At 37.1% G+C, this 72,089-nt stretch overlaps 8 protein-coding genes across 8 annotated transcripts; 1 reads left to right on the forward strand and 7 right to left on the reverse strand.

Moving 5' to 3' along the window:
• Positions 1-11,218: 11,218 nt before the first annotated feature.
• On the reverse strand, positions 11,219-12,166 carry LOC107326499 (olfactory receptor 6M1-like). Its single transcript, XM_015890547.2, has one exon. The coding sequence runs from the start codon at positions 12,164-12,166 to the stop codon at positions 11,219-11,221; it is 948 nt and encodes a 315-aa protein (XP_015746033.2).
• Positions 12,167-24,021: 11,855 nt separating this feature from the next.
• LOC103059871 (olfactory receptor 6M1-like) lies at positions 24,022-25,233 on the reverse strand. The gene is made up of 2 exons (XM_007442921.3): positions 25,147-25,233; positions 24,022-25,023 (listed from the first exon to the last, which is right to left on the reverse strand). The coding sequence occupies exon 2, from the start codon at positions 24,967-24,969 to the stop codon at positions 24,022-24,024; it is 948 nt and encodes a 315-aa protein (XP_007442983.1). The 5' UTR covers positions 24,970-25,023; positions 25,147-25,233.
• Positions 25,234-32,507: 7,274 nt separating this feature from the next.
• LOC103060109 (olfactory receptor 4D11-like) lies at positions 32,508-41,900 on the forward strand. Its single transcript, XM_007442922.2, has 2 exons — positions 32,508-33,418; positions 41,783-41,900. The coding sequence occupies exons 1-2, from the start codon at positions 32,508-32,510 to the stop codon at positions 41,898-41,900; spliced, it is 1,029 nt and encodes a 342-aa protein (XP_007442984.2).
• LOC103060343 (olfactory receptor 4D1-like) lies at positions 36,824-37,774 on the reverse strand. The gene has a single exon (XM_007442923.2). It carries the CDS (start codon positions 37,772-37,774, stop codon positions 36,824-36,826), a length of 951 nt encoding a protein of 316 aa, XP_007442985.2.
• Positions 41,901-44,338: 2,438 nt separating the features above from the next.
• LOC103060587 (olfactory receptor 4D1-like) lies at positions 44,339-45,289 on the reverse strand. The gene has a single exon (XM_007442924.1). It carries the CDS (start codon positions 45,287-45,289, stop codon positions 44,339-44,341), a length of 951 nt encoding a protein of 316 aa, XP_007442986.1.
• Positions 45,290-54,134: 8,845 nt separating this feature from the next.
• On the reverse strand, positions 54,135-55,085 carry LOC112542677 (olfactory receptor 4D1-like). The gene has a single exon (XM_088142986.1). It carries the CDS (start codon positions 55,083-55,085, stop codon positions 54,135-54,137), a length of 951 nt encoding a protein of 316 aa, XP_087999112.1.
• Positions 55,086-61,260: 6,175 nt separating this feature from the next.
• LOC103060834 (olfactory receptor 4D1-like) lies at positions 61,261-62,208 on the reverse strand. Its single transcript, XM_007442925.1, has one exon. The coding sequence runs from the start codon at positions 62,206-62,208 to the stop codon at positions 61,261-61,263; it is 948 nt and encodes a 315-aa protein (XP_007442987.1).
• Positions 62,209-67,046: 4,838 nt separating this feature from the next.
• On the reverse strand, positions 67,047-67,994 carry LOC103061073 (olfactory receptor 6M1-like). The gene has a single exon (XM_088142987.1). The coding sequence runs from the start codon at positions 67,992-67,994 to the stop codon at positions 67,047-67,049; it is 948 nt and encodes a 315-aa protein (XP_087999113.1).
• Positions 67,995-72,089: the final 4,095 nt, after the last annotated feature.

A 72,089-nucleotide genomic window follows, 5' to 3' on the forward strand; every position in this document is an offset into this window, starting at 1 on the left:
TTTTGCAGAAGACACCATCGCCATGGAAATGAAAATAAATAAATAAATAAATAAATGACATCATGCTTTCTCTTATGTTTCAGGGAGTCATTCCTTGGGGAATATAACATGTTGACATGTACTATGTAACTTAAAACATATGGGACCAATTTCTTCATTTTTTCTCCACAGACAAGTTTTTTCCTAATTTTGAAGTATTAACCAATTAACAGGCAGTAAATGGAAGTTGCAATAAAGACAATACTTTCTTAGTATAAAAAGTGCAGATTTATATACTGCCATTTGGCTTCTTTCTATAAATATTCATTCCTTGCATGAATGCAGCAGACCATGTATTGCCTAATACCATTTTGCCAGCATTTGCACATCTGAAAATTACTCCATCCAATTCCTCATCATCAATGTTCATCTTGACAACATACACACATTCATAAACCTCTATTTTTTGTACTGTTTGCCTGTTGGTTGGAACTGTTCCCTCCTTGTTCTGTAGGAAACACAGCCACATTGGTTTTTGATACATTCAAGTTCAGATATATGCTTTGGTTGCATCTTTCAGTCTAACATTCCCTTCCAAGAATTCCTGATCTCATCCAACAGCACAGGATTGTCTGCATATGTCAATACAGGAACATTCACATCCCCAATGAACAAATCTGTAACATCATTAAAAGTGTTCTCTACACATGTTTCCATACTTACAATTTCCAATAAGACAACACAAGTATTTGTTTTCCTCCCTACTCAGTCTTGTACTCTTTACAATGCATGTCTTTATTCTCCTGAATGCTTTACTTTCATTATTTATATCACTTTCCTATGTAAAATTACTAGAAAGATGGATAAAAGTATTCAAAATGGCATGCTAAATTTGTATAATCTAACTAGCATCTTGAATTTTACACCTGACTCATTATGTAAATTAGTAGTAGTCAAGATAAGAAGAAACCTGAATATATCTTAATGAAATAACAATTAAAAGAGGGAGAGTGGGGGGCCAATTGAATTAATAAATAAATAGTCCTGGTTACTGCAGGATATATTACGAAATATCAGTCAATTTGGTATGTTCTGTTTCAGAAACCAAATGGTCACTAAAAGAAGTCCTTCAGCATCTTAGGTAAGCTTCTTTTATTTACAGTATATCAGTGAAGTCTGCAGAATGTCTTAGTTTAGAAATAAACTAAGCACCCTTCAAAGAACCTGGATATAGATAACCTTTCATGTCAGGAATAAAAGTTAATGGGGAAAGAAAGTCAGCTTATGAACATGAAAAGGTACTTGAATGAAGTACCTTTAGGCCATATCAAGATACAGAGTATAAGACATATGAAACAAAAGACATTATTAAGACCATATATTAAAAATAGGATTTAAAAAATTAAAATTAAAAAAGAAGGAAAAAGGATGCAAATCATATTTCTGTATCACCCCTACAATTTCCTCTTATCAGATCCACATATGCAGATCTCAACTGTACTGCTTTGTTCAAATAAAGGGCCGTATTATATGCAATTTTTAAAATTCTGACCACACATTAAATATGTTGTTTTAATATAAGGATCCCAATAGATCATTCATCTATTGTGCAGTCCAAGATACTGATCCCTCTCTTTTTTATACAGTTGACATTCAAATAATATATGTATTATGTCTTATATCTCTGGAGCTCTGCAAATACAAGTGCATTCATTATAAGGGACTTAGTTAAATCTTTCATATTTAACCATTGTGTCCAACTGCTCAAATCTTGCTCGAATAAATACCGCCCTAAGATATTTGGGCATTTCTGTGTTTAAATACTTGGCAATTTGGAAGGTGCATTTATAACGGCTCATCCATTTCAGTGAGCCAACCTTACTAAGGTTGGCTATGTCTTTCCGTGCTTCCATATCCAAGTTTCTTTGTGTGGCAATCTTTTTAGCTTGTTCTCTGGAAACAGTTGGCCATGAGATGGGGAGACCACAGCTCCTAATATAATTTGTCAACTGCATTATCCAAGAAGTCTGTAACTGAGATTTTGTCTGTTCTAACAAATACAATTTAGGGAGTCTGTCAGTTTCCATAACATTGATTTTGCACCAATAATTATAAGCCCTGAGTTTTGACAAAGAACAAATTGGGTGAATTCCCAGTTTGGCTCTAACCACAGCAGCTGAAGTTCTTTTATCCACACCCAGGATACTTCTCAGATGCTCTGATTGCATTTGTTCTAATAATGATATGTGTTTTAAGCCCCAAGCTTCAGTGTCATATTAGTGCCTAGGAGTAAACTTGACCTTGTATACTGTGATAATTGGGGCTAAGGAGTCTGGATAACTATGATTTATCAATCTGAGCAGTAAATTCATGCATGCTCTTGCTCTAAGTGTGTTCTTTTGCTGATGAGGAAGCCAAGATCCGGTCTCAGAGAAGACTACCCCTAGGTAAGGAAAGGTATCAACTTGCTTTATTGTCTCACCATCAAATAGCCATCTATGGTTATGATGTCATTTTCCAAAGACCATAATTTTTGACTTTGATTTACTAATGATTAGATAATGATTATGACAGTAGAAGCTATGTCTTCTTAACAACCTGCACAACCCAACTTGTGAAGATGATAGTAAAATCATATTCTCAGCTTATAGCAAGGTGTTACAATATGTGTTTAACACCTTAGGCATATCTACTTCAGGGTCCTTCATTGGTCCTGGTAAGTCATTAACATATAGGTTAAATAACAATGGTGCAAGTATGCATCCTTGTCTTACCCCTTTACAAGTATCAATCTTCTTGTTATGGCTTACAAGAGACAGGGGACATGGTGGAAAATCAGTCTTTCTTCTTCAATTTGGGATGAGTGTGGGGGGTGGAAGCAGGAGACAGGGATTTGAATGCACATTTCTCACAGTATAGAGATGTGGGAGAGGAAAAGCTGCAGTCACATATGACTGCTTGAGTTGCTCCACCACTGTAATACTAGTTGCATTGTAAATGTATTGTGGGCATGTCTTCCTGCAGAAGTGGTGTGCTCTTTGTGGCTGATATGGCTCTAAAAGATAATTCAACATTTCCTTGGAGAACTACAACAATGTATAACACTGTGCCAGTGCAGCTGGGCTGCAAACATTGCTAACTGCTAGTAGCAGCCTGATTCTTATGGAATTCTCAGGGTAAGTTATGATAGGTGCAAAATATTCTTCATTTTTGCACCACTTCAGTTATGGCAGAGGTGAACCAAATGATCAGTTATTGCATGTCTTAAACATGAAGAATAATAGTAGGACTATTTATTCTGAAGGAGTCAACAGATCTTTCAAGCAGCCCATTTCTATCATAATGATAATTATTTTTTCTCTTCCTTTTGTATGCTATTCTGAAAGTTTACATTATGCTTTTAAAAAATATTCAAAAAAGAGAAAAAATCCCTTGGAAGGAAGGGAGGGAGGGAGGGAGGGGAAGGGGAAGGGGAAGGGGAAGGGGAAGGGGAAGGGGAAGGGGAAGGGGAAGGGGAAGGGGAAGGGGAAGGGAAAGGGAAAGGGAAAGGGAAATAAAGACTAATTCAAACATTAGCAAAAAGTATATGTCAACAATCTAGTGCTGCAAATGAGATATTGATTTATCCTTCCACTTTTGTATAATAGTGTATAATTTTAGCATCTCCTATATATTAAAATTCACAATTCTGGATGCTTTGACACATTTCAGATACCTGGGATATATAAGTTGACCATTGCCTATATTCTATAATTAAATTCTTGTGATTTTCACCCTCAATTAATGCAAACCGAGACCACGTGAGTTAACGTTTGAACTCCTCAAATGCTTATCTTACAGGAAGGGAAAAAATACTGGAATTTATTGTGTTTTTATTATTCTATAATCTGTCCTGAGAATCTTCTAAACTGAAGAGCAGGATTACATGTGTATCATCTAACCTTCTGGCTTTCCATTTATAGCCAGTTTTAAAAATAACTATCAAAGGCTTTTTTTTTGTTAGTTTGTTTTGGAAACCCTTTATTTATGTAGAATGTACTATTCTTGTGCTACTTCTATCAATCATTGTAGTTTTTTCTCTACCAATTTCATAGACTTCTCTAGCAAACCCCTGATTATCTAGGCATTACCCTTTCAACATTTTCATCAGACATATTTTGATATCTTTGTTTCTCAGGCTATAAATGATGGGATTCATTAGCGGTGGCAAAACTGTATATAAAATGGCAGCCATCATGTCCATAGGTAGAGATGACCAGGCTTTTGGTCTCAAGTAAGAAAATGAGGCAGTGATAACAAACAATGAAAAAACAGTCAAGTGTGGAGTGCAAGTGGAGAAGACCTTATACCTGGCCTGAATGGACTGAATCTTGAACACAGCAGAGAAAATATAAGCATAGGAAACAAAAACAAAGAAGAAGCAAAATGAACCTACAAAGACAGCAATGGCAAGAAGAAGCCCTTGATTTACTGTTGTGTCAGTACAGGACAGCACCAATAACTGTGGAATATCACAGAAAAAGTGTTCAATCACATTTGAGGAGCAAAAATACAATCTCCATGTATTGATGATCTGCACTATGCCATTGATTGCACTGCAAGCCCAAGAAGCAGCTGCCATCTGAAAACAGGCTCTCCAGTTCATGATGAGTGAGTATTGCAAAGGGTAGCAAATTGCTATGTAGCGGTCATATGCCATGACGGTGAGAATAGACAGTTCAGTACCTGTAAATGTAAGAACCCAGAAAGCCTGGGTGATACATTCAGGAAATGAAATCTGTCTGTTGTTTAACAAAGAGTCAATAATGGATTTGGGAACAATGGTGGAAATATAACTAGCATCTAGGAAGGATAAATTGACCAGAAAGAAATACATGGGGCTATGAAGCTTTTGGTGCTGGGCAACAGTTACAATGAGGAGAATGTTCCCTGTCAGGGTTACAAGGTAAATGAAAAGGAATGCTATGAAGTACAAAGGTTGTAGTTCTGGGAAATCAGAAAATCCAAGAAGTAAGAATTCTGTTACAGTTGTTTGATTTATCATTTCTTTTCTTGAAAAGAAACTCTGAAAGGAAGGAACAAAATGTTTCATTAGGAGATATATATATATCTTCTCAATTTACAACCAGTTTCACAATTCTTAAACTTAGATAAGAAGGCTATTAATGTTTTATTCAGAAATAGTACTAAGGATAACTAAAAATTTTAACAGTATTAACTTAAAAAAAACCATGCATTTCAAAACAGAGTATTTCAGTCTGAAATCAAACATCCTTGCAATTTTTAATCCAACCTGAATTACATATACAAGATCCATTCCAACATTTTTCTGCAATTGTTTTTATTTGAACATGATTGAATATTATTTTTTCTGTAATACAAATCTAATTAATTCTGGTTATTTATTCTGTCTAAAGGCAGTCTGTACCACCCCAACTCATGTGTGTGTGCATGTCTGTGTGTGTGTATATGTATAACTTTTTTCTTTTCTTTTTCATTATTTCAGAATTAATTATTTTATTATCATTATTCTTTTTATTGTATTATCAGAACTAAAAATAGAATGACAAAATAAATACTGATTATACCGATAAAATAATTAAATAATATAGAAATAATTACATATTTTAAATTATAAATAATAATTAAAATACTTTACAAATGTTTTAAAATATATTTTCTAAATATTTGGTACATACCAAATAAAAGATTTGGTACGCTCATACATACGCTCAATAAAAAGATATTTGAACATGGTGAAGCTATTTTTTTTCTTTTGAAGGAGGGGGTCACTAAAGGAAGTGCTAAAATATCTTTAGAAGTAGATTTATTGCATGTCTCATGAGCTGCTCTGTTAAAAAGTAGAAGTATTTGTTTTTATATATCCACATGAAAATACACAGTAATCAAAATTATCAAAAGTTTCAACAATTAAATACCACTCATGTGCACTCAGAAATTTGAAATCTGCAGAATTTACAATATGGATTTAATGAAGAATATTTGTATATGACACTAGCATAATCATTAGGACTTTGTTTTTGACTATGACTTCATTATATTATCAATACAAAAAACAGTGAAGATGACAACTCACCAGTTCTTATCCAACAAATGAGAGCAAAAAAGGTGATTCAGAGAAGAATCACTTTTCTTCTTGTATGCAATTCTCTGTTCTCTAGAGTGTTACACAACTGAGTGCATACCCAGAGGAAACTGTTAAAACAGCTATTTGTGTTCTGTATGAATAACTGAAGACCTATTAACCTAATAGCTAATAGCATACACACCAGCATTATCCAGAGGTTCAGGATGGAATGGAAAGTTTGTAGACATATGTATCAACAGGATCCCCAAATATAAAAAAGAAACATTGGGGCATTTGGAGGCTTGTGGGTCCCCCATTCATCAATTACTTCAATAGAAAGTATACTTTTCCCCCCCCTACTCATGTTCTTGGAATAAAATGCGAAGTACTGCATACCCCTAGACTCTATACTAGGGATATGCAGTAATTCTATTTTTTTCATTAGGTCCAGCTCTTCAGAAAATAGTCTGTTTTTACTGAGATTGAATTACAGATTGCCATCTTTGGCATTGTACACAATTAGACCTGACACTCAAGTCTTCCACTGCACGACCCTGAAAAGCATGAGCGTCTGGAACTCCTTTTTTTAAATTATTTTAGCAGAATAAGGTGAAATTGTCAGAAACATTCCATTGATTGATTGATGCACCCATTCAAAGTGAAAGGACACATTCTGATAAATTCAAATAAATAAATAAATACTAATTCAGATGGTAAAATGTGTAGATACCATGCTGGGACAGAATTTTCTGAGGACCATTGGAACGCCAGGGTGGCAGTTCTTGAGATGGTCTGACTATTTTCCACAAATAAATCTTCTGGAACAGGAAACTCTGGTGATTTTGTTGTGGCCTAATCTCAAAATAAGAGCTGGAAATTTTCAATATTTTCAGTAATGATTCAGACATGGAGGTGAGTAGTAATAGTGTATACTAACTTTAATGGTGGGTTATCTGTTTAATCAGTGACATCATCAAAGTAAACAAACCCCATGTGATGCAGACATCACCATGTCATGACCCTAACTGGGTATAATGTGCATATCCCCTTCCCACCTGATGCTGGAGTCACAAGGTCATGACTCCTACCGGACATGATCCGTTGAACCTAATCTCATCAAGAAAAGGGTGACAGTCAACCCTATAGTGTGTGATTAGCTTAACCCAAAACCTAGCCCTAAACCTATGTGGATTCAGACCAAAACTAAGTTAAGTGAGTAATTAACAGGATCCTAGGCTGCACTGTATTTGGGAAGCAAACCCTATTTTATACATTGTGAAATAAATAATAGCCTAATGATGCTTTTAAGTTTTGTGGAGCTTTAAAAATCAGTGCCTTGAATGCAGGAAAAAAAGTCCCTAAAATGCAGCCACAGCCTGCATTTGACCCCTCCTTTTCGAAAGAAAGAAAGAAAGAAAGAAAGAAAGAAAGAAAGAAAGAAAGAAAGAAAGAAAGAAAGAAAGAAAGAAAGAAAGCTTTATTTCTATGCCACTTTAAAATCACTCCATTGAGTGCAGGAAAAAAGAATTAAACCACACCAGCTCCAGTGTGATTAACTTAACTCTAACCCCAAGCCTAATCCTATATGAATTCGAATAAGGCCTAAGTGAAATGAAAACCACAGACAGCTTTACCTTTGGTAAAAGTTAAAGAAACATTGTTTGCAAATGTTAATCTGAAAATATACATGTGTATGCACACGTACATGCACACACACAAACCCATGCAAATTTAACTGATAAGATAAATATACACATACACGCAAACATTTTGAAGCATGGCCTTAAAAAATTTTATGCCACCTCCTCCTTCCAGCAAAGCCAGGAAAATTTAATCAGGAACCAAATACTCTCTCACACACAGAGCAACCAACCAAGCAGCAAGTATCCAACAGTGATATTTATTATCCACACATACAGGCATGTCAGAGCTGTGATTCTGAGCATGTACAGTTGAGCCAGCTAGTGAAAAGGAATAGGGCCAGGGGGCGGGGGCAGTATCCGGGCATGTCTGGGCAGATCCTGCAGATGTCCAGACATGTCAGAGTCAGGATTCTGGGCATGTGCACAATTTAGCCATGTGGCAGCTAGTCAAAAGGGGAGATTGGGGTGGGGGAGGTATGTCCATATATGCCTGAGCAGTTGCCCCAGTGAGGTTTACCAGTTTAAACCTCTGCATGTTTTTGAAAATAATTTGGCAGCCTCAGATTCCAAAGAAGTGTTTTCACACCATTAGAGACCCCCACTAACACATGGGGCAACTCAAGACCACTGCTGACAGAATGCAACAAAATCTGTTGTCGTGGTTTTGATTAAGAAAAATGGTTTCTTCTGACCATTTCATCACTTGCCCCCTAAATGGATTACAAGTCTCCCTCAATATCTCCGCATCTTGTCTGCAGGAGTAAGCCAATGCCTTTTTTAGTTTAAACACAGTATAAACTCCCGATTTATATATTTCTTCACAAATTGATCCAAGCACCTAACACTATAACACCCTCACCTTATCACATCCTTATCACCCTCTTCCTCCAGCATGACATGGCATAGACATAATTTAGCATCTGAACCCCTGTTTCTTGACCACATTCAAAATCATAAATGATGCATTTCTGGCTGAGCCAGAGATATGGAAAACATAAATGTCCTTCTAAGCTTTGAACCTTCTCCTAGCATTGCTCACACTTGGTTTTCTGTCATGTTTTGTGGGGGGTGTCAGGCCCAGCCCAAGAACAACAGAGAAACAGTCAAGCCAAGTTCAGTTCTTTTATTGCTTACGCCATATAGACAGAATCTTGCCAAACTAAATACAGTCTGTATTACTCTAAGCTAGAACCTTGGGAGGTTCTAGGGGGTGGTTATCCCACACTCCTGCTCTAAACTATGCTGTGTCTTGTCTCACCACCACCACCACCCCCTCATTCCTGGAATGTGCTCCCTCCTTCCTGAGAACCTGCTGCTCTATTGCCACTCATCACATCACCTCCCCTTTTGTAAATATATTCCATCACCAGGGAACACGCAACATGTGTCCCACCATACCTTATTCTTACAATCAATTTTTCCTTCCTTTGCCAGTTGTGCTTGTCTTTCAAGGCAGGCCTTAGCATGACAAAATTATTTGCACTTACTGCATCTTGTCTTCTCCACATCTACCTCATGACACACATGCTTCAAGCATGCATCTCAGAAGTGTTGACAATCACGGGTAAATTTGTGGTGGTAGACTGTGTGACAGAATTTGCAGAAATAGAGTTCACCCAGGAAGCCTTTGTTGTTTTTGATTCTGTAGTTTGTTCTGTAACAATATAAACAGCAGTTTTTCTTGTTGGGGTCTACCTGTGACAAAAAAATGCCACCATCCTTGCTTATAAAACAAAATCTTTATGGTTATACCTAGATACTTTTCAAGATGTGTACCTGTGAAAAGTAAACCCTGTTTTCTGTGGAAATATCTAGTCTGATGTGGAAATCCCTGGCTCTAGCAATTATTTCATGCTTTGTAAATGACCCGCTGTCTACAAATACAGCTGGTAGGCAGCAAAACAGAAAAATTCTCTCTCCACATTGAAATCAACCAAATGGTGTCTTTTGTTTTCTCTCACCAAGACCCAAATGAATAGCATTGTGCTTATCTGCCTAAGTCCATCCCCCTCTCTATTCTTCATGATGATGACCACTAATGGTAAATCACCACCCCACAACATGTCAACAGTGCTCTGTAGCATGCTTACAACATGGTTCAGGAACTCATCAGCATTTAAATCACCTGCATGTCTCCTGATAGAAAACAGAGGCTAATTTACACCACCTGCATCCATCCTGAGTGGAGCAAAATCTTTTTGTCTTATGTCCCTGGAAACATTATTCAAAAGATTCTGTATCTCATTAGGAATAACATCTGTAGCATGTGTGAATGAATGGACACAACCAAGGTCTACAAATCTATAACACTGATAGTATTCTCTTGTGTTATCATTGTGGATAGATCTCTGTCATGTTTGTATCATCTCCAGATACACACCCAAAGGATTCTATGTGTTTCTTGTGTTTGGGCCCTCTGACTGTTCCATAGAATAGTTTATCTCCTCTGATGGTTGAGATTTTGGCATAGACCATTCTGTACTGGTAAAACTATCTGGGAAGCCTATAGGAAATCCCCCATCATGCATTTTTTTTTTTAATAGGATGTCTCTGGATAAAACAACAGAAAAAATAGAACTTCAGTAACATTCATAATAATGTGATTCCACCCTTAGTTTCTGAATGCTGTTTGCAATTGGATAAAACACTGTAGGTATTTTAAGGCCCTTGTGCTGAATTGGATGTAGAAGGCTGAGAGTCATTCATAACATGTTGAATCCATTGTGAATCTGTGGGCATTGGCAAAGCAGCAAAGATCTGATCATTTACCCAGTCTGAAAAAAAAGAAAAGAGACACAGCAGGATGGGCATTCTACAGGTCCTGTCAGCCAAGGAATGTCAGCTGGTGGGGACCAGGAGGCGGACCTTTTCTTCCCTAGCACCTGCCCTTGGAACATCCTCCCTCCAGAGATTAGGATGGCCCTGACCCTGTTGGCCTTTCATAAGGCCTTGAAGACCCGGTTTCTGCAGAAATCTGGGTATAGGTATATGTATATGTATAAATCAAATTCTCTCTCTCTCTCTCTCTCTCTCTCTCTCTGAATGCCCTAAAGTTCTAGAATTTTATCTGAAACATAATTTTTCAGTCATATAAAAAGGATTTTTTAATACCAACTCCATGAATGATGTTAATTTTTTTCCATACTCAAGGCATAACTGAGATAGGAAGTTTGAGCAGAACCTTAACTCTTTCCTTGCCATCCCTTTCTTTGGGCTCCCCTGATCTCAGAACTCTCATGTATAGTCATCAAACTTTCAGGATCCCCACTCTTGGAGATAAAAATAGGAAGTTAACTGTACTCTGGGGCAGTGAAGAATTATGGAAAAATAGGCACTTTTGAATTAAATGGAGTCTGCTTCTACATAAACTTTATAGAATTGCAACCTTACATGCAATAGGACATCAAAGATGATCTTCAAAACCAACTCTCTACTGTGTGCACCCCTCAATGGCTTTCATTTGTTTTCCACTGTCATTACAGGCAGTGCAAAGACCCATCCTCCCTTTTTAGAACTTGAGGTGAATTAGTGGAGATATTTTCTTCCTGATAAAATGTGCCAAGGCTTCTTTAACTTTCTTGTTTCTCAGGCTATAAATGAATGGGTTCAATAGTGGGGTTATCACTGTATTCAGAACGCTGGCCACTTTGTTGAGGTCCAGTGAGTGGCTTTTTTGTGGCTGAACATAAATGAAAATCGAACTTCCATAAAAGAGAGTCACCACAATTAGATGTGAAGCACACATTGAAAATGCTTTCTGGCGCCCTTTGGCTGAGGGGATTCGAATGACCGTTGCGATGATAAAAATGTAGGAGATCCCTGTTACCAGTAATGACCCTAAAAGGAGCAAGGCTGAACTGACAAAACTAATTATCTCAATATTTCTTGTATCAGAGCAGGCCAACCTGAGTAGGGGATCAACATCACAAAAGAAATGGTTGATGGCATTAGGTCCACAGAACTGTAGCCGGCCTAGCAAGATGGTTGGTGGGATCACAACAAAGTAGCCCCACATCCAAGAGGCAACTAAGAGTTTGATGCAAAATGGTGTGTTCATGATAGCTGTATACCTCAGTGGATTGCAAATGGCAATATAACGGTCAAATGACATAACAGCCAAAAGGAAGAACTCTGTGGAACCTGCTGAGAAGTAGAAGTAAGCTTGCAGAATGCAATTTTGAGAGGTAATGGATTTTCTTTGATTCATGAGGTTGTCTAGCATTTTGGGAATAACTGTGGTGGTGTAAAGGGTCTCTAAAAAAGATAAATTGGCAATAAAGATGTACATTGGACTATGAAGGCTGTGATCACACCATACCAAAGTAATAATGACAAAATTGCCCAGCAAAGCAACAGTATAGGTAATGCAAATGGAAAAGAAGATCAGGGGTTCCAGTCTCTTAGTTGCAGAGAATCCAAGAAGGATGAATTCTGTCACAGTTGTCTGGTTCTTCATTATACTGTCAGCTGATGGAGTCAACCACAAATGGATTCTTCAACAGCGAAAGTTCTAGATAATATGAAGCACACATATTCACTATGAGCCAGAGGACCACAGGAGATGTATGTTGCTAGGCAATGAAATATATGGATCATAGACTAAATTTCTTTGAAGAAATGAATATTTACCTTTACAAACTTCTTCATTAGACTTCCTTAGGCATCCAACCAAACATAAGTTATGCCCTCTTTTCTGTCTCCATTGGATGGGCACTGTGTCTTTATTGATTAAGGGTGTCTGATGGAAATGAGGAAAGTTGCATCAGCTGAATTTCTGTTTTTAATGCAAATATTAAAGAAAGGAAAATCTTTTCTATTTTCAAACCCATCTTCTTACCTAAGAAGTCCTTCAGAAGAATCAGTGTCATGCCTTAGTAATCTTATAGAAGAGAGAAGCAACTTGGTAAGAAGTCAAATGATTTATTTTTGCCAAATAAATATGGGATATATATCCCATCATTATTTGCCAAATATATATTATTTGGCAAATATAAATAAAGCAAGTTTGGTGTAGTGGTTAAGGCACCAGGCCAGAACACATGAGACTGTGAGTTCCAGTCCTGCCTTAAAACAAAGCCAGCAGGTTAACCTTGGGCCAGTCACTCTCTATCAGCCCTAGGAAGAACATAATGGCAAGCCAGTTCTGAAATATTGCCCAGAAAACTGCAGGGACTAGTCCAGGCAATTGCTAGGCATCAACACTGATTTAAAGGCATAGATAGATAGATAGATAGATAGATAGATAGATAGATAGATAGATAGATAGATAGATAGATAGATAGATAGGTAGGTAGGTAGGTAGGTAGGTAGGTAGGTAGGTAGGTAGGTAAATAAGTAAATAAGTAAATAAGTAAATAAGTAAATAAGTAAGTACATCCTTCTGTTGCTATATTTCTCAAATCTGCTGATAAAACTGTTGGACAAAAGTGTGCAGGCAAGCATGGACATTAGTGACAAAAAATTCAAAATTAAGAAAACAGCCTTCTTGTAGAGAAAAAAAAAAAACTATGATCCAAAATTGTATATAAAATTCTGCATGAAAAATGTATACAAAAAATGTATACAAATTTGGGGTCCTTTATTTATTTTGTTAAAATCACAACCTGATGCAGACATCAGAGAGAACAAAGTTCAGATGAGGATGGAGCAATTGTGTTAATTTCATTTTCCCCTATATTTTATTTTGCTATGCATAAATTATATAGAATACTACTGTATACAAATCAGCAGAAAAACTGAACGTAAGTAATTGTATGCATTTTCATATATATCTTTAACATGTGAATATATGAATATGCATTCCCCATTATCTTATATTCAGATTCAAAACTGGCATTTTGATTAAACATTCCAAAATACTGAATAATTTGTGAGAAACATGTAATGGCTCTCCCTACTAAATAGACTTATCCATTGTTAAAATAATAACAGTTTTGTTAATAAACCCAATTTTCTGGTTTACATAATTAACTGAACTATAAAGTAATCAATCATTGGCTGGATTATCTTAGTACACTAGGCTAAAAGTGCTTTGCTGCTCTGTGGTCTAGTGACATTGTGTGGGGAAGTTTAAGTTACAAGAAACTGAGTCACAAAATTAATTTTTGAAAATTGACAATATCACCAAAATCTCTCTCTCTCTCTCTTTCTCTTACACACATCATGCACACACAGACATATATTTAATGCACTTTGTTAAGCTGACATTTTTTCAATAGTCCAAATCTAAATCTTACAAATTTCAGCATATATCAACTAACATTATTCTGCTTTTCTATGATGAAATATACCTTAAATACAGCTTCAATATATATTGACTATTCCCTGGATGTTCAGAAACATTATAAGATTCTCAAGGAAGATGTAATGTTTCATGATGTATTTATGAAACTTGATAGAGGAATTCATAGTTTTTAAAATTGTGCTATGTTGAATTTCTTATTTGTAAGTTTTGAAGATCAGTATTTACCAAGGTGTTCATGAAAATAATATAAATCCACGGTCCTAATTTTTTTTCCATAGTCAATAGTGAAATTGCTAAACTATATCTAAAAACTAAAAGAATAATAACTAAAAACTTAACAGAAGATCAACTAAGCATCAACTGATCCAACAGGTAATGTAAAGAAAGAGGGGGAATAAAATTCTCCTTCCCTCAAGTGACTGACATAATATTTCGCAAAAACATCATTTAATAAAAAGTTAGTTAAAATAACAATGAACTCACACTGTCATTGCAGTTAATATGATAATCTCACATTCTTCATCTGTGTGGTCTCCTTTATGAGAGTTGCAGAAATTGGAAGGAGAGATGCAAACATCAGTCTCAAATAACTTTGTCACAGCACAAGTTACTGCTTTTCAAACTTTTTTTGTTGTACTTCTCTGTATTTTTCCACTATAAACAGAACAGATAGAAATAGAAATGTTTATGTGTGCATGTGCATGTCTGTGTGTAACAGAGAGATTTTGGAATGCCTTGGAAAGTTGTGGAATATCTATTTGAATAATTGCAAAACTGCTAACCTAATATGACTGTACTCTTAATTATTTTTTAATGATACACATTGAATTCATAACTACTAGCTAAAATATATATGGGGAAAGTGAATGATTCCCCTAAGAATAAATTAGGCCAGCTCTGCAAATATTCACACCAAGCCAAATCAAGACCTTGAAATGCATACAATAGCAAAGAAATAGAATATGGAATCCTTGGCTTTAAGAGTTCAGGATCAAGTTGCTGCCCAGCGCAAATACTTTTGAAAGGCAGAATAATAAAAGATTTTGCACTACCCCTCCCATAAAATCCCAATCTTCTGATAGTTTCTGGTGCATCTTGGGCTGCTATTGCATGTGAATATTTACTGAATTTCTCCTATGATCATATCAATTATATTACATTGTGAAGATGCCTCAAAATCAATTAAAGAGAAACCTGCATCAAATTTGTGGGTCCTTCTTCAGGCAATTCATTTATGAAGTTTTGATGGAACAAAAATATATTCATGTTGACCAATGATATGCCTTTTGGGGGAACATAACTCCATAGTTGAACATGTGGTTTAATATTATAAATTTAATAGTTCAATCCCAGCCACCTGCGTTTTCTGAGATATCTTTCTCATGGTCTTCAGTAACTTTGTTTTAGCACCAATCCTGTTATTACTTATCACATATTTCACAGGAAAAAAAACTCCTATAATTCTTGTCATCTTTAATATCTTATTTTAATACTTTAAATAATTTATAAACTGCTCAGAATCACTGGGACCCAGAATGCACATACATTTTGATGATGATGATGATGAGGAGGAGGAGGAGGAGGAGGAGGAGGAGGAGGAGGAGGAGGAGGAGGAATAATACAGATATAGCAATACTGAGATATATGTGACCTATGACAAAGCTGAGATAGAGTAATAACTCCTTGTTTTGTTTTGTTTTATTTTTAATCTCTGAACAGCTTTTGAAACTACCAATCATGGTATCCTTCTGGACCAAATGCGAGAAGTAAGAGTGGGAGGCATAATGTTACATAGTTCTCCTTTCTCAGTGCCCAGTTGTAGTCAGTGTTGGTAGGAGGAGAAAGATGAAGCCTGAAGTCCCTGATATAGATTTTGAAGTGCCTCAGGGCTCAGCGTTTTCACCCCTTCTATTTAGCATCTACATGAGTTTACTATCTCAGGCCATCTATCAGTTCAAGCTCAGGTATCATCAGTACGCTGATATTATGCAGTTACACATCTCATCCACTGGCCAAAAAAGCAATTCTGTTAAAATCACATCACAGTGCAAGGAAGTTGTGAGTGTCTGGATGGGAAAGAATGGTTTCAGTTTCAACCCTACCAAGCCTGATTGGCAATGGGTGTTTGAGTCTCCTGGAAGTAGAGATCTTCTATCCCTGACCCCAAATAATATTATATTATACAGCTTGGGTCCAATGTGCAATCTGGGTGTTGTCCTGGACTCACGGCTCCTGCCTGAAGAGAAGATGGTAGCTGTGGCTAGGTATGCTTTCACAAAGGCTTACTTTGTGTGCAGTAGCATGTTTTTCTGGACTAGAAGACCCTTCTTATGGTCACCCATGCCTTGGTCACCTTATGGTGGAGTATTGCAATGCAATCTCCATGGGGCTTCCTTAAAAACCATTCAGAAGCTGTAACTGTTACAGAATATAGCAACCACAGTTAGTGACAGGTGGGCTTTCCCATGCCTATGTAACACTCATGCTCCACTGATTACATCTGATTGGCTTCCAGATGTAATTCAAGGTGCTGGTTTTTCATCTTTGCAGCCCTACATGACAGCCCTATTTATTGGAAAGCCTTTCTGTCTCCCATGGCTTTTGGCTGCCCTGTAATTTCTGGCACAACTGGCTTATTCCTGATCCCATCAATTAAACAGTCATCTAGTGGGATCAAGGAGGTAGTCCTTCTCTGTCATGTCACCTGCACTCTGGAACAGTATCCCCATAGAGATCCACTTAGCCCCTATCTTGCCAGTCATTAAAGGAGAATTAAAAATATTTTTTTCCTTTTTTTCTGTTTTTACCTCCAAGGTCCTTTTTTTCTGTTTTTACCTCCAAGGGTAAAGGACAAAATTAGTTTTATTCCCTCAATGGGTTTGTATGTATGTATGTATGTATGTATGTATTTATATACATTATATACATTAATATATATATATATATATATATATATATATATATATATATATAAAGCCAGCCAGAAACACTGGTTTTGGTGGCCTAGAAATATAATTAATAATAAATAGATTTCCATTCCATAAATTGTGGCATAATTTTGTGTCTTAGGATATCCCAGATTTTGAATTTTGTGATATTAATGCCCAAATAATTGAAAGAACCAATATTATACTGGGGGAAATGGGGGGAAAAAACCCTCAGTATTCTAGCAGACTGCGTTTATGTATTTACTTATTTTTATTTATTAAATGTATGCACTACCTGTCTGCATAATGGAAATAATCATAGTGGTGCCTTACAAGAATAATCATAACTTAAAAAAAAAACAGTACCATTTTAAAAAAATGATATTAAAATCAACTTAAATCAAATTACATTAAAATCCTGGTGAAAGAAATTAATTATACCATTTTCCAAAGAATGGCAGAGAGGGGTTAAATGTACTTCAACCCAGGACTGAATTCCATTGTCTGCAACTGACAGGAGAAAAATGAGTTTTTGATACTCAGAACATCTTTCCAAACTTGTGCAAAGATCTTCCTCTTCGTTGTCGCTACCCTTTAATTCAGTGACAACTGGGGGTGAAAAGGCACTCCTAAACTTAGGCAGTCTTATTTCTGGGGCAAAATCCACTCAAAAACCAGGCTTCACCTCAAGTCTTAATCCAATCTGTTCCTTGCTAAAAGTGCCACCACCTTATATCAATTTAATTCCTTCTTGTTCTCCCTTCATCCAGTCCATTATCAATATTAGGGAACATTCAAGCCATTAATTGCTACCTTGGAGTTACATGGTAGAGAACAACAGAAATGAGCATCACAGCATATAGATGACATCCCCTCTGAAGCTCCAAATGACCTACAGCAAGGTTTCAGATAGATGTTTAAAAAGCTGAGGGCTAGATGCTACTCTATTGATCATCAACATCAGTCTATCAAAAATCTTAATAAGCATGAAGGTCTTCTAAGGCTTCTTTCCAACAACAAGCTTCTCAATGAGCAACCATTACCACCTTTTTCAAAGTTATGTTTTGAGAGGTATTCTTAGAATATGCAGTTGGGGGGGGGGAGAGAGAGAGAGAGAACATATCTAACTAGCATTATATCAATTTTCTATCTCATGCTTCTTTTTTCCTGAAGTGCCAAAGCAGAAGCACTATTTCCTGCTCTGAAACCCAAGAGATGATAATGGCCTCCTCTTGAAAGACTCTCAGAATAGAGATCCAGAAACTAAATAAGAAGCTCTTGATTGGCAGTGTTTGTTGGTTTGGATAGAAGAATTGATTATAAATTTGTATCTCTCCAGTTGAAATCAAAAAGCTTCATATCTTTTTTAGCTGAACACTCTCTGTTTTTAGATGCATCATAGATACTTAAAATCTGATGAAAAGGGTGAATGCCACTGTTTTTTTATTCCAGTAACAATTTCCAAGGACTATCCAAAGGTAGCTCTTTGGGTTGTAACCAAGGCATAAATATCTTTCATTAGGTGTGACCAGCTTGGAAAGGATCACATTTTGCATACTTGTCATAACTGCACAAAGCACTCCTCACCACAAACACCATATTTAAATCCAGTTGTAGACTAGGGTCAACAGCACTCACAGTCTGCTCTTTCTGGAGAGGTCAGCCTCATCCAGAACATACTTCACCTCATCCCAGAATCTACCTTGTTCTTTACTAACAGCAGCTCTGTCATTTCAAGATACCATTACAGAGGATATTATAAATTTGAATAATGGAATTATTGATTATTCCAGTGTCTCAAGATTTAAGCTACTCCATTTTCAGAAAACAACAACAACAACAACAACAATGACGATGATGATGATGATGATGATGATGACGACGATGATGACGATGATGATGACGATGTATATAAGTGGCATCTTGTATCTGCTTAGGACATGTCTTGCCTGAGTTTTGATAATGGAGGGGGTTCTCTTGTGCCCTTCTCAAGTTGGAATGGAATCTCACCTTTCCACTTAGAAAGAGAGACTGTGTGTGTTTCCTAGCAATTATCATTTATTACCTTTGCTACGATCAGAAATCTGAATTTTATTACTGCTGAAATTATAAGACTTCTCTCAGAGGATAAAGTAGGGCTGGACAACAAACTGGATATTGAATTTAATGCATTGGAGAAGAACTGAAAGTTACGCTGGAAATGAAGGCACAAAGGGTAGGGCGAGATCATATACATAGAAGCATATATTTACTTCATATTGCTTTGGTAAGATCCCATTTTGAGTCCTGTCCATTCTTGATACCACACTTTGAGGATTCAGAGAAAATTGAATACATTCAAAGAAGGATAATGAGGAAAATCAAGGAACTAGAAAGTAAATCCTATGAAGAGACATAGGAAATGTTAAAGCTAAATGGAGGAATAATGAAGAGAATGAAGGAAATATGTATATCATTCTTCAAATACTTGAAAGAAAATCAACATCTGTTCTCTCTTATACCATAGTACAGGCCATGGAAAAATCTCTTTAAGGTACAAGAAGGCAGATTTGGATTTGATATTAGGAATACCAAAAAAAAAACAAAAAAAAACCTTAATAGAGAAGCTCAATGGAGAAAGGAATTAACTAGAGTGGTGGTGGGTTCCCATCATTGAATGTGCTTGAGTGAAGGCTAGATAGCCATCTTTCTGGGATGATTTAATTTGGATTTGTGCATTTAGCAGGAGCTGGATCATGGTGGTCTAAATGGTCCCTTTCAACTCTGTGAATTCTGCTGTGAAGTCTTATAGCTAGATTTGTCTCCTCCTACTCTCATCTCTACAAGAGGAGAGGTTTCACTAAAAGATCAAGACTAAACTATGGCTCAGACACTCTTGCAATCCTGCTAACCATTGATCAAGTTGCCAATACTTGATCAGAAGACATTGGCAAGTAACAGAATGTAGTTACTTTGTATTATTCACATGAACTAGTTAGCCTGGAGAATGAATCAAGTACCCCAGCAGATGGGCAGAATTTATCAGAATTGGTAGTACAATGTTCTTACGGTTTATCCATTACAACTCTAGAAAATAATTCATTTGCTCTATATTGTGAAGAGATCAGCCTTGACTTGAAAATATCTATGCTTTTCTTTTCCTATGCTTTGCCTTTTTCTCTGGAGAAAAGACGAAACTATGCAAATTCACTGACCCCATTGATGGATGGATTAGGGTTTGTGGTGGGAGAGGGTGCTTCTCCCTGATTAAGGGTTTGTTGTCCTTCCTCTGGGTGACAGCCAGGGGGAGAGGAATTGATTCATTCTCAGGGTTGTCTGGTGTTGGGTGTGTGGGCTCCCTGCTAGTCTAGTGAGAGTGGAGTTGTGGGGGTAGGGAAATGAGAATATAGGGTTGAGTAGGCCTGTTTATCTTGAGGTGCTGAGTGCTATGCAGAAGCACCCTGGGTTGATGGTCCTGGAGGAGGTTCTGGCTGGATATGTATATGTATAAGTGGTGGGGGCTATAGTCTTGGGCATGGACCATTATGGACAGGGAAGGGAGTAAGGCTATGGAGGGGTAGGGGCAGTCTATAACATCCCAGTAGTGAAAGTTATGGGGAGATATGATGGGAGATGGAGGGTAGGCCACTGTCAGGGACCATGCCACAGGTATATTGTTCCTGTGGCAAGTTCCAACCCCTTGAGCTTGTTCCTGGGGCCTGGATGGCAGATCTTCAAGGCCCTGGGGTTGCCAGCTGCTGCTATTGAATGCCAGGTTGGTCTGCAGTAAGATCACCCTTATTAATGATTTGATTGTCAATAAGAAGGGTGACCTGGTGTATATTACCTAGACCTGGCTGGGACAGAAGTGTGTGAGAGGGTCCCCTTTATGAGATGTGCCCAGTTGGGTTCCAGGTATGTCATCAGCCAAGACCACAAGGTAGGGGTGGTGGAGTGGTGGTGGTCATCCAATATACTTGGGAGGCATCTAGGGGCGATGCTTCTTTAGATTGCTGGGTGCGAGACCCTATTTCTTAAGTTGGGCTTTAAAAGGGATAAGTTGGGACTGTTGCTATTGTACAAGCCTCCCTGCTGCATAGCAACCCCCCTGCCTAAGCTTCTTGACCCTGTGGCTGGGTTGGCAATGGAGTTCCCCAGGTGTATGGTCTTGGGGACTTCAACTTTCCTTCTCTGGGGGAGAGCTCTGAGGTAGCTGAGGAGTTCATGACCACCAGGATAGCCATGGGCCTGTCCCAAGTTATTCAGGGCCCAATGCATAATAGTGGTCATACATTTGACCTGTTTTTTCTGTTGGAGCAGTAGCAGAGTGTTTGGGATTTGGGGGAGATATTGGTTTCTTCCCTGTCATGGTCAGATCACTCCTTGGTGAGTCTCAAGTTCTCTGGTGGCATCCCCCTCCACAGAGCGGCTGGACCTACAGTATTGGATTGATCTGCCCCAGAAGATTGATGGACCCAATAATGTTAAAAGGGGAGCTTGGGGTTGTTCTGGAAGGTCTGCTACATGGTCTGGCTGACTCCTTGGAGATGCCTGGAATGGCAGAGTGGCTAGGGCTTTGGACTGGATTGTGCCTGAGTGGCCTCTCTGCACCCATGGATCTTTGAACTGCATTGGTTGCCAGTGTGTTTCTAGAAGTAATTCAAGGTGCTGGTTGTCACCTTTAAAGCTCTTTATGGTTTGTGACTGGGTTACCTGAGGGACCATCTTCTCCCAGTTATTTCCACCCATCTAATCTGGTCCAGCAAGATGGACATGTTCCACAGCCAAGGAATGTCAACTGGTGGGGACCAGGAGGTGGGCCTTTTCTTCCCTAGCACCTCCCCTCTGGAACATCCTTCCTCCAGAGATTAGGATGGCCCTGACCCTGTTGGCCTTTTGTAAGGCCTTGAAGACCTGGTTATGTGCCCAGGCTTGGGGTTCTGAGTGTGTGAAGGGCCCCATTTCCTTATTATGTTAACATCTATGAATTATAATATTTTTTTGGCTGCTGTATTTTTTTTTAATATTGTGATTGTAGTTTGGTTTTTAATTGGTTTTATGATTTATGATGGCTACCCAGAGTCACTTGTTTGAGATAGAGAGCCATACAATTGGAATAAATAAGTAAATAAATTCCTTGTAAACTTTTCTTTGGTTTCTTTGGCCATCATGAAATTCATAGTACTTGAATCCTATATTTTAATATAACCCTTTATCTCAGTTCAGGTTGTATGCAATATCAGGTTATCCAAATTCTTTTTAACATAAGATTAAGAAACATCGCAGTGAAGAAGAGTATTATAAATCAGTAAACAATGATGTAGGCTAGGCTAATAGGTTTTGTTGTAACAAAATAGCTTTTCTAGAGTTCTCAGGATCCTGGTCTGACAGCAAGAAATGGATGAAGTCTTCAGCTATTTTACCATATCTGTTAAATATAAAATATGCATTGCAATGTTGCTATAGAAAGTCACAATTTTTCTATTTGTGTCACATGGAAAGACAGAAGAATTTTTATTGTGATATTGCAATAGACATTTTGTCATTTTAATGAACATTTTAGTTTCTGCAGAAATCTGGTGTAGAGGAAACATTTCGGAAGACTTTTTGTATCGAGGAGACAGGACTGGTGTGTCACAATTATCTTTCATACTCCTGGGTCTTTAGGCCCTCATAGATATTAAGCTGTATTAAGAGTTGAAATTTTTAGAACACAAGGTTAGTTTCCAGTTATTCTGCACCAGTTACCAGATAAGGATGTATCAACCTTGAAATGTAAGGAGTAGACCAGGCATGATGAGATTGGCAGCTGTCCACCCGCTTCAAATTTTATCTTATCAAGAGGAGGAATTGGAAATATCAATTCAAAATCAAAACTGGAAAAATGAAAAAGTACCTATGCAGGAGGAAGCCATTAAGAAAATTATGGAATGTGCAGAGATGAGTAAATTAACATTTGAAATTAGAGAGCAAGAAGATAAACAATTCTATATGATATGGGATTTGTTTTATCAATGGTTGGATGGAAAGATATAGTAATGTAATAGATATATATATATATATATATGTATGTATGTATGTATGTATGTATGTATAATGGACAAAAATGATATAAATCTTATTACAAAAGTTAGTGTCATAGACTAGTAACAAATGAATAATAATTGATAACTGATAAATATATAAATATGTGTTGGATAGAGGATATGAGATCCTATATAAATGATGAGTGAAGATTATGAAAGGATGGCACAAATGATTGGTAACTGGCTGACACACGGTTTAAAATGGAAGATGGTTTTTTATGTTTTTTATGTTATTGTTTGTTTGTGTTTGTTGTAAAAAATAAAAAAAAAATTATATATATAAAAAAAAAAAGAATAAAAAGCTTCAAAGTTTTGATTTGGAGAGCTTCGATGCAGACCTGGTCTGGAGTGGTTCTGCATGATTGGCCATGTTGGGGTATCGTCGTTATTGTCCTTGGGCTCCCGATAACAGATAGATGAATTGCTTGGTTGGTAATGTATGCCTGCTTCTAAATAAAGATCATTTAACTTCTTCACTTCACTTGTGGTTTTTCATTGCTTCTGAATCTTCTAAAAAAAGAACCCTTGCCTTTGGCAAGACACCTGGATATAAGAATATATGTATGTATGTATTATGGATATGTGTGTGTGTGTGTGTGTGATATATATATATGAATGGCCTCTAAAATTTTATATGAAACATAACTTTTCAATCATATAAAAAGGAATTTTTTTATACCAACTCCATGAATGATATTAATTTCTTTCCATACTCAAGGCATAACTGAGACAGGAAATTTGAGCAGAGCTTCAACCCTTTCCTTGCCTTCCCTTTCTCTGGGCATCCCTGATGTCAGAACTCTCATGTAGAGTCATCAAACTTGTAGGATCTCCATCCTTGGAGATAAAAATAGGAAGTTAACTGTACTCTGGGGCAGTGAAGAATTATGGAAAAATAGGCACTTTTGAATTACATGGAGTCTGCTTCTACGTAAACTTTATAGAATTGCAACCTTACATGCAATAGGTCATCGAAGGTGATCTTCAGAACCAAGTCTACTGTGTGCACCCCCTGAATGGCTTTCATTTGTTTTCCACTGTCATTACATGCAGTGCAAAGACCCATCCTCCCTTTTTAGAACTTGAGGTGAATTAGTGGAGATATTTTCTTCCTGATAAAATGTGCCAAGGCTTCTTTAACTTTCTTGTTTCTCAGGCTATAAATGAATGGGTTCAGTAGTGGGGTTATCACTGTATTCAGAATGCTGGCCGCTTTGTTAAGGTCCAGTGAGTAGCTTTTTTGTGGCTGAACATAAATGAAAATCGAACTTCCATAAAAGAGAGTCACCACAATTAGATGTGAAGCACACGTTGAAAATGCTTTCTGGCGCCCTTTGGCTGAGGGGATTCGAATGACTGTTGCGATGATAAAAATGTAGGAGATCCCTGTTACCAGTAATGACCCTAAAAGGAGCAAGGCTGAACTGACAAAACTAATTATCTTAATATTTCTTGTATCAGAGCAGGCCAACCTGAGTAGGGGATCAACATCACAAAAGAAATGGTTGATAGCATTAGGTCCACAGAATGGTAGCTGGCCTACCAAGATGGCTGGTGGGATCACAACAAAGTAGCCCCACATCCAAGAGGCAGCTAAGAGTTTGATGCAAAATGGTGTGTTCATGATAGCTGTATACCTCAGTGGATTGCAAATGGCAATATAACGGTCAAATGACATAACAGCCAAAAGGAAGAACTCTGTGGAACCTGCTGAGAAGTAGAAGTAAGCTTGCAGAATGCAATTTTGAGAGGTAATGGATTTTCTTTGATTCATGAGGTTGTCTAACATTTTGGGAATAACTGTGGTGGTGTAAAGGGTCTCTAAAAAAGATAAATTGGCAATAAAGATGTACATTGGACTATGAAGGCTGTGATCACACCATACCAAAGTAATAATGACAAAATTGCCCAGCAAAGCAACAGTGTAGGTGATGCAAACAGAAGAGAAGAATAGAGGTTCCAGTCTCTTATTTGCAGAGAATCCAAGAAGGATGAATTCTGTCACAATTGTCTGGTTCTTCATTATACTGTCAGCTGATGGAGTCCACCACAAATGGATTCTTCAACAGCGAAAGTTCTAGATAACATGAAGCACACATATTCATTCACTATGAGCCAGAGGACCACAAGAGATGCATATTGCTAGGCAATGAAATATATGGATCATAGACTAAATTTCTTTGAAGAAATGAATATTTACCTTTACAAACATCTTCATTAGACTTCCTTAGGCATCCTTCCAAACACAACTCATGCCCTCTTTTCTGTCTCTGTTGGATGGGCACTGTGTCTTTATTGATTAGGGGTGCCTGATGGAAATGAGGAAAGTTGCATCAGCTGAATTTCTGTTTTTAATGCAAATATTAAAGAAAGGAAAATATGATCTCTCTTAAAACCCACCATCTTATTTAAGATGTGTTTCAGAACAATAAATCTCATGCCTTAGTAACCTTATTGAGAAGAGAAAACTTTGTTTGATACACATTTTGAGAAGAAGTGAATTGATTTATATTTGGCAAATAAATATGGAATATTGATTAAATATAAATATCCCATATTTATTTGATTAATATAAATTATTTAGCAAATAAAAATAAAGCTAGTTTTGTGTAGTGGATAAGGCACTAGGCTAGAACCTAAGAAGACTGTGAGTTCCAGTCCTGTCTTAGGCATGAAGCCTTCAGCCAGTCACTCTTTCTCTCTCTCAGCTGTAGGAAGAAGACAATGGCAAGCCATTTCTGAAATCTTGCCAAGAAAACTGCAGGGACTATTCCAAGTAGTCATCAGGAGTCAACACTGACTTGAAGGCATGCATGCCTTCAAATTTTAAATGAATGAATGAATGAATGAATGAATGAATGAATGAATGAATGAATGAATGAATCCTTCTGTTAATGTATTTCTCAAACCTGCTGATAAAAGTAGTGGACAAAAACCTGCATATAAGGGGGAAATGTGCAGAAAAGCATGGACATTAGTGACAAAAATTCAACATTAAGAGAACAACCTACTTGTTATGGGGGGGGGGGGTGGAAATGATCCAAAAGTGTATACAAAATTGTTCATGAAAAATGTGTACAAAAATGTATACAAATTTGGATCCTTTATTTTGTTAAGTCCACAATATACATTAGTACTGTATAGACATCAGCAGAAAACTTAACATAAATAATTGTATGCTTTTTCACATATATATCTGGCATTTGAATATATGTATATGCATTTCACATTATCTTATTTTCAGATTCAAAGCTGACACTTTTTATTAAACATTCCAAATTACTGAGAATTTTGTGAGAAACATGTAATGGCTCTCCCTACTAAATAGACTTATCCATTGTTAAAATAATAACAGTTTTGTTAATAAACCCAATTTTCTGGTTTACATAATTAGCTGAACTATAAAGTAATCAATCATTGGCTGGATTATCTTAATACACTAGACTAAAAGTGCTTTGCTGCTCTGTGGTCTAGTGACATTGTGTGGGGAAGTTTAAGTTACAAGAAACTGAGTCACAAAATTAATTTTTGAAAATTGACAATATCACCAAAATCTCTCTCTCTCTCTCTTTCTCTTACACACATCATGCACACACAGACATATATTTAATGCACTTTGTTAAGCTGACATTTTTTCAATAGTCCAAATCTAAATCTTACAAATTTCAGCATATATCAACTAACGTTATTCTGCTTTTCTATGATGAAATATACCTTAAATACAGCTTCACTATATATTGACTATTCCCTGGATGCTCAGAAATGTTATAAGATTCTCAAGGAACATATAATGTTTCATGATGTACTTATGAAACATTATAGAGGAATTCATAATTTTTAAAATTGTGCTATGTTAAATTTCTTATTTGTAAAATTTGAAGATCAGTATTTACCAAGGTGTTCATGAAAATAATATAAATCCACGGTCCTAATTTTTTCCATAGTCAATAGTGAAATTGCTAAACTATATCTAAAAACTAAAAGAATAATAACTAAAAACTTAACAGAAGATCAACTAAGCATCAACTGATCCAACAGGTAATGTAAAGGAAAAGGGGGAAAAATCAGGGAAAAAAAAAGGAAATATTTTCTCCTTCCCTCAAGCGACTGACATAATATTTCGCAAAAACATCATTTAATAAAAAGTTAGTTAAAATAACAATGAACTCACATTGTCATTGCGGTTAATATGATAATCTCACATTCTTCATCTGTGTGGTCTCCTTTATGAGAGTTGCAGAAATTGGAAGGAGAGATGCAAACATCAGTCTCAAATAACTTTCTCACAACATATCTTAAGTTACTGTTTTTCAAACTTCTTTCATTTCACTTCTCTGCATGTTTCCACTATGAACACCACAGAGAGATGTTGGAATGCCTTGGAAAGTTGTGAAATATTTATTAGAATAATTGCAAAACTGCTAACCTAATGTGACTATACTCTTAATTATTTTTAATGATACACATTACATTCATATCTACTAGCTAAAATATATATGGGAAAAGTCCTTAACTGAATGATTCCCCTAAGAATAAATTAGGCCAGCTCTGCAAATATTCACACCAAGCCAAATCAAGACCTTGAAATGCATACAATAGCAAAGAAATAGAATATGGAATCCTTGGCTTTAAGATTTTGCACTACCCCTCCCATAAAATCCCAATCTTCTGATGAATTTCTGGTGCATCTTGGGCTGCTATTGCATGTGAATATTTACTGAATTTCTCCTATGATCATATCAATTATATTACATTGTGAAGATGCCTCAAAATCAATTAAAGAGAAACCTGCATCAAATTTGTGGGTCCTTCTTCAGGCAATTCATTTATGAAGTTTTGATGGAACAAAAATATATTCATGTTGACCAATGATATGCCTTTTGGGGGAACATAACTCCATAGTTGAACATTATATTATTATATTATATATATTATATTATAAATTTCATAGTTCGATCCCAGCCACCTGAGTTTTCTGAGATATCTTTCTCATGATCTTCAGTAACTTTGTTTTAGCACCAATCCTGTTATTACTTATCACATATTTCACAGAAAAAAAAAACTCCTATAGTTCTTGTCATCTTTAATGTCTTATTTTAATGCTTTAAATAATTGATAAACTGCTCGGAATCACTGGGACTCAGAATGTACATACATTTTGATGATGAGGAGGAGGAGGAGGAGGAGGAGGAATAATACCGATATAGCAATACAGAGATATATGTGACCTATGACAAAGCTGAGATAGGAGAGTAATAATTCCTTGTTTTGTTTTGTTTTGTTTTATTTTTAATCTCTGAACAGCTTTTGAAACCACCAATTATGGTATCCTTCTGGACCAAATGCGAGTAGTAAGAGTGGGAGGCATAATGTTACATAGATCTCCTTTCTCAGTGCCCAGTTGTAGTCAGTGTTGGTAGGAGGAGAGAGATCAATCCTGATGTTCATGATTTCTGAAGTGCCTCAGGTCTCAACATTTTCACCCTTCCTATTTAGCATCTACATGAGTTTACTATCTCAGGTCATCTATCAGTTCAAGCTCAGGTATCATCAGTATGCTGATATTATGCAGTTACACATCTCATCCACTGGCCAAAAAAGCAATTCTGTTAAAGTTACATCCCAGTGCAAGGAAGTTGTGAGAGTGGATGGGAAAGAATGGATTCAGTTTCAACCCTACCAAGTCTGAGTGGCAATGGGTGTTTGAGTCTCCTGGAAGTAGAGATCTTCCAACTCTGACCCCAAACAATATTACACGACACAGTTTGGGTCCAGTGCACAATCTAGGTGTCCTCCTGGACTCACAGCTCCTGTGTGAACAGCAGAAGGTAGCTGTGGCCAGGAATGCCTTCACAAAGGCTCATCTTGTGTGCAGTAGCATTTTTTTTCTGGACTTGAAGACCCTTCTTATGGTCACCCATGCCTTGGTCACCTTATGGTGGAGTATTGCGATGCAATCTCCATGGGGCTTCCTTAAAAACCATTCAGAAGCTGTAACTGTTATAGAATATAGCACCACAAGCAGTCACAGGTGGGCTTTGCCATGCCTATGTGACACTCATGTTCCATGAGCTCCACTGATTACAAGTTGTCTTCCAGATGTAATTCAAGGTGCTGTTTGTCATCTTTGCAGCCCTACATGATATAGGGCCTATTTATTGGAAAGCCTTTCTGTCTCCCACGGCTTTTGCCTGCCCTGTAAGTTCTGGCACAGTTGGCTTATTCCTGATCCCATCAATTAAACAATCATGTAATGGTACTGAGAAAGTAGCCACTCTCTGTCATGGCACCTGCACTCTGAATAGCATCCTCAGAGATCCACTTGGCCCTTACCTTACCAATCTTTAAAGCAGAATTAAAAACATTTTTCCCCATGCCTTGGATTAAGGTAATTAGGGGTCCTTTTTTCTGTTTTTACCTCCATGGGTGAGGGAGAGATGTAGTTCTTACTCTCTCAATTGATTTTTTTTTTTTTACTGGATTTATATTTTAAGTCAGCCAGAATCACTGGAGTGTCTAGAAATGTAATTAACACTAAATTAATTTCCCTTCTGTAAATTTTTGCATAATTTTGTGTTTTAGGATATCCCAGATTTTGAATTTTGTGATATTAATGCCCATAATGAAAAGAACCAATGCTGTACTACTAGAAATGGGGGGAAAATCTCAGTACTCTAACAGACTACATTTATGTATTTACTTATTTTTTATTTAATAAATGTATACACCATCTTTTTAATCTAAGTAACTGGGCAGGATATGGGGAGAGGCAGTCCCTCAGATAGTCAGACTTTTAGCTGTTTTGGCAGGGCAACCAGATTTACATTGCAAAAATCCAGATGATCACTAGATGGCAAAAAGAAGGTATAAAAATTTCTAATTCCTTTATCCCATCTGCTGGTTTTCTGGGTTTTTGCAGTCCAGATATTGTGAAGGTCCACAACAACACTTTAAATTATGCTTATATGAAATATACAGCTAGTGCTGAACTTTGAAAACAAGCATCATGTGATCCCTCCACTGTGGGACTGGTCAGCAAGCAACCTATATATTTTGCAGTTTCAGTTTCTGTACACTTATAATTGTAATTTCTGTTTACTTCCTGAGAGTATCCCATGTAAAGCACATTGCAGCAGTCAGCATGGATTAAAACCAAGAGGTGAATAGTTAATGCTAAATTTGATCAACTCTGGCAAAGTAGAAGTTGGTGCACTTTCCAAAGTTCTGCAAATATATTCTTCTTCATTGTCACTACCTTTTAATTCAGTGACAAGTGGGGGTGAAAAAGCACTCCTAAACTTAGGATCTCTTGTTTCTAGAGTAGAATCCACTCAAAAGGCTTCACCTCAAGTCTGAATCCAATTTGTTCCTTACTGAAAGTGCCACCAACTTATATCAAATTAATTTCTGCTTGTTCTCCCTTCATCCAGTCCATTATCAATATTCAAGCCATTGATTGCCTCCTTGGAGTTACATGGTAGGGAACAACAGAGCTGAGCATCACAGCATATAGACATCATCCCCCTCTGAAGCTCCAAATGACCTCCAGCAAAGTTTCAGATAGATATTAAAAAGCTGAGGGCTTGATACTACTCTGTTGACCCCCAACATCAGCCTGTCAAAAATCTTAATAAGCACAAAGGTCTTCTAAGGCTTCTTTCTAGCAACAAGCTTCTCAGGGAACAACTGTTACCACATTTTTCAGAGTTACATGTTTTGAGAGCTATTCTTAGAATATGCAGTTGGGTTGGGTGGGGGGAGAGAACAAGAGAGAGAGAGCAAAAACAACTAACTAGCATTTTATCATTTTTTTTCTATTTCATGATTTTTTTTTCCTGAAGTGCCAAAGCAGAAGCACTATTACTTGCTACGAGACCCAAGAGATTATGATGGTCTCCTGTTGAAACCCTCTCAGACTAGAGATCCAGAGACTAAATAAGAAGCTCTTGATGGGCAGTGTTTCCTCATAGAAAAGTGCAGTTATTTTGTGTGATCGCAGCAAGGACATGACTGCTTTCAATTGATGAAATTCTGCATGAAATTCAACCTCAGTCCTTCACCAGGTACCTGCAACACTTTTTAGAAAGTGTTTGTTATGCATGAACTTAATGGCCTCATGGTTGCTTCAGACATAGCAGGCAGAATCCAGTTTGAGCGAGGCATCCTGCAATCCTGGATCCTGCATTCATTTCTCCAACTGAAATGAAAAGGATTCATTGCTTTTTTAGCTGAACTGTTTCAGATGCATCACCAATACTTAAAATCTGATGAAAAGGGTGAATGCCACTAAAACGGCAGCATGATATGACAAGAGACAGGAGTTAAATCAGTTTTAAATCCTATTATTTTATCTGATGATCAGTGCAAAAAAAAAAAAAAGTCAATAGACAAATGAAACATTTACACACAAATGTAATACTCTACTAAAGAATAATACATTCTGGGGATGAACAATCCAGTTAGACTTTAATACAGACTAAATTTATTCTGAGTAAAGTACACTTTGTGGACTCTCTTTTACTGACAGATTTTTGGTTGCTGAATTAATTGCTCATGCTGTGTATTTTCAATGACTGACAGTTTTTTTTTTTTAGTATTATTATTTATTATTTTTGATGGACATAACCCAGTCTGAGTATGTTCAAATGCCCCATTTCCAATATCATTCCTGCTATGTAATAAACATTCTGATTTGGAATGATAATATTTGTTCAGTCATAGTTAACACAAATAAAAAGTTGGTCAGGAGATAGATAAGATGGATAAAGAGCTAATATTTTTAAAATACTTTTATCCTTCTCCCCTAATTTTACCAATTTTTAAAAAAATAAAATAATTTGTCCTTGATTAGTGCTTCGATGATTTTCCTTACAGTAATATAACTCAGTTTCTGTTGAAATGAAAACTCTTCCATTTACTTTTACATTTACTGAATAAACAATTCTCCTTCAAAAAGATGAATTAAAGAATGTATTTAAATCTTCATCATAAAGCAATAGTTAAAAATTGCAATAATACCTGTATCACATGTTTTAAATTCAGATGTCATAGAATGAGATATGAGAAAATAACCTAGTCAGAAAAGGTTTTATGCCTGGAAGAAATAACATTATGATTGTGAATGAGCAATATAATACTAGATATCTAGTCAAATGTAAATAATAATCATGCAAAATGATATGAATCCATGAATGTCATGCATGTGGTGGAGCATTATGATCTAAAGCAGTATCCAAAATTCGATTCAAATCAATTCCAATTATTATGTGATACAGTGACCTACTATACACTGCAGGTATTGTAAACAATAATGTATTTATTGTGGGGAATCTGTGTTTAACTGAATAAATTGAGGAGCATTAGATGTTGATCACACAATCTTACAATGAGAATTAAAAAGCGATCTTCCCAATTAGACATTTCTTCTTCAAAAGTCAGCCAGGAAAAATCTACTAATTAAAATAAAACTTATATAACCATTCATATGCAGACAATGCTAATCAACCAAACATTTAATTTCTAATATTTCTCTTCACCAGGTATTTATTGCAAGACCATTGAATGGAGGTGGAGAACAACACAGCTTGGGTTACAGAATTTGTGTTTGTGGGATTTGTAGGTTTCTCCCCAAATCCAAACTTTAAATACTTTTTCCTTATTGTCTTGCCACTAGTTTACATGACTACGTGTTTGGGGAATGTACTAATTATAATAACAGTAATATCAGACCATCATCTTCATGTGCCCATGTATTTCTTGTTAGCCACGCTGGCTTTTCTGGACATTAGTGAATCTTCCGTAACTGCTCCTAAATTGCTTCAAGTACTTTTCTCCAAGCAAAACACCATCTCTTTCTACGGATGCTTGACACAGATATTCTTTTTCCACTTCATTGGAGGGATGGTAACTTTTTTCCTAGTAGCGATGGCAGCTGATCGATTCCTAGCCATAACCAAGCCTTTGCAATATATAGTCATCATGAACAGGAATACATTCTTAGAACTCATTATGGCTGCTTCACTCTTTGGTTTTGTTCACTCCATAATCCAAGTGATATTGATACTACAATTACCATTCTGTGGTCCCAACTTATTAGAAAATTTCTACTGTGATGTTCCACAGGTGGTCAAATTGGCCTGTACAGATATCTACCAGGTTGAACTACTTATGGTTTTCAACAATGGCTTATTAACTACATTAGCATTCATTGCTTTACTCATTTCATATAGTGTCATCTTGTTCAAGATACGAAATCATGTCTCAGAAGGACAACACAAAGCTCTTTCAACATGTGCAGCTCAGGTCACAGTAGTCAGCCTACATTTCATCCCATGTATTTTCATTTACGCTCGCCCTTTTAAGAAAAGTAGAATAGATATGATTGTCTCCTTGCTCTACACAGTTGTCTCCCCAATGCTGAATCCCATCATTTATACATTAAGAAATAATGAGATGAAAGATGCTATTAGGAGGTTAATGCTGAAGTTTTTTTCAAAGAGGATCAAAAATGTAATCTAAATATAGGATGAGATTTTATAGGTTGGTTGTAATTGCCTATTATAACAACATATTGGGTGCACGTAAAAACAGCTGTGCTTGGAAAAGGGAGCTTAGATTGACTTTGGTAAAGTATTTGGGACGGTAGTGGCAAAGTGATTTGTTTTATTATGTCTCCCCTCCTTCTGTTGACCTCTTATCTCTTTTTGTTGACCTCTCTTGGCTTTTGCAGATGTTGTAGATTCTAAAAAGAATGTTGCCTCACAGTCAAATCAAATTTGGCCCCATTTGAAAAATAACCTCTCTCTTCTCCATTAGTTTGTGAAGAAGACTTAAGGGGATGCATTGTTTGAAACTTCACCACAATATAGAACCCATTATCAGCAGTTTGTTTCAGGTACAATGGAAAACAATGATGAGTCATTGTTAATGTTAATATCCCTATTTTATATAGTTACTAGACAACCTATGACCCATTGAGTCATCTTTTCAGAGTCATTATTTTAGTCTTGCACTAAGTTACCTAACCAGAGAATGACCAAGGGCAAAAAAGCAATGGGAGTGTGAGAGACCTGTGACTTGCAGCCAGCTTCCTTGTTTGTGGGAAGCTGGCAGAGAATGTTAGAAATCTTCCTTCCTTCCTTCCTTCCTTCCTTCCTTCCTTCCTTCCTTCCTTCCTTCCTTCCTTCCTTCCTTCCTTCCTTCCTTCCTTCCTTCCTTCCTTCACATAATATACTGTAGGCTTGTGCCATTTGCCCTCCCCTCACAACCCTCAGGAGAGCTCTGGTGAAGCCACCTCCTCCCCCTCCCCCTCCCCCTCCCCCTCTTCCTCCTCCTCCTCCTTCTCTTCAGCCGACCAGTGGCATCTTGTATCTGCTTAGGACACGGCTTGCCTGAATTTTGATACTGGACATATTTTTTTCTAAAGATAGGCTGAAGTGGAAAGGAGAGACTCCTGTGCCCTAGTCAAGTTGGAATGGAGTCTCTCCTTTCCACTTCAGGCTATCTTTAGAATATATATATATTCTAAATAATTGCCAGGAAACATACATAAACATATATATGTATGTATGTATGTATGTATGTATGTATGTATGTTTCCTGGCAATTATTAGTTATTACTTTTGCTATCACTAGAAACCTGAATTTTTTACCACTGAAATTGACTTCTCCCAGAGGGTAAAGTAGGGTTGGGCAGCAAACTGGATATTGAATTTAATGAGTTGAAGAAGGACTGAAGGTTATGTAGGAGATGAAGATAGAGATGGTAGGGCAAGATTGCACACCTTGACAGTGTCAGGGAAGGGAGATTGTGGTCCTTCCTTCCTTCCTATACTAACTTTCTTTCAGTCTTGCACTACAGTTTCCAATGTCTAAATTACAAGGGGCTCAGAAATAGTTTGAGGCTCCTATGCAATCCTGGGGGCATGTGTTACCTATGTGGATAAGTTTGGACTGGGAAAATGTACGAAGTTTGACACACTACTACTCTCACAACTATTCAAGGGTTACAGTAATACTTGGTACCAATATCGCTTACAAGAAGTCCCTTTTCTTTAGTTTGCTTGTTTCTGATTCTGTTTTTTTTTTAGCCATTAAATAGATATGTTCATCTATAAGAAACTCCAAGTTCAATAAAGATAGATAGACAGACAGACAGACAGACAGACAGATAGATATTTCATTACTCAGGACAATCCAATAATAATAATAATAATAATAATTATTATTATTATTATTATTATTATTGTTGTTGTTGTTGTTGTTGTTGTTGTTGTTGTTGTTGACACATCCTCAGTGTAGTCTCAGAACCACTGAGTGCTTTATGGTCTTTGTCCAAACATTTTTACCTGTCTTTATCTCCTTGCTTCTCTGCCCCCCCCCCCAACTCTGTTTTGATATATCAGTTATTGAATCTTCATTCATTAGTTTACTTGTTTCTCTATAAATCTAAATCCCCTCTTTTTCACCCCTTTTGGGTAAGGCTTACTTTTATTTCCTTGATTTATCTTACTAATTCAGTTATCCAAGAGTTATCCATTTGCCTTATCTGAGAAAATGTTTTATATACTGGATAAGGTGTTTTCTGAATGCAGTTCAATATGTACTATGGTTTTATTTGCCTTCTCCTGATACTTCTGAAAATCATAACTTATTTGTGAGTTCAGGTTTCATAGCTAAGGGAAATTATGAGCAAGCAGAAAACTAATAGTTACTAGAAATAGCTTTTTAAGGTCTACCTATAGCTGCTGCTAATAAATATTTTCCTAACAACATAAAAGGGCAATTCTCCTTGAATATTATATATAGATGGAATATACTCCAGCTTGGGCAAACCAAGGGTAGTTTTTGATAATTCTCTATAGATATGTTGACCTGAGACAATATGGACAGACATAACTCTCTGTTCTGATTAAAATACACTTCACTAATCACCAGTTGTGATTTAACTTTCTGGACCTATGCCATGCTATAAATGGCAACACAATAGAAACTGAACTGGATGGGGGAGGAGGAGAAATAAAAAAGGCTTTGATGCTTGATTAGGTAGAATACTTTCATGGGGAGAGAAAATATATATATATATAATTGAATGATGTCATCCTCAACCAAAATTGTTACTGTGACTTCATCACCATTGTGTGTAAGAATGTCAGACTGTCTTTATGAAGTGGACTATTATGGTCTCCTTGATTCTAGAGATTTCAAGGCTGTCATGGTGTCATTAGTCAACCCAACTGCAGTCTTGATGGATATCACTGATATCAATACTAGAGGACTGATTCTGTTGTGCAGGGGACTGAAAAGAGGTAGGACAGACAGTCAAATTCTACTTGCAAAGAATTACTAGGAGGCTTGAAAATCATTTAGAAGTGGTCAGAGCAAGTGATTTTAAATTCCAGGACCAAAGCACAAAACTTGTAGCCTGTAGGTAGTAAAATGGTTAAAATAAGCACAAGTACTTAGATTTCTTCCATCAGTTTACACTATACAGGATACAATGCATAGTCATAAAACATATCAAACACTTGCAAAATTGATGACAGAATGGTGACAAAAGCATTAAAAAAATGACGAGCAATACATTTTATCAATAAAGTTTGAAAATAGATACACAGAACACAAAGAACAACAATATCTTACAGGGGAAAAAAAAGAACAGAGCCAATATATGTGTCTTGCTCAGGGCTATATACTCTTGAAGCAAATCATATGTGTGTTCTGAGTTCTGGAATAACTCAGAATAAGTTAGTCATTTGTGCAGAAATAAAGCAAAATGTGGTCAGAAACTGTTCACATTCTGCTCCTTACATGTTCTAATTTAAAGAGCTCTGCCACAAAGTGGGGGCCTGATGTTTCAATTATCCTGCATGTCTCTCTCAAATAGAATGTGGTGCTTCTGTCGTTTTAGAAAGACAGCATTTCCTCATGAGCTTCTTAATGGTGAGTTTCATCTCCTTATTCCGAAGAGTGAAGATCATGGAATTCAGCATTGGTGTCAAAACAGTATAGAGGACTGAAGCAATCTTGTCTGCTGGAAATATCTTGAAAGGGCGGTCATAAATGACCATCCCTGGAACAAAAATTAAACTCATAACTGTGACTTGGGCAGCACAGGTAGAAAGAGCCTTGTGCTTCCCTTCAGTGATGTGCCTCCGAATCTTTACTAAGATGGCGGTATATGACACCAGCAAAGTAAAGAAGATCAATGTCAGGAGAAGCCCACTATTACAAACCATCAGAAGTTCGGTTGTGTAAGTATCAGCACATGCCAGCTTGATGAGCTGAGGAATGTCACAGTAGAAATTGTCCAAAATGTTGGATTTGCAGAAGGGGAGCTGAAGGAGAATTCCAATCTGGATAATGGAGTGAGCAAAGCCACTCAGCCATGCTCCTACTACCAATCCTATGCAAATTCCTTTCTTCATGATAATTAAATATTGCAGTGGCTTGTAAATAGCAATATATCTGTCCACGGCCATTGCAACAAGCAAGAATGCCAATGTGCCCCCTGTTAAATGAAAGAAGAAAATCTGTGCAATGCACCAGTTGTAGGAAATGGTTTGAGTATGGGAGAAGAGGTCCCACAACATTTTGAGTGATGTGACAGATGATTCACTGATATCTACAACAGCCAAGTTAGCAAGCAGGAAATACATGGGGGTATGTAGAACAGGTGTGAGGAACACCGTGATTATGATGGTGAGATTTCCAAGCCAAGTTGTGCTATAGATGGCAAAGAAAAGGAGGAAAAGAAGGGACTGAACTCTAGGATCCTGAGAGAAGCCGAGGAGAATAAACTCTACTACTGCTGTCTTGTTGTTCTCCATTTAAAATCCTGTTAATGGGTTTAGGTAGATATATTCCCCCTATAATAATTGAGAAACATGTACATTATGTCACTAAAATGTTCCCAGAACAATTCACCAATAATGTCTACTACAATATATATTACACGTTAATTTTTTTTTCTGAAATCAAGTCAAATGCTATCAAATTTCTTTTTGCACTTTTCAAGTTATAGAAATCATACTTCTAAATCATGTACTAATGATTTATATGTAAGAGACCATAGACAAAACATATAATTTCAGTTTCTAGAAGATAATCATCTGCCTTTAATGTAATTTACATGTATTTATGTATTTTTTTTAATTTTGAAAATCTATTTATTTACAGGACTTTCAGGCCACTTTAATCTAAACGTCTACGGGAAGTATACAGTACTACTTCCCAAATCTGTAACTTGAGTTAGAAATAGACAGGTTAGATACCTTATATTCTATTAAATAATACAATAAAAATAAAAACTAAAAACCATAAATCAGATATACCTTATACTACGTAGTCTGAATTCATCTTGACCTTATTAAAATCCTTAAAGGAAATATTCAGTAGAAGCCCTTTCATACCTATAGGAGAATGATTAAAGCAGCTATTCCACATATTTTATTTTATTTAAAATAAATATTTTAAAATATTTATAATTTACATCTAGAAAATATTCTATTCATCTAAAAGGAGCAGATAGCATACAACTGTTGATATGAATAATGAAGCACAATGTCAGCCATCCAAAAACCTTTGCCCAAAATTTCATTGAGCATCTCTTACTTTCACAAACAGGTAGAAATGAATATTGAAAATTAGTAAGAGAAAAGAAAAATCAGTTGTCCTTGTTCCAACTTTAATAAGCAGATCTATTGTTAAAGTTAAGAATATACTACCCTGAGATTTGCCACTATCTTCTTTATTTTCTTTGAATAGACAGACGTTTAGTGATACTTCCTCTCAATCCTTAGAAATGTTACCAGACAAAACATACAATCTTTGGAATCAGAATTAAGCTCATTGTAACATTAACAAAAAAAAGTAGCAAAGGACTCACATCCAAAGGGAGCTCTGGAATCGCACTCAGAATAATTTCTATTCCTATATCTGCCAATCATCAAGAGGCTATGAGTAAACCTATAAAATATTAATTCAGTGACTAGGAAAACAAAACACAAGAGAAGTCGTTAAAACATGGGTAGGTAGACAGATAGAAATATGCTTGATATTCCTATACCAGTCTCATTAGAGAGAATATTCTTGTGGAAATAGTCACAAGCTTCATAGCTGATATATGCAAGCCCTCATATAGTCATGTATCACATCTGACCATAACAGGGACCTCAACCTAATCAGTTGCTGGATTCAAGAAGCGGTGTTGCACAGTTATGGTGTGATGCAGCCTTGCTGGGCAGGGTTCTGACAGTAGGGAGCTCTGTAGGGCTGTTCCTGAGTACTTAATGTCCAAATGAATTCATCATAGGAGAGGAGATCCCTCAGGTACAATGTGGTTAAAATGTTAAATTAGGGCAGGAAAGCAGTTGGCAACTAGCAAAGACATTTGCATCGTCTGATTTCAGTACAGTACACAGGTTAGAAATGAATTGGAAGCCCCTTTTCTTGGATTATTTTGATTTGATCAAATTAAGTGTCATTCCTCCTATTCCTTGAAATTCTTTGACTCCTATCCAAATGACGATGATGATGATGATGATGATGATGATGATGATGGTGATGATGGTGATGATGATGATGATGATGATGATGATGATGGTGATGATGATGATGATGATAGTAATAATAATAATAATAATAATAATAATAATAATAATAATGGCATCTTTACTTGGAATAGGAATGATTCCTCTAACACCATCAAACAACAACATCTGCCTATCCCAGGTCTTTGGGAAGGACTCAGTAGGTGGATAAAAATGCCAAATCCACTCTAAACACCTGGCTGACTCTGCGGCCAACTGTAATAATAAACTTTTCTTTGACAAGAACATGATGCTTAGTCTAGAAGCCTCTGGACAACGTAGTCCCCCCCCCCCCCATACAGGCTATTGTAATTGCAGAAACATTTGAGAAAATAAACCTCATAGCACATTGTTTTCTGCATTACAGCCATAAGTCTCTCTCAGGGGAGAAGAATATACTGTTCACAGGGTGTAGGAGAAAGCACAGCTTGCTTCAGGACCATACAGACAATGAAGGCAGGAGAGGTAGGTACAGGAAATCCCACACTTCCCCTTAACCCAGTCTTTGCAAATCTGATGGCATTGGGCCACGTTTGGGTCATGGTGAAGGAGCAGCATGGAAAGACTGAAGGATCTAGTAAGGCATGAGCTGACATTACTGCTGCTGCTACTACATTACCTCCTCTTCCTTCTCTACAGTGACCTCCAATCACCTGTTATTTCAGCAGCAACAGCAACAGCAGGAACAGTATTGCCACTCCTGCTCCCCTTCCCTTCCTTTTCTGATAAACTGGATCCAACAGATTGGATGGGGTCAGACCATGTGATGGAAGCAGAGCCCTTGCAGGCACTGCAGCTTCCCCAGAACTCATTGCTAGTCACCTTCTTCTTCTTGCCTTCAGCTCTCATGAAACCGAATAAGTGGCATGGTAGAGAAGAACTGGACATGTGACTTGCCTTCTTTTTCTCCTGCTTGGCTTTAAATGTTGCAGCCTGGTATGCCTAAACATCTGAACTTTCTTCAATAGATCTCTGAGACTCAGCTACATATCTCCATCCTGTACTGGATCAGATATGCTGTAGAAGTCTTGATTTGGTGTCTGGAGATTGGGAAGCATTGAATGGGAAGAAACAAGTGGATATTCATTCCTTGGAAGTTGGAGCTCCTACTTATCCAGGAACCATCTGCTTCCCTATTAGCTTTGGTGGTGATTCTGGATGGGATAGCACTCTCCCTGGAGGAATAGGCATGTGACTTGAGGATTCTTCTAGATCAGTGCTTCCCAAAATTTTCTATCCCCCACACCCCTAGGGGATGTTTAATTAATGTCCACACCCCCTACAAAAGTCATATCACATTTGAAGATGAAGAAGTCCCATTTCTAATGCAGGTGAACAAATTGAACTTAAAAAAACAAACTTGTAACTCAGTGCATAAAATTGTTACACCCCCTGAAATTTCATCTCACACCCTCTGGGTGTATCAGCACCGCTGTTTGGGAAACCCTGTTCTAGTTTATAGTACTGCCGTCTGCCTCCAAGTCACATACCTCCTCCTACTCAACAGGTGGAGGCTATGTCTAGAAAAGCCTTTGCTTACTTTTGGTTGATTTCTACTTGTGCTCTTTCCTGGAGTAGGAAACCCTGGCAACAATAACTGATGCCTTAATCTCCCCTTCAATAAACTGCTGCAGTCTGTCTTTTCATCAGTTTAGTTATTAATATCAACATTGGTTCTCGAAGTTAGCACTCCTCCATGGAGAACACATCTGCACATTTTAAATCCTAAGGGTCACAATTGGTACTTTAGCCATAATTGTTCAACTGCACTATTCATCATAGTCACCATCTTCAAATCCAGTTGCTGGTGAAGGTCAACAGCGCTCACAGACTGCTCTTTCTGCAGGAGTACAATCCCATCCAGAACATACTTCAACTTATTACAGAATCTACATTTTTTTTTGTTTTTTTTTACTAACAGGATGTCTGCCATGTATAGATTTAATTAAAGCCTGTTTTCCCTCATCCAATCCATTAATGAGATAACAATGTCTCCAAGGCTTCTGATTGCTTTCTTGAAGTTAGAAAGTAGTGAGAATAGAGCTGGGTGTCATCAATGTACTGTCAATCTCTGTTCTCCCAACAGTTTCAAGTAGATGGTAAACAGCACAGGAGACAAGACAGAACCCTGTGGCTCACCCTAGGTTAATCACTTTGGTGTCAAACAGTGGTTCCCCATGACCTACTTATGGAAGGACATAAACCTAAGGCACAACCCTGCCAGAAAACTGGTTGAACAATTGCCAGATCACTCAGAAGGATACTATTGTCAATTGATCTGAAAGGTGAAGGAAATCTGACAGTACTATCAGGATCACACTCCCCCCATCTAGGTCTGACATTGGCCTCCACCAACATGATCTAAACGGTCTCAGTATCACATCTAGCTGAAATACTGATTGAAGTGGGTCAAGAAAATTAGCTTCATCCAGATTCAAGTGGAGCTGTGAGACTAACACATTCTAAATTTTACCCCATAATGAAATATTTGAGATATCACAGACCATCTCCATCAGGTTAATGACAAGACATTGCTTAAAGAAAGGTGGTCATTCTTGATATTTTGCCCAAAGACATGATGTTACCCATATGCTCATTTACAATACACGCATGTATGTACATTATGAATATGCATATTAAATTTGATATAAGATCTTGTGATGTTGGGTACTCAAAAAAAAAAAGTTGATGCAAAAAATATCTGAAAGATCTGAAATCCTACTTGTAAACAATTAATAGGAGCTTTGAAAATCATGTAGAAGTTGTCTGAGCAATTTGTTCTAAATTCCCAGAGAATTTAATTCTAAATTCCCAGAGAAATTAATTCTAAATTCCCAGAGAAAAAGCAAAACTATAAGTAGAGATGCTTCTGACAGGTCATGTTGGATTCCAACTAAAGTTTATGAACTGACTTCTTAAACATCACAGACACAATTGCCAGAAGGAGAACATCAAGATGGCACTTGGGGTGTAAGAATGTCAGTCTGTCCTTATGAAAGGGATTAGCATGTTCTCCTTGACTCTAGCAACTTGAAGGATGTCATGGTGGATTCTATAGCCTGTTTGAATTTAAGCACTGTGTTCCTCAAGAGAAGGTTTTTTTAAAAGAAAGGGGTTGGTGGGGAAGTAGGATGGGTCTGGCTGAATCACAATAGCATTTTTTCAACACATTCTCATTTAAAGAATAAAGGAAGGAAACAAAAATTCCTGAGGAGGATGGTTTACAGCCCCTCCTACTTTAGCAACTATCTCAGTAACTGACTGTTTCCAAATATGATGGTAATATGTTAGTAAATGCTGGTAAAAAAGTCATTTTATACCTATGTGCAGAGTTACATCCAAATTTCTGTGCCTCACAACAATGCATGCTGGAGTGAAATTAACACTAGTGTTTCTCCATGAGACAACTTTATCTAAATGACGACAGCAACCAGCAAACTTCACAGTGTCTCTCTCTCTCTGTGTATGTGTATGTGTCATATGTTCACTTAGTGACAATTTCATTTAAAGATCATTTCGCTGGAATGCATTGTGGTCGCTAAAGGAGGAGAGACTGTATTGGATTTAGCAGTCATGCAATTAACTGATATAGTAGTTAATATACCATGACTAATGAAGATGATGTTATTGATAGGATAATGACCTTTTTCAGAAATAAATGTTTTTAAACTATCTGTTTATGAACTAAGGTGTACAACCGTTGGTCCAGATTTTTACATATTGTCTCTCCACCTAATGTCTTACATTTGGAGAGTGGAGTCTCCCTATCTTACTCAAAGGCCAAACATGATCTTGCTTGTATCACTTTGTGCTAGTTAGTATCCAATGGGTACTGTGTAAAACATATGTAACAGTTGCACAATTGATGTCACAGTGGTGACATATATATATATATATATATATATATATATACACACACACACACACACACACACACACATACAAACACACACACACACACACAGTGGTACCTCGGGTTACGAACGCCTCTGTTAACGAACTTTTCGGGTTACGACCAGCTCCGGCCGCAAAAATTTACCTCGGTTTGCGAACTCCGCCTCGGGGTACGAACAGGATACGTGGCCATTTTCCCTCCCGTGACACGTGGTCCGTGGCCATTTTTCCACCCCTGACACGTGGTCCGCGGCCATTTTCTGCCCCTGACACGTGGTCTGAGGCCATTTTCCACCCCTGACACATGGTCGTAGGGAGGGGGACTCTCCCTCCAAGCAATAGTTGCCTCCCTGTCCTCCACGCCAGAACGGATTAACGGTAATTACATTGAACCTTATGGGGAAATTTGCTTCTGGGTGCAACCAATTCGGGGTGTGACCAGAGTCACGGAACAAATTAAGTTCGTAAACTGAGGTTCCACTGTATGTGTGCGTGTGTATGTGTGTGTGTGTGTATGTGTGTGTGTGTGTGTATGTGTATGTGTGTGTGTGTGTGTGTGTGTGTGTGTATATATATATATATATATATATATATAAACATATCTGAAGAGCAATACATTTTATCAATAAACTTTGAAAATAGATACAGAAAACAAAGAGCAACAATGTCTTACAGGGGGGAAAAAACACATACAGTCAATATATGTGGCTTGCTCAGGGCTACATCCTCTTGAAGCAAAGAATATGTGTCTTCTGAGTTCTTGAACTTGCCTAATACATTAGTAATTTCTTCAGAAATATAGGAAAATGTGGTCAGCAAGTGTTCACATTCTGCTCCTTACATGTTCTAATTTAAAGAGCTCTGCCACAAAGTGGAGGACTGATGTTTCAATTATCCTACATGTCTCTCTCAGATAGAATGTGGTGCTTCTGTCATTTTAGAAAGACAGCATTTTTTCATGAGTTTCTTAATGGTGAGTTTCATCTCCTTATTCCGAAGAGTGAAGATCATGGAATTCAGCATTGGTGTCAAAAGAGTATAGAGAACTGAAGCAATCTTGTCTGCAGGAAACACCTTGAAAGGGCGGTCATAAATGAACATCCCTGGAACAAAATTTAAACTCATAACTATGACCTGGGCAGCACAGGTGGAAAGAGCCTTGTGCTTGCCTTCAGTGATGTGCCTCCGAATCTTTACTAAGATGGTAGTATATGACACCAGCAAAGTAAAGAAGATCAATGTCAGGAGAAGCCCACTATTGCCAACCATCAGAAGTTCGGTTGTGTAAGTATCAGCACATGCCAGCTTGATGAGCTGAGGGACGTCACAGTAGAAATTGTCCAAAATGTTGGATTTGCAGAAGGGGAGCTGAAGGAGAATTCCAATCTGGATAATGGAGTGAGCAAAGCCACCCAGCCATGCTCCTACTACCAATCCTATGCAAATTCCTTTCTTCATAATAATTAAATATTGCAGTGGCTTGTAAATAGCAATATATCTGTCCACGGCCATTGCAACAAGCAAGAAGACCACTGTGCCCCCTGTTAAATGAAAGAAGAAAATCTGTGTAATGCACCAGTTGTAGGAGATGGTTTGAGTGTGGGAGAAGAGGTTCCACAACATTTTGAGTGATGTGACAGATGATTCACTGATATCTACGACAGCCAAGTTAGCAAGCAGGAAGTACATGGGGGTATGTAGAACAGGTGTGAGGAACACTGTGATTATGATGGTGAGATTTCCAAGCCAAGTTGTGCTATAGATGGCAAAGAAAAGGAGGAAAAGAAGGGACTGAACTCTAGGATCCTGAGAGAAGCCGAGGAGAATAAACTCTACTACTGCTGTCTTATTGTTCTCCATTTAAAATCCTGTTAATGGGTTTAGGTAGATATATTCCCCCTGTCATAACTGAGAAACATGTAAGTTATGTCACTAAATGGTTCCCAAAACAATTCACCACTAATGTCTACTACAATACATATTACACGTAATTTTTTTCCCCTGAAATCAAGTCAAATGCTATCAAATTTCTTTACTTTGCACTTTTCAAGTTATAGAAATCATACTTCTAAATCATGTACTAATGATTTATATGCAAGAGACCATAGACAACACATATCATTTCAATTTCTAGAAGATAATCATCTGCCTTTAATGTAATTACATGTATTTATGTATTTTTTTAAATTTTGAAAATCTATTTATTTACAGGACTTTCAGGCCACTTTAATCTAAATGTCTACAGAAAGTATACGGTACTACTTCCCAAATCTGTAAGTTGAGTGAAAAACAGACGAGAAATAGACAGGTTACATATCTTATATTCTATTAAATAATACAATAAAAATAAAAAATAAAAACCATAAATCAGATATACCTTATACTACGTGGTCTGAATTCATCTTGACCTTATTAAAATCCTTAAAGGAAATGTTCAGTAGAAGCCCTTTCATACCTATAGGAGAATGATTGAAGCAGCTATAATTTCACCATGTTATCCATTCCACATATTTATTTTATTTAAAATAAATATTTTAAAATATTTATATTTTACATCTAGAAAATATTCTATTCACCTAAAAGGAGCAGATAGCACACAACTGTTGATATGAATAATGAAGCACAATGTCAGCCATCCCAAAACCTTTGCCCAAAATTTCATTGAGCATCTCTTACTTTCACAAACAGGTAGAAATGAATATTGAAAATTAGTAAGAGAAAAGAAAAATCAGTTGTCCTTGTTCCAACTTTAATAAGCAGATCTATTGTTAAAGTTAAGAATATACTACCCTGAGATTTGCCACTATCTTCTTTATTTTCTTTGAATAGACAGACGTTTAGTGATACTTCCTCTCAATCCTTAGAAATGTTACCAGACAAAACATACAATCTTTGGAATCAGAATTAAGCTCATTGTAACATTAACAAAAAAAAGTAGCAAAGGACTCACATCCAAAGGGAGCTCTGGAATCGCACTCAGAATAATTTCTATTCCTATATCTGCCAATCATCAAGAGGCTATGAGTAAACCTATAAAATATTAATTCAATGTCTAGGAAAACAAAACACAAGAGAACTCATTAAAAAGTGGGTAGGTAGACAGATAGAAATGTGCTTGATATTCCTATATCAGTCTCATTAGAGAGAATTTTCTTGTGGAAATAGTCACAACTTCATAGTTGATATATGCAAGCCCTCATATAGTCACATATCACATCTGACCATAACAGGGACCTCAACCTAATCAGTTGCTGGATTCAGGAAGCAGTGTTGCACAGTTATGGTGTGATGCAGCCTTGCTGGGCAGGGTTCTGACAGTAGGGAGCTCTGTAGGGCTGTTCCTGAGTACTTAATGTCCAAATGAATTCATCATAGGAGAGGAGATCCCTCAGGTACAATGTGGTTAAAATGTTAAATTAGGGCAGGAAAGCAGTTGGCAACTAGCAAAGACATTTGCATCGTCTGATTTCAGTACAGTACACTGAAATGAATTGAGTAGAAATGAATTGGAAGCCCCTTTTCTTGAATTATTTTGATTTGATCAAATTAAGTGTCATCCCTCCTATTCCTTGAAATTCTTTGATCCCTATCCAAATGACAGTGATGATGAGGATGAGGATGAGGATGAGGATGAGGATGAGGATGAGGATGAGGATGATGATAATGATAATGATAATGATAATGATAATGATAATGAAGGCATCTTTACTTGGAATAGGAATGATACCTCTAACACCATCAAACAACGACATCTGCCTATCCCAGATCCTTGGGAAGGACTCAGTAGGTGGATAAAAATGCCAAATCCACTTTAAACACCTGGCTGACTGTACGGCCAACCGTAATAATAAACTTTTCTTTGACAGGAACATGATGCTTAGTCTAGAAGCCTGTGGACAACATAGTCCCCCCCCTCCCTTACAGGTTATTGTAATTGCAGAAACATTTGAGAAAATTATGCATAAACCTCATAGCACATTGTTTTCTGCATTACAGCCATACGTCTCTCTCAGGGGAGAAGAATATACTGTTCACAGGGTGTAGGAGAAAGCACAGCTTGCTTCAGGACCATACAGACCCTGAAGGCAGGAGAGGAAGGTACAGGAAATCCCACACTTCCCCTTAACCCAGTCTTTGCAAATCTGATGGCATTGGGCCACGTTTGGGTCATGGTGAAGGAGCAGCATGGAAAGACTGAAGGATCTAGTAAGGCATGAGCTGACATGTCTGCTGCTACTATATTACCTCCTCTTCCTTCTCTACAGTGACCTCCAATCAGCTGTTATTTCAGCAGCAACAGCAACAGCAGGAACAGTACTGCCACTCCTGCTCCCCTTCCCTTCCTTTTCTGATAAACTGGATCCAACAGATTGGATGGGGTCAGACCATGTGATGAAAGCAGAGCCCTTGCAGGCACTGCAGCTTCCCCAGAACTCATTGCTAGTCACCTTCTTCTTCTTGCCTTCAGCTCTCATGAAGCTGAATAAGTGGCATGGTAGAGAAGAACTGGACATGTGACTTGCCTTCTTTTTCTCCTGCTTGGCTTTAAATGTTGCAGCCTGGTATGCTTAAACATCTGAACTCTCTTCAATAGATCTCTGAGACTCAGCTACATATCTCCATCCTGTAATGGATCAGATATGCTGTAGAAGTCTTGATTTGGTGTCTGGAGACTGGGAGGCATTGAATGGGAAGAAACAAGTGGATATTCATTCCTTGGAAGTTGGAGCTCCTACTTATCCAGGAACCATCTGCTTCCCTATTAGCTTTGGTGGTGATTCGGGATGGGATAGCACTCTCCCTGGAGGAATAGGCATGTGACTTGAGGATTCTTCTAGATCAGTGCTTCCCAAAATTTTCTATCCCCCACACCCCTAGGGGATGTTTAATTAATGTCCACACCCCCTACAAAAGTCATATCAGATTTGAAGATGAAGAAGTCCAATTTCTAATGCAGGTGAACAAGTTGAACTTGTAACTCAGTTTATAAAATTGTCACACCCCCTGAAATTCCAAACATATTATTGTCAATTGATCTGAAAAGTGAAGAAAATCTGACATTCCCCCCATCTAGGTCCGGCATTGGCCTGCACCAACATGATCAAAGCAGTCTCACTATCATTTCCAGGTGAAATACTGATTGAAGTGGGTCAAGAAAATTAGTTTCATCCGGATTCAGTTGGAGCTGTGAGACTACCACATTCTAAATTTTACCCCATAATGAAATATTTGAGATGTCACAGACCATCTCCATCAGGTTAATGATAAGGCATTGCTTAAAGAATGATTGTCATTCTTGATATTATGCCCAATGACATGATGTTACTCATATGCTCATTTACAGTACATGCATGCATGTACATTATGAATATGCATATTAAATTTGATACAGGTTCTTGTGATGTTGGGTACTCAAAAACAACAACAACAACTGATGCACAAAAGATCTCAAAGATCTGAAATCCTACTTGTAAACAATTACTAAGAGCTTTGAAAATCACGTAGTAGTCTGAGCAAACTGTTTTAAATTCCCAGAGAAAATGAAAAAGTATGGTAAGAGATGATTCTGAGAGGTCATGTTGGATTCCAACTAAAGTATCTTATCTGACTTATTAAACATCACAGACACAATTGCCAGAAGGAGAATATCAAGATGGCACTTTGGGTATAAGAATGTCAGTCTGTCGTTATGAAAGGGATTAGCACATTTTAACACATTCTCATTTAAAGAATAAAGGAAGGAAAGAATAATTCCTGAGGACGATGGTTTACAGCCCCTCCTAGTTTAGCAACTATGTCAGTAAGTGACCGTTTGCAAATATGATGATAATAAATGTTAGTAAATGGTGGTAAAAAAGTCATTTTCTACCTGTGTCCGGAGTTATGTCCAAATTTCTGTGCCTGACAACAATGCATGCTAGGGTGAGATTAACACTGGTGTTTCTCCATGAGACAACTTTATCTAAATGAGGGGAATTTCAGTGGAGTTCAAATAGCAGAAGGTCCCTCGGGCAGAAGCTTCTCTGAAGCTTGAGCATTAAACATGGTTAATTCAGTGTCTCAGGAATTTTTTCCGAGACACGAAGCATTCTCCGGGCAAGGGGAAGCTATCAAAGCACGTCATGTGTCTTCCGGACAGCTATAGCTTATCGATCGAACTCAGGTCATAAACGAACGGTGAGCAATCAGCTGGGAAGTGGGAGGATCAGCTTGTTGGTGCTGCATTTAAAGCTTCTTAAAGAGACACTGCTTCCAACCACCCCACCTCTAAAATCACTTTTGTTGTAAGTTATTTAAAGAATTTAAAGAGGCTGTCTCCACAGCAGAAATATTTCTTCTCTTGGTTGGACTTTCATTATTTTCTGAGACTTTTAAAGTGTGCTGTACCGGATTTGAAGGATTGAAACATGAGCATGCAATCTGGAAGTTTTAATGTTTTTAAAGAAGTTTTCTACACTTTTAGGAGACTACTTTTATGTATGTTTTACATTTGCTTTTAAAAAGGAAGAATTTTATATATGTTTTTCCCCCTTTCTTTTTTTCCTTGTGTAATTGAGAGAGATTTACTCTTAAATGCTGTGGGAAAGTCTTGGTTTGGTGATTTTCACAAGTTATGATTGGCTGCAGATTCAACCCCCTTTTGTTTTGTTGCTAGTTTGTGAGAAAGCAAAATCTGTTGATTTTTCTAAGCTGGGACTGGCTGCTGATTTGCCCCCCCCCCCCCCATCTTGCTGTTTGTTGTGGCTATCCAGTTATGTTTGCATTTGGGAATAATTACTTTTGGCCACAAGGGGGAGCGAAAATATTAAATTGGATACTATCAAAAGGAAGAAACAGCTTTCCTTATTTCCTTTCTTTAATTTTTAACTAAGGGCAGAAAGAAGAAGAAATAGAAATAATGGCCACCAAAAAGCATATAAGGCATGGATTTAGTGAACTTGAGTGGATGAAGGGCATGTTTGAAGAATATACTCTCAATATCACACAAACCATTACTCAAAGTATTAACCAAATATTAGATTAAAGATTTGCTGATCTTGATAAAAAGCTTGACCAAAACTGGACAAATTCGAAAAGGAATTGGAAGAATGAAATAAAAAAGTTAATGACACAGTTAACATGTTGGAAAGTGAGAGGGACAAAGAGTTGGATAAAGTTGTACCACTGGAACTGAGAGATAAAGAAGTTTGTTTAAGGTCCAGGGAAATTTTTGAGATTAAAGGAGAAAATGTAACAAATATGATGGATGAAATAGAGACAATTCTTTGTATAAATTGCAAGTATGTAACTGTGTATGTTAAATCAAGAGATGTATTGGTCTTTCAGGTACTCTTTTTTTAAATTTAATACTGAAAACATGGATATAACTAGGCCTAAAGAAATATCAGTAAGGAGTTCAAGGAAGGGAAAGGATTATGCTATTTTGATAGATACTTTGAAAAAGAATAAAACCCTCTTTTGTTGGGAAAAATTAAGGGATAGGGTGAATTAAACTTTAAAATAAAAGAATAGTTAAGAGTTTGAAGGCTTTATATCTTATTGATCTACTTACATGCAACTGTTTAAATGTTTTTGTATAAATGATGAATATGTTATTATTAAAATGTATAAGATGTTGTTCTAGATGAATCTCGAAGATGAACAAGCCAAGAAAGATGGACGGTCCCACAAATACCTACAGCAGAAGAATGGATTATCTAATGGACTTGACTTAAATGGCAAAATTAATAGTATTCATAAGAGATAATATTGTTTTTTTTTAAAATGTCTCCTTATGGCAACCCTTCTTAGATTACATGCTTGTGGGGGGGGGGGAATGAAAGTGTTGATTGTGGGTTTTAATAATTAGGTGGTTCGTGTTGATAGAAATAATCTGAATTTGGATTAACTAGTGATAAGAGATTAACTTTTTAAAAATTTGTATTTATATTTGTATCGGAGATAGTTGGAAGTCATTTTCCAACTTCATTAGTCATGGTACAATAACTACTATATCAACTAATTGCACGACAGCTAAATCCGGAAGTCACTTTCCATTCTGTTCTATATATTTTCACTATTTTAGTTTTTGTCTTTTTTCTTTTAGTTCTATTTTCTATCTTTACTGTATTCTCTTTTTTGTTTTTAATTGTATTCTTAATACAATTATTAAGAATAGCGGGAGGTAACATGTGGTTGGATCCAGGCGATAGTTAATCCTTGCAGGAGGGAGTGTTTCCAGCGCCTTTTAAAGAGGCATTGGCGCACCCCCTCTTCAAGAAGCCCTCCCTGGATCCTACCATACTGGACAATTTCCGTCCAGTCTCCCACCTCCCCTTTTTGGGGAAGATGATTGAGAAAGTGATGGCAACACAGCTCCAAAGGGTTCTGGAGGAAATGGATTATCTGGACCCTTATCAGTCAGGTTTCAGGCCTGGTTATAGAATGGAAACGCCATTGGTCACACTTATGGATGATCTCTGGTGGGAGTGGGATGGTGGAAGTGCGACCATCCTTGCTCTCCTTGATCTCTCAGCGGCTTTTGATACCGTCAACCATGGTATCCTATTGGGATGTCTCAGGGACTTGGGGGTGGGCGGCACAGTTTTGTGCTGGTTCACCTCCTTTCTTTGGGGCTGGTCCCAATCGGTGGTGATAGGGAGAGAGAGGTCCCATCCTCAGCCCCTCCTTTGTGGGGTGACACAGGGTTCGGATCTCTCTCCGCTCCTTTTCAACATCTACATGAAACCGCTGGGTGAGAACATCCGTCATCATGGGATGAGGTTTCATCAATATGCTGATGGTACTCAATTATATATCTCCATCCCTGGTGAGGTAAGTGATGCAGTGACTGCCCTCTTGCAGTGCCTGGAGGCTGTGAGGGTCTCAATGGGGAACAACAGGCTCCAGCTGAACCCTGGCAAAACGGAGTGGCTGTGGGTTAATGGCTCCTCTGTATCCAGGAAGTTGTCATTGTTGGTGCTGGATGGGGTAGCACTGCCCCAGACAGACCCAGTGTGTAATTTGGGGGTCCTCCTGGACTCATAGTTCCTGCTTGAAGAGCAGGTGGCAGCCGTGGCCAGGACAGCATTTGCACAGCTCCTGGTTGTGCACCAGTTATGGCCTTTACTGGATCGGGATGCCCTTCGAACTGTCACTCATGTCCTTGTTATCCCCCAGATAGACTACTGCAATGCGCTCTACATGGGGCTACCCTTGAAGAGTATCTGGAAGCTTCAGCTGGTCCAGAATGCAGCCGTGTGAACTATTTTTGGGGTCCAAAGAAGGACCCATATAACACCATTGCTCCATGAGCTGCATTGGGTACCGGTTTGCTTCTGGGTCCAATTCAAGGTGTTGGTTATCACCTTTAAAGCCCTACATGGCATGGGGCCAGGCTACCTGAGGGACTGCCTCTCCCCCACGATTTCAACCAATCCCTACCAATCACACAGAGAGGGCATGCTGCAGACCCCCTCAGCAAAAGAACTCTGACTAGCGGGATCCCGAAGGCTGTAGCCCCAGTCCTCTGGAACATCTTGCCCCCAGAGGTGAGACTGACCCCCTCACTCCCGGCCTTTTGTAGGGACTTGGACCTGGTTCTGCCATCTGGCCTGGGGTGGGGAGGGAGGTCATCAGATATGAGGTTGGCTAGCCCCCTAGAGGCCTGGTGTTGCTTCCATTGGCTTCCTGGATTTTTCCTCTTCTTTATTCTGTGTAAATGTGTTTTCTTATAAATTTTAACTATATATTTATTTGTAGTTTTAATCTGTTGTAAGCTCCCCAGAGTCCCCCATTGGGGGGAGATGGGCAGGGATAAGTTTGATTGATAACTAAATAAATAAGTAAATAAATAAATAAATAATATAATGAAGTTCTTCTATAAAAAAGCTTTATCTAAATGACAGCAACTAGTAAACTTCACAGCGTCTCTCTCTCTCCCCCCCCCCCCCCGTGTCATATGTTCACTCAGTGACAATTTCATTTGGAGATCATTTACCTGGAATGTATTGTGGTTGCTAAACGAGGAGAGATTGTATTGGATTTAGCTGTCGTGCAATTAGTTGATATAGTAGTTATTGTACCATGACTAATGAAGTTGATGAAGAAGATATGATAATGACCTCTTTCAGGAATAAATGTTTTTAAAATATTTGTTTATGAAATAAGGTATACAACATTTGGTCCAGATTTATACATATTGTCTCTCCACCTAATGCCTTACATTTGGAGAGTGGCGTCTCCCTATCTCACTCAAAGGCCAAACATGATCTTGCTTATATCACTTTGTGCTAGTTAGTATCCAATGGGTACTGTATAAAACATATGTAACAGTTGCACAATTGATGTCACAGTAGTGTTATATATATATATATATATATATATATATATATATATATATACCCACACCCACACATATCTGAAGAGCAATACATTTTATCAATAAACTTTGAAAATAGATACAGAAAACAAAGAGCAACAATGTCTTACAGGGGGGAAAAACACACACAGTCAATATATGTGGCTTGCTCAGGGCTACATCCTCTTGAAGCAAAGCATATGTGTCTTCTGAGTTCTTGAACTTGCCTAATACATTAGTAATTTCTTCAGAAATATAGCAAAATGTGGTCAGCAAGTGTTCACATTCTGCTCCTTATATGTTCTAATTTAAAGAGTTCTGCCACAAAGTGGGGGACTGACATTTCAATTATCCTGCATATCTCTCTCAGATAGAATGTGGTGCTTCTGTCGTTTTAGAAAGACAGCATTTTTTCATGAGTTTCTTAATGGTGAGTTTCATCTCCTTATTCCGAAGAGTGAAGATCATGGAATTCAGCATTGGTGTCAAAAGAGTATAGAGGACTGAAGCAATCTTGTCTGCAGGAAACACCTTGAAAGGGCGGTCATAAATGAACATCCCTGGAACAAAATTTAAACTCATAACTATGACCTGGGCAGCACAGGTGGAAAGGGCCTTGTGCTTCCCTTCAGTGATGTGCCTCCGAATCTTTACTAAGATGGCGGTATATGACACCAGCAAAGTAAAGAAGATCAATGTCAGGAGAAGCCCACTATTGCAAACCATCAGAAGCTCGGTTGTGTAAGTATCAGCACATGCCAGCTTGATGAGCTGAGGAATGTCACAGTAGAAATTGTCCAAAATGTTGGATTTGCAGAAGGGGAGCTGAAGGAGAATTCCAATCTGGATAATGGAGTGAGCAAAGCCACCCAGCCATGCTCCTACTACCAATCCTATGCAAATTCCTTTCTTCATGATAATTAAATATTGCAGTGGCTTGTAAATAGCAATATATCTGTCCACGGCCATTGCAACAAGCAAGAAGACCACTGTGCCCCCTGTTAAATGAATGAAAAAAATCTGTGCAATGCACCAGTTGTAAGAGATGGTTTGAGTATGGGAGAAGAGGTCCCACAACATTTTGAATGATGTGACAGATGATTCAGTGATATCTACAACAGCCAAGTTAGCAAGCAGGAAATACATGGGGGTATGTAGAACAGGTGTGAGGAACACCGTGATTATGATGGTGAGATTTCCAAGCCAAGTTGTGCTATAGATGGCAAAGAAAAGGAGGAAAAGGAGAGACTGAACTCTAGGATTCCGAGAGAAGCCTAGGAGAATAAACTCTACTACTGCTGTCTTGTTGTTCTCCATTTAAAATCCTGTTAATGGGTTTAGGTAGATATATTCCCCCTGTCATAACTGAGAAACATGTAAGTTATGTCACTAAATGGTTCCCAAAACAATTCATCAACAATGTCTATTACAATGCATATTACACATTAAGATTTATTTTTCCTGAAATCAAGTCAAATGCTATCAAATTTCTTTACTTTGCACATTTCAAGGGTATAGAAATCATAATTGTAAATCACATAAGTCTAAATCAGTTAAATCTTTTTATTTTGGATGGAGAAGCCACAGATGAAGGTATAATTTTTGCTTCTAGAAGCTAAACATCTAACTTTAATATAATTTACATTTATATATTTATCCATTTTTAATTTATTTGCAGGTTGTACAGTCCACTTCAATTGAATTGACTCTGAGTAGTATATCACTTCCCAAATCTGTAACTTGGGTGAAAAGCAGACATGATAAATAGACAAAATATACATAACAAAGTACATTCAATAACAAAATCGAAATCAAAAATAGAACTCCTAAATTACTACAGAAGTATGTAAAATTGGGAATAATAATATTAATAATAAAACCTAATTTTGCAGAACAGTCACAACAGCCCTCCTTGTAAGACTTGATGAAACAGCCAAATCTTTATAAATTTTCAGGACCTCAAGAGGATTAAACTATTCAAATATCTTTGGGAGATATTTGGCTAAACCTTTTATTAATTTAGTAGCTATGACTTTTGTTGCTGTGATCATTGTTCTTCTAAATTACCATTAATACTTTTGGGTATCTGATAAAGCAGAATGGAAATCTCTCTTTCTCTTTCCTGAAATATGAGTATATGCAGTGTCATTTCATGGTAATGTATAAATATATACTGTGTCATAAATTCTTTTTCTTAACATATGAATGTTGAAAAAAAACCCTTAATTAATTAAGCTACAATCACTTGTACATAACTTATTCATTATAAAATAAACCCATGACTTATATATTTCCATATATTATTTAGGTAGGTTGACTGAACATTGACAGTCACTTTCCTAGTATTCTATTTCTCCATTGTCATGTATAACTAGCCAGTACTTAAAAACAATCAAACATTCCCATGGTCATAAACCAACTCATTTGCCATATACTACCTAACCTGAATTCAATCTTGAACTTATTAAAATCATAAAAGGAGCTGTATAAGATAATCTTATTCATACCAGAAGATGTTTCATTCAACTAATATTATTGACTATGTCTCAAGCAGCTCTAATTTCAATATGTAATGTTATTGACAGGATTTATGAGCTAGTCCAATCAAACTGACTCTCAGTGGTTTACAGTTCCTCAGATCTATACTATGGGTTAAGAACAGAACAGAAAAATAGAGATTAAAATAACGTAATCAAAACACAATCCAAAAGAAAAACCACAAGTCATAATACAGCCATATCTAAACTGGCAATCTAAATATTCAAGAACCCAAACTCACTGAACAGAGAAATAATCAGACTTCTGATTTTTTGGTCACAATGACCCAGTAAGTCTTGAAGTCTTTACACACCTTCTGAAGGTAAGGAGGAAAGTGGACATTCAAATATATCTGGAGGGAAGATACTATTAGATTGTGTTAAATCTTCTGTTAGTTCACGAGCTATGACTGTTGCTGCTGTGACAATCACTGTTATTATCATTGCTAAACTACCATTAATATTTTTGGGTTACCAGATATGAAATCAGCAGCAACAGCATCCCAAATCAATTTATTGTAGGATGAAGGCCTCTTTACTGAGGTTTATAAACTGTTATCTTCCATGCTAGTCCAGTGCAAGTTGCTTGATAGATGTTGTTTGACTTCCCAGTCTAAGTCTGAGAGAGAGCAACTTACCCAAACACCCAGAAGGCTTCCATCCCAATGGGATAACAGGAACTTGGGTCTCCCTGCTCCTAATCCAGGACCTTAACCATTAAACCACACTTGCTCTCATAATATCCCTCTTTGTCTTTTTCTGTCTCATGATTTAAGAAATATTTATCATTGCATGAATAATTACAGATTGTTCCAATAGTGCTAAGTCTGAATTTATAAATGTTTGTAAAACCCATCTTTATTCAAGCTACACCCACTAGTACTTGTAGTAGTAATAAAAAAGTATCATTTACATGTTTCCAAAGATGTTTTAGATAAGTCTGCTTGAAACTGGCATTCACTTTCTTAGTCCTCTATTTCTCAATTGTGAAGGATAACCAGACTGATAGCCTGTACTAAATAAATAAATAAATGCCCATGATCATATAGTACATCTTATGCTTTATACTACCTAACTTGAATTCAGTATTGAATTTATTTAAATTATTAAAGGAAATGTTCAATAAAAGCACTGTTGTTCTACAGGTGAATGTTTGAAGGAGCTCTGATGTCAACATGCTATCTATTCCACAGTGTTCTAATTTTTATTACAAAAACATAACCTCTTCCATTCATCCAAAAGGAGCAGATGTCTTTTTATTTGAGAACACTGTTGTGGTTATGAAGAATAAACCACAATGCCATCCAAACCAAAACCTATGCATCAAATTTCATTGACCATCTATTATCCTCACAAATAAGTAGAACTGAATATTAAAAATTTGCAAAAAAAAAATTGTTTATTTCAATTCTCACTTTAAGAAGCAGGTCTATTGCTAAAGTTGGGAACTCTGAGATTTATTGATGCCTTCTTTATTTTCTTTGAATAAACTCACTTTTAGTGACACTTCCTCTCAAACTTAGTAATGTTATCAGAGAAAATATACAGCGTGCATTCAAAAAGATATGCATTATGTCACTGAAAAATTAAAATCAGTGACTAAAGCTATTACTTTTGTTTTTAAAAGGTGGAGAATAATTCCATGATTTTTCACATTAGAATCAGGGCTTGGTTTATCCAGACATTAAAATCATCATCATCATCATCATCATCATCATCATCATCATCATCATCATCATCATCACAAAGAATTCACATCCAAAGGGAGCTCTGGAATCTATCCAGAGTAACTTCTATCTGCCAGTCATCAGGGTGTTATGAGTAAACTGTGAAAATGTTAACTCACTAACTAGGGACTCAAAACACAAGAGAGCTCATTAAAATGTTGGGTAGGTAGGCAGATAGAAATATGCTTGATATTCCTAAATCAGTCCCATTAGAGAAATATTCTATTCACAAGATTTGTAGTTGTTGTATGCAAGTCCTCATATAGCCATGTATCATATCTGCTCATGAGAGAGAATCAGCCTAACTAGTTGCTGGATTCAAGAGGCTGTGTTCCATAAGTTTGGTGTGATGAAGCCTTGATGACCAGGCTTCTGATAGCAGGGAGCTCTTTAGAAGGGCTGTTCCTCAGAACTTAATGTCTAAATGAGCTCATAGTAGGACAGAATATTCCTTAAGAAACAGTGTAATTAAAATCTTAAATTAGGCCAAGAAACAGTTGGCAAATACTAAAGATATCTGTATCACCTGATGTCAGTATAGTACAATGGTTAGAAAATCTGGAAGTCACTTTCTAAGAAGTTTGCCTTGGAGCCTACAGACTGCTAATTATCCCTTTGGCTGGCCTCATTAGCCTTCTTAATACTTCGATTCTGCCTAACTGCATTGATCAAATACTGTACCATTGGATTTTGGAGGTGAACAACACCTCACAAGAGAGGGGGTCATGCTTGCCACTTTGAAAGAGGTTCTGAAGAAGCACCTCCAATTTGGTCTCTGGACTACTGCCAATTTCCAGTTTTACCTTTTTAGGGCAGGTCATTGAGAAAATGGTAGGAGGGCCTTGGTGCAGAGTGCCTTAGTGGAAGCAGTTTATCTAGGCCCCTTTCACTCAGGCTTCAGTCTCCGAATCAGTGTTAAAACAGCATTAGTTACTCTGACTAATTGCCTTCATCAGGACCTGGAAGGTGGAGTGCATGACTTCTCATCCTTTTAGATCTCTAGCAGCCTTCAGTTCCATCCATCATTGTATTCTTCTGAGGCTCTTGTGAGGTTTAGGAGTTGGGACATTATTTTATAACTGTTTGACTCCTTGTTGAGTTGACAGTACCATTTTGTGGTATAGAGGGATCAATTGTTCCTATATGGGATACTACTTCTCTACCTTGTCTCTCTCTTTCTGTTCTCTCTGTTCCTCTACATAAAACCACTGGGAGTGGCCGTAAGTTTGGAGTGAAGTATCTTTGATACATTGTTGACACTCAGAGATATACCTCCATTCTGTGCTGGACCAAATATGCTGTAGAATTCCTGATCTGGTGTCTGGAGGCTGTGAGGTATTAGGTAGGAAGAAACAAGCTGAAATGGGATCCCTGCATTGATTGGAGTTGCTGCTTATCTAGAAACCAGCCCCTCACTTGATCCAGATCTTTTTTAATCATCAAGCCCATAAATCATCACATCATTCTTTTTTCCATAAAGTCCATATAAGGTTTCCAGTCTTTCAAAAAAGTTTTGTTGTTTTTGCTCTGACCAGACAGGTCAGCTTTGCCATCTCAGACGTTTTCACAATCCATTCATTCCTCCACTGTGGAAATTGTTCTTCCATTGCTGAGCATACAATAATCTTACTGCAGTTACCATATGCAAAATAAATTTGCCATGAGTCTTTTCTAATTCATTATCCATGAATTATCCTAGATAATTATCCATTATCCTAATAAAAATAGTTCTGGTTTCTTCACAATATTATAATATAATATTAAAATCCTTTGCATTGTTGTATCAATTTGTATCCAAAATTTCTGAGCTTTCTCTCAAGTCCACCATGCATGATAAAATGTCTCCTCATGTTTTTCACATTTCCAACACTGGTTTGAAATACCTTTGCACATTTTTTAATAATTTCTCTGGTGTCATATACCAGCGATATATAATTTTATAAAAGCTTTATTTTAAGTTATGACACAGTGTGAATTTAATACTAGTTACCCGTATCCTCTCCTAAGTAACCATCTGTATATTATTGCAATGTGCTTTTCACTGGACTATTAATTAGTACCAACTTTAGTTCTCAGTGGGGAAGCAGATCTGCAACTTTGGAGTTCTCCTGGAGTTACAGATCCTGCTGGAAGAGCAGATAGAGGCCATGACTGGGATAGGCTTCACCCAGTTTCAGCTGCTGCACCAATGCCATTGTAATCTCACACATGTCAGGTTCAGCTCAGCTCAGCGCACACCTGACAGCTAGCTGCCATTCCACCCAACTAGTTCCAAGCGCGCCTGGTCAGCTTCCTTGCCTCAGGTGCAGGCGAGCAAAAGAGGAAGCCCTAACCGCAACTTAACTACTGGCAGGTGGCGGTAATTAGCCTGCAGCAAGGATTCAATTACCTTGTAACAAGCAGGACTTCCCCCAGCCACCACAGGCATGCAGCAGACAATAGCAACAAAGAGCCCTGCAGTTCAAGCCATGATCAACCACCCATCAAGCACAATCGTGGGTCAGCCACATGGGATGGGACCTGCCTCCTGAGCAAGACAGCCAAGAAACAAAGGACCCTGAATGAACCTGCCATCAAACTGAGGGGGGGAGAGAGCTGGGAGCGAGGGGCAGGGGTGGTATCAGGCGGGACTCGCAAAGCATGGGAATGGGTTGCCTATAAAATGATATGTAATCTGTGCCAAGCCAACCCTGGCTTTGTTTGTATCTACCCGCATTACACCTGAGTAAACTTCTTTGACTGAATCTATGTTTCGTGAGAGTTTCATTCAGCGCTGAATGTGGCAACTCTTACAACACACAGATTACTGTAAATTGCTTTGAAAACTTCAACTGGTACAAAACGCAGTAGCCCATACACCCATGAGGCACTTGTGTTACTTCAATAAAGCTCCACAGTTATGGGAGCTGCAGGTGAAAGCCATTACAACCAAGTACAACTGAAGTTGTGGGTGCTAATTGGCTTCTGATGAGCTTCCAAGTTCAGGTCAAAGTCTCTCCCCATTTCAGGATTCATCTGAATTTTGCCCACCATCCAAATATCGGCCTCCATTGGATTTTGGAGTACAGTTCCCCATTCATTACTCTCCTAATTTCAGCACTGGTCAGATTTTTACCTTGGAAAAATTCATGAAAAGTGTTGAAAACATAGAATAGTCTACTGTTTCATTGGACTCCGTATTTAATTTTATTAAATAGAGCTCTATGAATAGTAATAGATGTACTGTTTTTATTCTGACTGAATTGTTTTGGATGACATCATCCTTCCAATCAATTTTCTGATACTCTTTTTCATTTCTGTATTTCTCAGTGTGAAAATTATTGGGTTTAGCACTGGAGTGATAGCAGTATACAAAAGAGAAGTGATTTTGTCTCCTGGAGAAATTTGGAAAGGGCGATCATAAATGAACATGGCAGGAATAAAATGTAAGCTCATGACTATGATTTGTGCCAAACACGTAGAGAAAGCTTTGCGCTTTCTTTCGGTGACATGCATTCTAATCTTCACCAGAATGACAATATATGACCCAAATAAGATGCAGAAAATCAGTGTGAGTAGCAGCCCACTATTAGAAGCCATCAGCAACTCTATAATGTATGTATCAGTACAAGCCAGTTTGATTACTTGTGGAACATCACAGTAAAAGTTGTCCAATATGTTGGGGCCACAAAAGGGTAGCTGAATGATTAAGGCTACCTGGACAATAGAGTGAGCAAAACCACCCAGCCAAGCTCCTGCCACTAAACCTGTGCAAACTCCTGGATTCATAATGAGCAAATATTGCAAAGGTTTGTAGATGGCTATGTATCTGTCAATAGCCATTACAACTAGGAAGAAAACCACAGCACCTCCAGTGCAGTGAAAAAAGAATACCTGGGTAATACACCAGTTGTAAGAGATGGAATTTGTATGAGAGATGAGGTCCCATAGCATTTTTAGTGCTGTAACTGTGCAGTCACTGATGTCTATCACAGCCAGGTTAGCCAAGAAGAAGTACATGGGCACGTGAAGGCTATGTGTGGAAATCACGGTCAAGATAATAGCAAGATTTCCAAGCCAGGTTATGATATATAGAGTAAGAAAGATGGAAAAGAGGACGAGCTGCATCTTTGTACTCTGAGAAAAACCCAAGAGAACAAATTCAGTCACAGTAGTATTAACTTTCTTCATAGCCATTTGATCTTTCCAATACTGCTGTAAGAAAAATAATAATGGTAAGAGCATTTATTACGTTTTTAAAGGTTTTGAAAAAAATGCTATGATTTCACTATCTCCATGCTTAATGTCTTTCTAACACCCATATTAAACATTTTCAGTTCAACGTTCAATCCTCTGTACAGTCACATTCTATTAGCCAGTGGGAAATGCACATCACATGTTATTTGATGATGAAATAAACTCATCAATTAAAAAAATAATATAATTAAATAAAAAGTAAGAACTGAAGCCATTAATTTATAAATATGCTTCTAAAATCCTGCGTAGTTGCTTTATTGTACTGAATGACTCTTTCATTTGCACAAACTGACAAAAATTTCCTAATTATTCTATGTATGATACTACTCTAGACATTCAAGAACATGGCTAAAATTAGATGCCAAGTCTTACATGTGTCTTCTATTAATGTAACCCCCCCCCCCAGATGTGTCTTTTAATTATCTTTAACAAAAAAAAGTAATGATATCCTACCCTCCAGAACCAGGTTATCTCAGGGTAGCACAATATAATATATGAAAATAAACAATAAACATATAACATGAGATTCATGGGCTTTATGCATGGAGGAACAGTTATAGAGAGTGTTATTGCCAGTGTTTTGAAAATTTGGATGAAAACCTAAATTTAAATAATTTGAAAATAATATGAATTATCTTTTTTATTATTTAAAGGATTCAATTAGTTGTTAATTTTGTTTTTGCTTCTGCTAAAGAAAAAAACCCTGCCATACTTCTTTTTATTTGTATCCCATATATAATTCCCAACTTATAGAGGGGTTTGAATTAGATAGTCCTCTTTCCTTACCACATTATTAAACAATATAGGGTAAATGCTGGGATTAATTCCAAGTTCCTTTAACTTATCTTTAGTAACTTCAACCCAATCCATAGAGTGGGATATACTGTATGTCTTTTTTTCCCCCCTTGTTAGTATATATCTTCATGATTTACTTTAGGATTCAAAATCCATGGAATAATGATTAGTTAGTCTTTAACTGATATTCCATATTCCCACAGCTTTTAGTACCTGCCTGAGAAAGTGAGATTCCTGTACTTGGATTAATTACCCATGTAAGATGCTCAATTAATTATTAGGGTTCTCTTACCTATTCCAGTATGTTCATAGAAGAATTGTGATGGCTCTTAATTTTATAGTAGCTGAGTTTAAATTTTAGCAGGATTGTAGGTCCAGCAGTTCTCCAGTTCAGGATGATTTCAAATACTCTGCTAAAACTTGGCATACATCTTCATTCCTCATAGAAATATTGAGTCACTTTTATGCCTTTATTATAATATTTTTTCTATTGTCACTATCTAGAAATAGTGCAAATGTTTTTCAAAAGTTGTCAAATTACAAGGAAGTAGAAAGCAACTGTAAAAGTAATATGAAATCAACTTGAATATGTTCCTTTTGTAATCATACTATCCTTTAGCATGAGCCTCCAATCTACAAAGAGAAATAAATTGGGTAGAAGCAATACCTGAGTGAAAAATTTCTAAGCATTTTTTTTTATATTTGCATTGTAAAATATCAGTTCATTAAACAAGCTAAAAAGGATTGCACAGCAAGCAAAGAAGGTTGGACAAATATTCTGATTTTTTAAAAAGATTTAGGATTCTGCTCCAATGATGCTTTGAAAATCAGAACAAGGACACAGTTTCTAGATCCTACCAGATCCCCATTTCTCTGTTGAATTAAGTGCCTTCTTCCCAAATTGTTGTTTATTCCGGTATACTGCTATTGCTCCTTTGCTGACCAAACAGTTCCATATGCTGTCTCTCAGGGAAAAGTTAGCAATTGTCCTCTTCAGGGTATATACAAATAGTAAAGTAGCGCCTGTTTTCCAGTGGCATTGTGAAAACAAATATTGAGAGCCTGAACCCTTGTATTCCTTTTCACTGATTTCCTTCCTTCCTTCCTTCCTTCCTTCCTTCCTTCCTTCCTTCCTTCCTTCCTTCCTTCCTTCCTTCCTTCCTTCCTTCCTTCCTTCCTTCCTTCCTTCCTTCCTTCCTTCCTTCCTTCCTTTTAGAAGCCACTTATTGGGGTTCTCTGAGCTTGGTTCTTTTCTTGCAAACGTTTCATTACCCGGCTAGGTAACATCTTCAGTGCTAAAATGGGATGGGGTTTGCTCTCTCATTATGTGCTGTGGCCTGACTTGCCAGTGCTGTGGGGTTGGGGGTTTTGTTTTGCTTCTCTGGTAGTTCTTTGATTAGCATATTTTTGGTGCCTGGTGGTAACCTATGCTTATCCGAGTGATGATTGCTGGTGATTGATTGCTGGTAAGGCAATCTTCTGGTCTTTTGTCTCTTTTGAATAGTATCTAGATGCTGTTGATCTCTATGTGTCTATTAATTGCTGCCTTGTCTGAACACCAGGCTTCCAAGAACCCCAAGGACTCCACAGTTCAACCATGAGCTACACATATTCACTTCAATTAGAAGCCATTTAGACTGTACATTATAGCTCTCCAGAATAAACAATCAAGTGCTTGATGTCATAAATGTGAAGAGTTGGAGATCTGGTCACAAAGGACATTATTAAGAAACACACATATATATTAAGAATGTCTTTCCTTAATATAATGCACAAGTATCCTCAAGTGTAAGAGAAAACAACTGATTGACATTGAATCTTCAGAGTTCTTCTGCCTGAGATTTTGTAGAGATTAATTACTCCCCCCCCCCCCCCAAAACTCAGGGATGCATTAAGGTAGCCAGAACTGCTTCTGCAAGTCATTTGGATATTAGTGTGCATGTGGGTGGATGGGGAAATCTCCTTGCTACACATTAGAGAATTAAAGGGAGGGAGGTTTTGTACCCAAGAAGGAAAGTTTCCTATCCATTAAAATTGTTGTTTTATTTCCCTATAGAAGGATACCAGACTATTGAGTTTACTATGTTCCAGACCGTCAAGCCTATATTTCTCTGTGGCATTTCTTTCCATTCTTTCCTTTCACCAAACTAAGAACATTTTAGAACATTCTATCTCATGCAAGATTATACTATCATAAATTGTTTTGTATTAAGATATGACATGAGTCTTAAGTGTTTTAGAAGATGGGAATCATTCCATTTATTATTATTATTATTATTATTATTATTATTATTATTATTATTATTATTATTATATTGTTTTAGTCAAAGGCAGATTACAAGCAATTGCTAACAAAGATACTGCACAATATGTTGATAGATAGGAGTTGGAGAACTTTTCTTTTCAGCTCTAATAATCTATGTGTGTCCCAGTATCCTTTTCATAGTGCAGAAGAAACATTTTACTTGAAGCATCTCCATCTTTTTTTTAGATTTTTTTATCCTACCTTTATTATATTTATAAATAACTCAAGGCAGAGAACATACCCAATACTCCTTCCTCCTATGATTTTCCCCACAACAACAACCCTGTGAGATGAGTTAGGCTGAGAGAGGGTGACTGGCCTAAAGTCACCCAGATGGTTTTCATGCCTAAGGCAGGACTAGAACTCACAGTCTCCTGGATTCTAGCCACTGACCACTAGAGCAATGGTCAAAAGTTGAAGTTAATTTAGTTTTCAAATTTCCATGATGTTTTTCCTGGGAAGATTATATATACACAAATATCTATCTCTCTATATATACACTTTTAAGTGTGAATCACACATATTTGCTTATTAAATCTTTTGTGACACTCTCAGACATCTCTTGAATGCACCAGTTTTGATGAGTTTTATCCCATTCTCAAAAATCTTTTCAAGAAGTTCAAAGAGGACAATTACAAATTCAGTTGACTACAATTAATATTCAGAACCACCTGCATAGATTGTATACAACAACCTGAGTGCCTAGTTAAATTATGGGATTCAGTGCCAGATGTTGTAATGGCAGCCAACCTGGATGGTTTAAAAGGGAACTAGACAGGTCCGTGGATGATCAGGCTATCATTCTCACTGAAACTGATGGCTGTTTACTATCTCCTGAATTATAGAAGCAGGTCTTAAATGATGGTGAAAGGGAACTGCCACCCTTTAGTCAAGGCTTGTGGGTTTTCCAACTGGCCACTATGTGCATTGAATGCTGGACTAGATGGACCATCATCCAACAAAGGTTTTTATATGCCCTTATGAAATCAGGTATTTGCAGCAGAAAGCCACCCCACTTCCAACTGTCTGGTTAACATGGCAGCAGCAGCAGGATGGACTGATTGACAATAGCTAGCTCTGAAAAGGACTCAGGTCAGACATTGTGCTCCAAATGCACTCTACTATTGGGTATTCTTCTGCTGTCTCATGTTTTCTCTTTAGTTCTTCATTAAAAGAGATCTATCTGCAGAGCATGGCAAATGACACAGGACAGAGTTTATCCAAAACAGCTGTCTAACATCTTATTCTGCAGAAAGATTCTTCAAAGTGAGACATTGGACCCATCCTGGACTATCTACCAACCATTTTCTATCCGTGGGATTTTGCAGAAGAGGGAAAATGGCCAGAAGAGCTTTTTAGAATAGAGTTTTTTTCAAAGCAAGGGGGTATAGTTGGCACCAGAACTACTTGTGGTGACTAGATGGCAGTGGCAGCTACTGCTTGCCAGAAAAATGAGTCAAATGATATTGAATAATCCCTCCTGAGTTATATCCATTCTATCTGATCAAATGTCATGGAAAAAAAATGAATGAATGAATAAATAGAAGCTAACACTCCAAATATGTGTTATTAAGTTCATGTGAAATAGGCTGTTCTCAATCTAATGTGCTACTATAGTACACTGGATTTTTCTTCCTTATGTCTTGACCTTGTCTAAATTGTTCCTAAGTTATTCATTTCAATGTTTAAGAATGACTATACTCCTCTTTAGGACAAGGTTTCTTAGACCAACCTTCACTTTCTCATTCCTAAGACTATATATGAAAGGATTCAACATGGGAGTCACTATTGTGTTTAATACAGTGCCCATTTTGTTAAAATCAAGAACATTTCCTTTGGTAGGGCGGACATAAATAAATATAGAACTCCCATAATATAGAGTTACCACAGTGATGTGAGATACACAGGTTGAGAAGGCTTTCTGGCGACCTTGTGCTGATGGTATTCTTAGTACAGCAATAATAATATAAATGTAAGATACAGTGGTTATGAAAAGTGACCCCAAGAGTAATATGCAAGAAGTCCCAAAATCAATCTTTTCAGCCAGTGATGTGTCACTACAGACCAGCTTGAGTAATGGTGCACTGTCACAGAAGAAGTGATTAACGATATTTGGGCCACAGAATGGTAATCCAGCTGTCACAATGCTGGGAATTAGAATAATCAAGAAACCACCAGCCCATGACCCCAATAAAAGCTGCAAACACATCTTATTGTTCATAATTGATGCATAGCGTAGTGGATAACAAACTGCAAGGTAACGGTCAAAGGACATGACAGCCAATATGAAAAATTCAGTTGATCCCATCAGAAAATAGAAGAATGACTGGGCAAGACAGCCCACAAAGGAGATTGTCTTCTTTCCTGTGATCATATTTATTAGCATTTTAGGGACTACAGTTGATGTGATCATGAGTTCGAGGAATGAGAGGTTACTCAAGAAAAAATACATGGGCACTTGAAGATGATGATTGGCCACTACTAATAAAATTAGTGTGACATTTCCTGCAATGGTTAATGCATATACAAAGAAGAAAATGATGAAGAGGACAATCTCAACCGAACGGATGGTGTGAAATCCCAGGAGAATGAATTCAGATACAACAGTTTTATTGACTAAGTTCATATTTTGATGCATTTTATGTTATTCCTTACAAATAATGCATTAAAATAGGAGACAGTGAGCGGAAAAGAAAGATTAAGGGAGGAGAGATAGAAATAGAATTATTAGTCAGATCCACAATTGGAAAACCTGCATAAATGAAGAATTAGGTAGATTAATAGACAATAGATGCATCAACCAAAATTATTCATAAGATTCCATATTCAGATTAATGACACCACTGTATTACTAGCAACATTTCTTCTATTTGAATACGTTTTGGGTTATCTGGCTAGCTGTTGTAGGAAAAAGAATGCTAATGCAACCCTAGCTTGAACCAATATGTTATTTTTGTTGCTGTTTTTGAGCATGTGATACAATGGGTCATGAAGCAAACTGCCACACTTGGCACATTGAGGGAACTAAAAGAAACGAAAGAAAATAGATGTAACTAGTAATCACTGCATTGCTTTTGTTGTGGACACAGTGGGATGACAAGCGTTTGGCCATACATTCTTCACAGGTCCAGCTTGATTAGATGGCATTCAACTGACTGCCTAATTATTGTACATGGAAATTTCTAGGAAGCCAATGTTGTTTAAAAAATGAGAACAAAATATGTTGCTTTATATTTTAGATTTCATAATAATGATCAAAATACAAGATAAAAACTTTGGAAGACATTGTTAATACTCATATTTTTTTTCTTCTCCTGCCCCCCCCCCTTTTTTTTTGAACAGCAGTCTTCAAGGCTAAATCTCATACACCTTTTACAACTCCCTCAGTTTCTTTTATGATAAGTAACAGAAAGGGAATATTTCTTGTCAAGAAACACAGATCCAAAGAACTAGCTGCATAGTTCTTTAGATTCTGACACTGACTAATGTCTAGTTCTTTGGATCTGTGTTTCTTGACAACCAAATAAGGATAATTCATACAAAATTTACATTCTAGCCTGGTTGTGCCTATTTTAAATGTACATGTTGAGCTATACATTCATGAACACCACCAATTTTAGGTGTGGAAAATGAAATAGAGAGGATAGAATAATTTAGAAGTTTTGCTTTTGAGACAGAAATCCATAAATGTTGGGCTCTGACTGCAAATCAATACAATAGATAAGTAAATGTTGTCTCATGGACTCATAGCTCTACAATTCAGTGGAGCTTCAGCTACTGCAAAGACTCACATTGTATGTCATGAGTATATAATGGGAGACCAATGCACATGCATCTTTATTTGCTTTTGTGTAAAATTAAATTCCTATGTATTAAAAGAAATTCTAAGAATTTAGAAAGTTTGTATGGCTGACCCTTATGTACTCATATGTACACTAGATACAGAGTATACTCTGACATATTATGTTGTATGCATACTATAGCTATTGACTATGTATATGGAATTATCAAATGGCAAGTAAGTTAATCAGCTGATTGATTGGCTTTATCCAAATTGTGATATTGAATGAAGTGATCATATTGCAAGATACTTTTCAGTCTAGCACTGTAATTACACTATATTAGTACACTATAGAAATCTAATATATACCAAACCTGAACACACATCACTTTCCCCCCTTCTTTAATTGTGCCTATGTAGAGCAACAAACTATGAAGCTGCTGGTACGTGAAATCCTAAATGTTTTTAAACAACAATTTAAACTGAAAAGATCAGAATTGGTTATAAACTGCCTATAAATATTAATGTATAAGAAGGTGAACTGAAATTATAAAATTAATAAAGAACATAGAATAGCAGAATGTTTCAGCATGGTGGGAATTATTCATGCTTACCTTCAATAAACCAGCAAGGAAAAATAATGGAGTCAGCAGTGAAAATTTTCTTTGATTTTTTAAAACTTTGTATCTTTGAAATCTTTAACAGATATCAGTGAGATCCCATATTGATGAATCTCAATCCTAAAGATATTAAACAAATGAAAGTCTATTGATTCTCATCATGATCTTTAATTTGAGACTAATTTTAGAAAAAGATGATAAATGTCTATTATTGATATGAAATGTATCAAAACTCTTAGGAAGATTGTTACTATTTAAGGATTCTTACCAAATGCTGCATGGAATTAAGGAGCATCATAATGTTGGTTCTAAGTAATGTGTTCCTAGGAAGACTTATATGTGATACTCTTACTGTCTATATGGTTCTATAAGATGATTCTACACTTCCTTAAAGTACTGCTGACATAGCAAACCAATAATTATTGTTTCTCATATGCCTCATGGGCATTTGCCCAAAATATCTAATTATCCTTTGAGTATTAATTAGGACACTGCTGCCAGGAATTTAAGAAACTAAAAATATAGAAATACTGTAGGCATTGCATAAATACTATAGGTTTCCTAGATTTCATAAGAAGACATTTTATCCCCATAGGTGCCAATGCCTTTTAGCAGTCCAGTACAATATGTGTTCTACGATCAATCACAATGAACATTCAGACAACTTAATCCATTGATTTATGTATAGATGCTGGTTGCTTTTGCCCTAAATTGTATGAACAGAATATAATTTCACTTCTAGGAAGCTTTTTTGGAGCACTGTAGGAATGGTCTGATGGTTGAATGACTTGTCTGTCATAGAGATACAAAATACATATTAACATAAATTCATATTTCTGAATAAAAAATACCAAATTTACCAAGCAGAAAAAGTATTATACTAAATCTAATGACATTTCACAACCCTAAGAGACATTTACATATCTGACTGACATTTACATATCTGACTGACATCTTTACACTTAAGCATAATATGAACATGATTAAATAACAAGCAAAAATAAAACTGTAGCTTTTGACCTTTATCCTTAATCCGGGGGAGTGAAGATGGTAGCAAAAGAAGGTGAGATTGGAGGCAAATTAGGTTTTGAAATCTTCCGTATGTTTCATATCAGGATTAGAATTAAATTTCAAGTAGGAAAGTGTTACATTTTCCAGATTAAGAGATATTTTGAGAAGCTAAAGAGAAAATTGAAGCTACAACAACCACAAAATATTCTAAATAAGACAAATCATTTTGTCCATTTGATTACTATCTTTATCCCTCTAAGTATCCCAAATTTCCATAGAAAGAGGAGTGGTCCCATTTTCATTCAGATAGAAACAAAACACAAATTCACAGATATCCAGTAAATTTTACACTAAGGAAATTGTCTCCAGATGTAGCCATCCTTTTAATTGACATACTAACATTAATGTGACATGTTATGCTTACATTTATTTCAATTGGCTGACCCTAAACTTGACCAAATCTGCTTCCAGATCTCTCTCATGGTTCCTTTTATTTTCCCCTATAGCTTCCTGGAGTAAAAATTAGTTCTTGGAGCAATAATGAAATATTTGGGAAGAAAGATGCCAACTAGGGAAGTGTGTGCAAATCTCAGAATGTAAGTTTTGTTTGTCAAAGCAGCAATCTGGTGACACATTAAGAAAATGTCCAGCTAGGAAACAAAACAGTGATGCTGAAAAGGTCCAGGAATTTCACATAACTCAAGACACAAGAAGAGTGTTGACTGACCATTTATTGTATTGCTATCTGCTCAGTTTCTAGGTGAAAATATCCGGGAATGGAACATCAGCAGTCATGAAATGCAAATAAGGAGACAATGTTTTTCAACATTTTTTAGTTGTCATTCTGGCTTAGTTTGTTTTTAACCAAGAAACCCAGCAACATAATGACTGTTTTTATCATCACACCAGAAACGTATTCAAAGATAATGATTAAAAGCTTATATTAATTTAAAAAGTTGAGAACAAAAACCACATTTTAGAGGAATTTATGCAGATTAACCTGGAAGTGCTAAGATATGAGTGAACAGACATTAAACCGATATGGATCAGAAACAGATTGATTCATCCATCCCTGTCCTTTGTGTTACCCACTAATCCCTGAACTCTTCCAAGAGCAACATCACGCTCGCAGGCAGGGCCACATTAAGCCAAACAGGATAAACATTCAGGAGCTTCCTTAATTTAAGAGCTTTCTCTCATTCACACTCATTCTCTTGCCAACTGTGATAATCATTAGTCAAACTGATGGCAGATGATTAGTCAGAAATTTTGATGGCAGTCCAAATCGTTAAAGTGTTGTTTTTTTTTT

Source organism: Python bivittatus, unplaced genomic scaffold, assembly GCF_059951505.1.
Source record: "Python bivittatus isolate LINGU-HERP-01145 unplaced genomic scaffold, Pbiv_v1 ctg000470_np1212, whole genome shotgun sequence".
Taxonomy (NCBI): domain Eukaryota; kingdom Metazoa; phylum Chordata; class Lepidosauria; order Squamata; family Pythonidae; genus Python; species Python bivittatus.

Coding starts and splice junctions, on each gene's coding strand:
- LOC103060343 (XM_007442923.2), bottom strand. CDS start 37,774: ATGGAGAACAACAAGACAGCAGTAGTAGAGTTTATTCTCCTCGGCTTC.
- LOC103060834 (XM_007442925.1), bottom strand. CDS start 62,208: ATGGCTATGAAGAAAGTTAATACTACTGTGACTGAATTTGTTCTCTTG.
- LOC112542677 (XM_088142986.1), bottom strand. CDS start 55,085: ATGGAGAACAACAAGACAGCAGTAGTAGAGTTTATTCTCCTAGGCTTC.
- LOC103060587 (XM_007442924.1), bottom strand. CDS start 45,289: ATGGAGAACAATAAGACAGCAGTAGTAGAGTTTATTCTCCTCGGCTTC.
- LOC103060109 (XM_007442922.2), top strand. CDS start 32,508: ATGGAGGTGGAGAACAACACAGCTTGGGTTACAGAATTTGTGTTTGTG. Junction 33,419..41,782: donor ATGAAAGATGCTATTAGGAG/GTTAATGCTGAA, acceptor AACAATTGCCAG/ATCACTCAGAAGGATACTAT.
- LOC103059871 (XM_007442921.3), bottom strand. CDS start 24,969: ATGAAGAACCAGACAATTGTGACAGAATTCATCCTTCTTGGATTCTCT.
- LOC103061073 (XM_088142987.1), bottom strand. CDS start 67,994: ATGAACTTAGTCAATAAAACTGTTGTATCTGAATTCATTCTCCTGGGA.
- LOC107326499 (XM_015890547.2), bottom strand. CDS start 12,166: ATGAAGAACCAGACAACTGTGACAGAATTCATCCTTCTTGGATTCTCT.